Source organism: Culex quinquefasciatus, chromosome 1 (genome assembly GCF_015732765.1).
Source record: "Culex quinquefasciatus strain JHB chromosome 1, VPISU_Cqui_1.0_pri_paternal, whole genome shotgun sequence".
Taxonomy (NCBI): Eukaryota; Metazoa; Arthropoda; class Insecta; order Diptera; family Culicidae; genus Culex; species Culex quinquefasciatus.
The window spans coordinates 98,420,760-98,492,848 of NC_051861.1; the positions used below are offsets into that span (position 1 = coordinate 98,420,760).

The 72,089-nt window shown below is 35.4% G+C and overlaps 5 protein-coding genes and 1 long non-coding RNA gene across 6 annotated transcripts; 3 read left to right on the forward strand and 3 right to left on the reverse strand.

Annotated features, from left to right (window-relative positions):
* Positions 1-618: 618 nt before the first annotated feature.
* Positions 619-1,199, reverse strand: LOC6044959. Its single transcript, XM_001862350.2, has 2 exons — positions 1,108-1,199; positions 619-1,048 (listed from the first exon to the last, which is right to left on the reverse strand). Exons 1-2 carry the CDS (start codon positions 1,159-1,161, stop codon positions 665-667), a joined length of 438 nt encoding a protein of 145 aa, XP_001862385.2. The 5' UTR covers positions 1,162-1,199; the 3' UTR covers positions 619-664.
* Positions 1,200-11,278: 10,079 nt separating this feature from the next.
* LOC6044957 lies at positions 11,279-11,952 on the reverse strand. The gene is made up of 2 exons (XM_038266653.1): positions 11,717-11,952; positions 11,279-11,650 (listed from the first exon to the last, which is right to left on the reverse strand). Exons 1-2 carry the CDS (start codon positions 11,768-11,770, stop codon positions 11,354-11,356), a joined length of 351 nt encoding a protein of 116 aa, XP_038122581.1. The 5' UTR covers positions 11,771-11,952; the 3' UTR covers positions 11,279-11,353.
* A 42-nt stretch (positions 11,953-11,994) lies between these two features.
* Positions 11,995-12,815, reverse strand: LOC119771167. Its single transcript, XM_038266654.1, has 2 exons — positions 12,683-12,815; positions 11,995-12,612 (listed from the first exon to the last, which is right to left on the reverse strand). Exons 1-2 carry the CDS (start codon positions 12,734-12,736, stop codon positions 12,358-12,360), a joined length of 309 nt encoding a protein of 102 aa, XP_038122582.1. The 5' UTR covers positions 12,737-12,815; the 3' UTR covers positions 11,995-12,357.
* Positions 12,816-18,191: 5,376 nt separating this feature from the next.
* LOC119771165 (phosphoinositide 3-kinase regulatory subunit 4) lies at positions 18,192-37,737 on the forward strand. Its single transcript, XM_038266647.1, is given in 7 exon segments — positions 18,192-18,450; positions 18,520-18,700; positions 18,761-19,676; positions 31,911-32,688; positions 32,690-33,026; positions 35,819-37,344; positions 37,397-37,737. Coding segments are annotated over 7 exon segments (4,062 nt in total). The 5' UTR covers positions 18,192-18,352; the 3' UTR covers positions 37,623-37,737.
* A 21,833-nt stretch (positions 37,738-59,570) lies between these two features.
* LOC119765582 lies at positions 59,571-60,062 on the forward strand. Its single transcript, XR_005276831.1, has 3 exons — positions 59,571-59,699; positions 59,760-59,828; positions 59,886-60,062. It is a non-coding gene; the product is annotated as an uncharacterized LOC119765582 (long non-coding RNA).
* A 2,755-nt stretch (positions 60,063-62,817) lies between these two features.
* LOC119770756 (uncharacterized protein K02A2.6-like) lies at positions 62,818-63,397 on the forward strand. The gene is made up of 2 exons (XM_038266204.1): positions 62,818-62,954; positions 63,004-63,397. The coding sequence occupies exons 1-2, from the start codon at positions 62,818-62,820 to the stop codon at positions 63,395-63,397; spliced, it is 531 nt and encodes a 176-aa protein (XP_038122132.1).
* The last annotated feature ends 8,692 nt before the right edge of the window (positions 63,398-72,089 follow it).

Genomic DNA, 72,089 nt, shown 5'->3' on the forward strand with positions numbered 1-72,089 from the left:
GCCTTAAGGGCCAGTCATAGAACTATTTTGAAAAGCCGTCGCGGGCCGGAAAAATGGCTTCAAGGGCCGGACGTTGGGCAGGCCTGCTGTAGACTGTAGATCATTTTTGCCCGCGTGTAAACATTTCAGCGATCTCACCAACACATATAATGCTGGCCCGTCCCCGAGCAACACTCCAAAGAGATGAATATGTTGGTGCTCTTTCACTCACTTTTCATCAAGCGTCCATGGCGCTGTGGTAGCGTGCTGGATCTAAAACCAAGAAGTTGGTGGTTCAATCCTCGTTCTGTTTTTTTTTGTGAAATACATCCAAAAAGCGGGCAAAAATGTCATACCCCTATATCACAAAAAAATGCATGAGGACAGTTTGCATGCAGATTCTGATATACTTTCATGCCGCCATGCATCTCAATCGTGCGACCGCCGTTTGGGTGTACCAAACTTCATTTGTGGGTGTTGGTGAAAAAAATCTCCCTAGTGCTTGCCAGATAGTGCCTCCTAGACGAGGCCAGATAGTGCCCAACAACCACCAAGATCTCTAAAATTGTGAAATGTCATTGGAAGCAATTGATGAATTGAACTCTCCTGGCGAGTGTTTTAAAAAATAATAAAGACATGTTTAAAATTGCAATAAATATCTTTATTTTAAAAAAAATAAAAATCCTCAAAATCCTTCCGCCGTCACCACCCTAATGTCCGCCTTCAGCACCTGAATCTGCCGCCACGCGACACGTTGCGTGTAATGGGCACACTTGCGGAACTCCACCAGCAGGTGCGTATCGCGCAGAAACTGAGCACAGTTGTCCAGCTCGTTCAGGCTGTCCACGTACAGTCGCAGGATCACCTTGTGAAACTCGACCGGTGTGTCCACCTTGAAACCCCTTCCGAACAGCCGCTCCAGATCGCGGTACTGGAACTCAATGTTCCGGTCCTCCTTGGCTTGCATCGTAATCGGTGGCGGTGGGGTCGGTTTGGGGTGGGTCGAACCTCCCACGGCGTACGGAGGTCGCGGTCGCCGCAGGTCATCCTCCGTGCCGAAAGCGTTGACCTGAAAGGAGACCACTGATTAGAGGTGAGAAGTTTCAGAGGGGGCGTCGCAATACAAACCACCGTCAAAGCCAACAGTCCACAGATAAGGTTGGCTCCCAGAGTGCTCTTCATCGTGACTCGTTCCGTCGGATTGTGGCCATCGGTTGGCCACTATCGGGACTTTATAAATTTTCCACTTGTTTTTCACCGACGAAATCATCGCGTCATGGATTGTTATCTGGGAGACACAGCTTTCCCCCCGGGCTTGGACAGAGACGAGTTGAGAGTTGTTTATATTTGTCGAGAGCTTTTCTCTTAAGGGTGATTAAGCTGCCGAGCAAACTTTATCTCAGGATGGCAACAAGTTTTCAAGGTGGAAAAATCCATCGAGATGAGGGTGCCACTCGTCATCGTTTTCGTTGAGCAGCGGTTGGTTGGACAAAGATTGGCCTCTTGAGGTTGAAAGAAGGAAGGATTCGTCATTCTTCATTTTGTTGAGCAAAACGCTTCGATCCCAATCAGCCAAACGATATCTGGTTTAAAATGGGGGAAAAATGTTGATGAGTTTGACTTTTTGAAGAAATTTGATTGATGGAAGATTAATGGCGTGGAGCTAATTTGGTGGCGTGCTGTTTTGGGCTGTTGCTGCAGGAACCTGACTCTAGAGCGACGTGGTTTTAGTAATGGAAAACAGCCCAAAGAGTTGAGCTGTTCGAAGCGGTTATTTTATTGACAGCTTAACCGACAAACTGGTGGTGGATACTTCGCCATGATACTTTTCAAAAGCAATCAACAGCCGGAGATTGATTATGTCGTTAGGACATTGAAAATTTTAAATTGTTTGTAATTTATAGATAAATCAAGTTCAAGAATAATTCATCCATCCTGGATATTTCTGTAACATTTTTTTTTGGGAAATAGCCCAACAAATTCTCAAAACTCTAGATATTTATAGTAAAAAATATATCCACAAGAGGTGGGCAAAAAAAAGAGCAATTCGCCGAAAGCGCCGGTTTTAAATATTATTCATTGAATGTCCAACAAATTGTAGTATTCAATTTGTGTTTGAGAGTTAAGAATGCAATTTCAAATATGTCAATGCTTATTAACTAATGCCAAATTTATGAAAATTGTCCCGCGATGTACTTTTCCAAGTACTGTAAAATAATTTCCATTTCCAAACACTTTGAGAATTGAACAGACATATATCGTTGGAATTCTATTGCAACTTACTCACCAATATCCATATAAATAAAAAAACTTTAAAGTTTTCAAACTCATGTTCCTAGTTTTTTTTTAAATTACTCCACAAGTAAAGCAAAAAAAAAATACTAAGACAAGTGAAACTTTTGATTGCACAACTGACCGTAAAGGAGATAGTAGACTATGGCATACAAACTCTCATTTTTGTTTATTTTTGACAGTTTGCCAAACTGGCAAACATACAAACAAAGCCAACAGAAGCTGAAAAAAAAACAAAGCAAGGAACTGTCGAATGGTTTGTTTGTTGGCAAGATTGTCGGTTTGTTTTTCATAGTCTAATACCTGCCTGAAGGTACATTAAAGTATTACCCGAATACAAATTCGAGCACTTCAAATTGCTTAGCTTAAAAAAAAATCACCAGAATACTATTAAATAGGCCATGAGATTTTGGAAAAAAAAAACCGATTTAATCCCACCTGGGGTGAGACAGAACCTTTCTTACAAAAGGAAGATAACGGAAGTTATTTTTTTTTTTTTTTCAAAGAAAAAGCAAAATAAAGAATGGTCCACTCATGAATCAATTTTCAAAAATAAACCTAACTTTTTCATATAACTGGAAAGCGCTGTTTTTGCCCCATTCGCCAAGGCCGGGTGTAAGCTATACTCTCACACAAGTATTTTCAATTTTCAAAATCAGAACAAATTATTTTTGAGTCACAGAATTAGCTCGCAATAAATGGTTCGTATTTTCTGAGTGTTTTTTTTTTTCACTTTTCAAAATATCGAATTAACGAGAAAACAAAATAATTCCGTCTTGCTTTAGAGCGTTAAAGCGGTTACAAAATGACTGGCAGAAAATGTTTCCACACCCGAGATTTTGCCGTGTTGTAAAGGGTCCATCCACAAACCACGTGGACACATTTTTGGAAATCTCAAAAACACCCCTCCCCCCTCTATCGTGGAGAATTTCCATACAAATAAAAACTGTTGGAGCGTGGACAATTGCAACGGTAAATCCGAATGAGGTTAAATTTGTTTCAGAACCTCTATTATGATCTAGATTATGATATGGAAAAAAAATAGATTGGAATTTGGTGAAAAGATGGCTTTCACCTTTTTGGGTTTTTTTCCCTCACAGTAAATTAGACCAACAGTTGTAAATCAAAAACTACATTACCGACATGGATGAAAATTTGGGAGGATGTAGGGCTCAAAAAATGCAATTTTTCGGATAAATAAACGATTTCAATCATACAATTTTCGACCAAATTTTTATTTGAAAACCTCCTGATCAGGTGAAAACATACTCCGAGTCTCCTAAAAAATGGATAAATTCAAATTTGGTATGGAACTGGTTCAGGTTCAGCACATCCTCTTTCAAATGCGCCCAAGAGAGCTTAAATCCATAATGGGGGCTCTGAGAAACCCCCTACCACAAAATTGAGCACTTTTTAACCACACACGGACGTCACGCGTGCTGTACGGTAAATTGATCCCCAAAATTCTGTCATTATCAATCGATCGGGCGTTGAAAATCGATCGTCCATGAATTTTTGCAGATTTTTAGAATTAATATTTCTCGAGAAATTATTTGATAACGAAGCTTGATTTTGAGTCGGAGCCAAAAGCAAACCCTATACCTTTCTTTAGTAAGAAAGGCAAAAATGGAAATTTTCTAAAATTTGAAAGGTAAATCCGAATGAGGTCAAATTTGTTTCAGAACCTCGATTATGGTCTAGATTATGATATGGAGAAAAAAAATAGATAAAATGCCAAAGGAACATTTTTGGAATGGGGTTTACCTTTTTTAGGGATTTTTTCCCTCACAGTAAATTAGTCCAACAGTTGTAAATCAAGAACCACATTACTGACATGGATGAAAATTTGGGAGGATGTAGGGATCAAAAAATGCATTTTTGCCTTCCTCACCTCACTGAGGCCAGGCTATAAAATCACTCGAAAAATGAACTTCTTAAATACACCTCTCAGATATTCCTTCACGTATAACTATCGACTCAGAATCAAATTCTCTTTCTCTTTCGGTAATCACCATTCTATTAGTTAGGATGTGTGTAGACATGATTTTTTTCCACACGATTATATCAGAACTGGCTGAACCGATTTATGCCGGATCCGCCTTATTCTGTTCCTTTTAGGGTCCCCTAAGACCCTATTAAATATTATGCTGTTCAGTGAAATACTTTTAAAGTTATGCCATGAAAAAGTTTTTTTGAAGCTACTAAAAAGGGTGATTTTTGCCTAACCTCAAAGGCCGGGTCTTTTTGCTTACGCGTGAGAGTCGCGAAGCATGCTATCGCCCGGTTGCCACATTGTTTAAGCAGTGTCTGCGTCTCTTCTGGAAAAAGTCTGTATTAATTATGAACTTTTTACTGAAATATACTGCCCATGATCGCATAAATGTCCCATATGCATTTTCATCGTTTTAGAGTTAATGATGCAGTTTGGTTCAAAATCGTGTGCTCTTTCAGAAAAGCCTATACCATCCAGTACTTTGTTCTAGAAATCAGGAAGAAATCCAGTTTTTTCGCGAAAACTTAACACGTAGCCTTATGTATGGGACAAACTTTAAATGCGTTTTTCTCAGCATGCTGTTTTTTTTCATATGGGACATTTATGCGAACATGGTCAGTATACAACTCATAAGACATTGTTCACTAAGACTAGGGAGACAGCATGCAATTCCATCGTGCACCTAATGTTGGCATATCAGCACTTTTCAATTCAATTACAGCTCCCCCCCCCCCCTTCTTTCTCATCTATTTAAGAGATTTGGTTAAAAAAAGAATTGAAAGAATTGAATTCTGGTAAAAACAAGCATTATGAAAAAAATGAATGAAAAAAAAAATTAATAGAAAAATAAAACAACCTCTCAATTTATTTGAAAATACAACCTAAAATACAACATGAATGTGAGGAAAGCACCAACCACCTTAAGGTGAATTGAGTAACGTTTTTAACCATACAAAGACTTCAGGAAAATTCAAATATCCACAGGCAAGGACACTTGGTATCAAAATGCCCAGTTTGCTCATTTGAAAATTGACAACCTCAAGTTGATGCCCATTTCATCTCGTTGCACAAAAAAGTACACATCGTCGCATCGCGCGAAACTCAACAACAGCTGAGGCAGCGACCAACCGTCGGTGAAACTGTTTTCTCAAATAGTGCAAACCCGAGGTGGTCGCTTAGCTTAACTTCCACGGGGGTAAATATTTGCCAGACTGCAGCAGATAGTCAGAATTGCTCACCCCCACCGCGATTTTGGTCAAACTCGAATGAGCTGGAAGGTAGGGTGGGTTAGTTGAGAGTTAAAAATGTTATTTCAAGCGATTAAAAAAGAATCAAATTGACCAAACAAAATTGCGTCGTAATTTAAGCGTGACCATTTTGGCAAGTCTCCCCTACAAATCTGTTAGATAAGGAAAAGCCCGACTTTTGTGAACTCTTTCTCCAGCTGGCCAGATTGCGGTTGACAACGTTGCGGCTGCAGACAAGATAGTGCTGGTCGAACTAGATGTGTTTGTGAGTTTCTGTTTGTGGAATTTCACTTCCAGAAACGTCCTCCTCCTGAATCTTCTTGTTTTTCCTGCTTTTTTGCCTGTGGTTACGGCATTTGGGAAAAGTTTTCACCGTAAAAGTACAAAAAAATGCTCACCATATGGGAAACGCAAGCGATGTGTAGTTAGTTCTTGTACATGTATTCATGGTACTGTTTTCACATGGAATTGTGCTGGTCGACAAGGGAGTTCTAACACCAGAGGACAGCTGATGCCTGAATCTACAAACTGTACTTTGAAGGTGGTCAATAAACATGTACAACTGCAAAACTTTATCCATAACTGTGGGGTAATAGTAATTGGAATGAATTCAGCTGTAGTAATTATAATGGGACATTTTTCATTGAAAAATATAGCGATTTGGTTCCAAATGTATGCAATATTTGCTAGTTTTGAAACACACACTAAAAATAAATACTTTTCTGAGCACAATGACGCTTTGCAATATTTATTTAGAAGAATTTTGTGAGATGTTCCATAGCAACTATTTTGCTAGGTTATCCATTTGGAATAAATTGGGTTAAAGCAGTTTTCGTTTTTTTGAATTCATTTTCATTTTTTTTTTTTCACTCGAGAATCAAATTCTGAACAAATGTCTGTGCGCGTGTCTGGATGTGAGTTCGTGCACCGAAAAATGTGCACACGATTATCTCCGGACTGGCTGAAACGATTTGGACCGTTTTGGTCTCATTCGATCCGTCTTGGGGTCCCACAAGACCCTAGTTAATATTATAAAGTTTAAAAAAGTACTTCAAAAGTTATGCTAAAAAAACGATTTTAGCTAAACTTCCGAAGATTGTAAAAAGGGTGGTTTTAGTAAGAAAACCCGCCATGCTATACAGTTTTAGAAAGGCCTTCAAAAGATCTTTCCAACGCGTTCAAAAGATTAAGATCTCACAACCCCATCAAGAGTTATGAGCACTTAAGTGTTATTTATACTAGGGTGGGTACGTTTTTCAAAAAGTTCTCGGATCAAGTTTTAGTATGGTTCCCCATGTAGGGCATGCCCATAGGGACTTTTATGCCAAATATCAGCTCATTTGGTTGTAAACTGGCTGCGCGCATCAGGGTTAAAGTTTACATGGGAATTACTATGGGAACTTTTTGTTCAAACGCTCCTACGGGTCTGGGAAAATCACGCGCCAACTTCTGGTATGGTCAGGCCTATGGGGTCGTGCATAAACCACGTGGCCTCCTTAGGGGGTTGAAAATCTGACCGAAAAAAACCACGAAAAGCCATGGGGGGAGGGAGGGGTCGGCGGCTGACCACGTGGCCTATCAAAAAAATATTTTCTATAAAAAAACATCAAAAACTGTGCTAATTAAATTTTATGACATGCATACACTTCAATCTCAAGATACCTTGAATTGTCTTGTGGATAAAAAAAATCAATTTCAGGATTATCGCTCAACATTTCGGTTTCACTACTACATTTGCAGGTGAATTGGGTCCTAAAATGAAGCTTAGATTGCTGATATTATTGTTTACAGCGATAAAGCTTATTATTCTGAGTGCAATGACCCTTTGTACGACCACAAAGAGTTTAAAATGGATTTTTAAATCAATTTTGAAAAATTAACCTCGCGGTCCTTCTTGACAGAAAAGTTCCTACTTGACAGCTCGTTCCAAATGGACCATAGTTGATCCATCGAAAAAATGTTGTCTTGTCAAAAAAAAAATTTGCATTAAAATGAAAAAAAGTTATCAGAAATTGTTTTTAATCGTGTTTTTTATCGTTGTACATAAAAATTGACATAGGGCTTTAGTACCCAATTGCCTAACATTAGAAAATAACCCGTCACGATTTTTCTTTTCAAACGATACTTATCTACTTTGAAATTCACCGAAAAATTGTTTTCTGATTGATATCCATTCGTATGAGCGAAAGCCATTTTCTTTTCCCCGAGAAAAGGATTAAAGTGAATATGAGCTTGGCATTTTGATTTAAGAGATAGTCCATAATTTGGGGTGTTATAACAATTCATTCGAACGAATTTTAGAACAGCTTTTAAATTTAGAAAATTTTAATATTTTCCTGAAACTGTATGTTTTTTTTTACAAGCAGTCAAGGCACTCATCGATCCTCACACATATTCTAACCAATTAAGTTGCTATTCTGTAATATAAATCAGAACCAGAATCGGATAAATGTTTGATAAATTTCAAATTTCTCAAGAATTTCCGGTATTTCCCGGGAAATTTGTTGCAAATTTCCCGTTTCCTGGGCAATTTGAATCCCCGTGAAATTGAACGCTCTAAAAAGCCTACAACATCCAGTACTTTGTTTTAGAAATCAAGAGGAAATCCATTTTTTTCGCGAAAATTTAACACGTAGCCTTTTGTGTGGGACAAACTTCAAAAGCGTTTTTCTCAGCATGCTGTTTTTTGTATATGGGACATTTTTGCGAACATGGGCAGTATTCGTGAATAAAATTTTAATGTAAATAAGAAATATTTATTAATATTAAAAAAACTCATCTTTCATTTTTTTTTTCAACATAAATATCTCAGCAACCAAAAGTATGATCAAAATTGTAAAATTATAAAGAATTTCCTGATCTTTCAGCTAGTTTTGTTTTCAATAAAAAAAAGGATAAATCATTTGCCAAATTTAACTTTTTGAAAAATTCATATTTAATAATAAATTAATGCGATCGATTATTTTTATACAGACGGGTATATTTTTGAAGTCAGATTTTTCTAAGGATCTAATGTGACCATGAAAGATAGATTAAGAAAGGATAAAAAACTTGTAACAATATTAAAGAAACAAAACTTTCTCATTTTTCTTAAATGTTTATATTTGAAAGATTGGATGAGTCACTAAAATATTCCAACCATTTTTTTTATAAATAAATCAAAAACTAACAAAATATTTTAAACGTAGTGTTTTTAAAAAGAACTGCTCATATTAGAAAGAATGGCAAAATTGACAAAAACATTACAACAATCAAGAATAGGTATTAAAAATAAAATAAAAAATATTTTAGAAGTCAAACTTTTTTCTGGAAGAACTGCTCATATTTGAAGGAATGGAAAAACTCACAAAAATATTACGACAATCAAGAACAGGTTTTTTTTAATAAAATAAAAACTTAATGATATTTTCAGAAGTCGAACCTTAAAGAATGGAAAAATCACAAAAACATTACGACAGTCAAGAATAAGCTGTTTAATAAATGTATAAAACTATTTTAGAAGTCAACCTTTTTTGTAAGAACTGCTCATGTTTGAAAGAATGGAAAACATATCATGACAATCAAGAAAAGGTTGTTGTTAGAAATAAAAATGAATTTCCATCATATTTCAGAAGCGAACTTTTTTTTTCAAGGAATCGCTCATGTTTGAAAGAATAGAAAAATTCACAAAAATATTATGACAATCAAGAATAGGTTGTTTTTAGAATATAAAAAACATTGAGAAGTCGCCTTTATTTCAAAGAACTGCACATGTTTGAAAGAATTATCCCATTTTCATACTCACAATATCTCACTCAAAGAAAAAATCGGATTTGTTAGTAAGAAAATATTTTTTTCAAGAATATTTAAGAAGTTTTTATAATTATTATTATTTTTTTCATTTTTTCATATTCGACCTTTTATCCTTACGAACTTTTGTCCATTTTCGACCTTTTGTCCATTCGACCTTATGTCTTTCGACCTTATGTCTTTCGACCTTTTGGCATTCGACCTTTGGTCCATTTGAGCTTTTGTCGCACATCCGAGAAATAATGGTACAAAATTACTTTTTTGGACACATGGAATCATTGCTCACTTGTTTATGTAATATTTTTTATCCGTTTATTTGGTTTGATTTTTTGAGCACAATTCATACTTTAAAAGCATTTATAGGGGAAATTCTCGTATCTTTGGCAGGTTAAACACTCGCTCCTAACTCCATCCAATTTGCTGATTTTCACTATTTAAACAACTAATTTTGCAAAACTTTTGATAGAAACTTGCTTGCTCACTTCTTATTGAGCTATTTATCACTCGATTTCTGTTGAAATCGCTTTTAATGAGCTTTAATTGAATGTCAAAGTTCTGACCTGCCAACATTAGAGGCACGCTGGAATTAGATGCTGTTCCCCTATTTTAGATGCATTCCATTGCTTGCTACTAAATAATTTTGGTTTCCAGTTTGTAATCGACAAACTTTTTCTCAAATTTCTTGTTTGATAGGGTTAACAGAAGAAAAAAAACTTAGTTTGATAATCTTTTTTTTCTGTAACATTACAATTAAATTGTATACTGTAAAATAAATGTATTTAGTGAAAAAAGGAGGTCAGATTGATGCAGACGAATGCATTGTAAACATTGTAAATTTATTTTTTGAATTCAACAGGTTTTTTTTATTTTTCAGAGAAATAAGCCACGTGGCCATAAGGGGGGGGGGGGGGTTGGCGAGAAACCACGAAAAACCATGGGGGGGTAGGTGGGGGGTCGAAAATTCCCAAAAAAAGGCCACGTGGTTTATGCACGACCCCTATGGGGAATGGTCTGAAGAACACTTTTCCCGAAGAGAGCATATGGATTCGTTGTCCCTAGACCTGGCGCATCGGCAAACAATCCGATGTCTCCGGAATCAACGGTTTTCCCTCAAAAAGCATCAAATTTTCCTTAGCATGCTATGAAAGCTTGCTGAACACCGCGACGCCATATGTCAGACAGCAATGCAAGAAACACTGTAACTTGTGAAAAGCGCACACACACTTTCACAATTTGTAGAAGTGTCAAATGGACTGAATATAGAGCCATTCTCTCCGAAATTGACGAAGTTATCAATCAATTATTTAATTGATTTGGTGGCAGTTTGGTGATTGTATTTTCAACGGGATTGTGCAACCCACAAAAAAACATATTGCCGGTGGTTGGAGATTCGGGGGAAGGCTCTCATTCGTGTGCTGAGCGATGAAAGCCGGGCTCTGAGTGTCAACAAGCGGTACACCCTTACTAAAAATCATGACTTTTTGAGTTCCAAATCCCACTTTTCATACGATTTTTTGAGTTCAGGTACTACAACCATAAAAATGGTTACATGGGTTGAACTGAAAAATTCGTATGAAAAGTGGGATTTGGAACTCAAAAAATCATGATTTTTGGTAAGGGTGTAAGCAAAAGTGGAGTGCTATTTTTATTGGTTTATTTCTAATTTAGAAGGAAAAAGTAAATTATTCTTGCCCACCAAAATGAAGATAATGACTGCACGTATTATTCCTGCCAGATTTGGTGAAATGCTCAATTTCGTTGAATTAATTTTAGTAGACCCAAAATAGGTACTAGGCCCAAAATAGGGACAAATACCCTACTTAAATTTCCATAGAAATTTCGAAGTTTTTAGAAAAAATATGTTTTTCCCCCCCGATTTTTCGGGCCAATTTCAAATGAAATTTGTACCAGCCTTAAATGTGATTTTCTTTTTTTGGTTTCTTTGCATTTAATAAAAAAAATGTCGCACTGTTTTTTAAAATAAATTTTGTATTATTCCTATTAATTGAATCACTTTGTACTATTTCTTGTTCTAAAAGACCTCCCAAAAAATTTACACCCCACTGGCACCGGCCCCGGAGGAAGCCGCCGCACTCAGCGCATCGCTGGCCTGCTTGATGACCCGTCCCGTACAGGCGTAGTAGGTTCCAAGGTTGCGGTTCGCTTCGGCTGCCGCCACACAGGCCGCCACCTGTTCGGACGCCGCCGCCTGGACCGCTGCGCTCTGCTCCGGAGGCGCGACGGATTTCTCCACCAGCAGCTGGACCACGTGCTGCACCTTGGCGGCCTGTTGAGCCACCAGATCTTCAAAGGTTGGCGGCGCTGCGGCAGGATCGACGGCGGATTGAGCCTGCGGATTGACAGTTGGTGAAACTTTTTTTTTTTGACAGCACGCACACCTTCCAAACAAACTCACCTTGGCGAATGCCAGTGCTGCCAGCACGACGAGAGCAAACAATTTCAGCGACATCGCGACCTCAAACGCACAGCAAGCGAAAACTTTTTATTGAAATTCTTACAACTGCTGCACTGTGTTCAGGCGTAGGCCACGTGTTCAGAGGGAGTGCAAACTGTGAGGTTAAGCGCGTTGACACACGTGTCTTCTTCAACTTCTTCGCGGGTTTGTTCTCGACGGTCCAACGGCGGAAAACTTAATTAAATTCTATCGCCATGACTTTATCGCTTTTATATGAAACTGGAGAACCGCCGCAATCGTACTCTCACACACAATCATACACGTCGGGCAAGTCGGGGGATGGAATGCCTGTTGACAGACTAGTGTAGACACCGCCAGGACAAAGCTCTCGCAGGCTTAGCGAGCTTGTCGTCAAAAGCTTTGGTACGGGACTCCGAGGTTGGCAGGGAGGAAAACACGACGATGATAGCAAAAATTAGTTTGCCGTCTTATCTGCTCGTATTAATCATCGTAATAACTTAAACTTTCCACCCCGGGTTGTCGTTGGGGAAAAAGGAACAAGACATCATTCAGCGATTGAGATGTCATGTGATGTGATGTTGATTTAGTTCGTCGTATATTTTCAAACCTTAAAAAAACAATCAATAGCTCCAAAGAGCAACGTTAGCCTCTTCGATGACACGGGTTGTACAACGGACAAAGCCCATAATGTCCGTCCCCTGGGCAGCTGTCTGACAATCCGTCAGTTGGCCGGAATACTTCAGCCGAATCGCTTCCTTAACCTGTGCGGGGGCGGACGACAAGTTCACTATGTCATTCAGCTGTTGCTGAAGCCTTTGGGCGTACTGAACGATCAGATTATTTATGGGGGGCGGTGTAGGTGGACCTGAGTTAGCCTAATTTAAATTAAAAAAAAAACAAATTGAAAAACTGCATTTTTAATCTGCAAAATAACCAAATACTTACATTGACGAGTGCCAGTGCTGCCAGAGAAATAAAAACGATCAATTTTTGCTTCATTTTCGATAGATTTCAATCAGAATTTGGATTATCATTAGGTTTGTGGTTGTCTTCCATCAAAGTTAGATCTAATTGACTGTAATTCATTATAAGTTGTCGCTTTTATATGCCATTGGCTGTTCTTAGAAGTGCTCAAGCTGAAAAAACATCCGGAGCCAGACTAAAAGCAAATAATATTTTTCATAAATTTGAATATCCAATCGATATCTGTTACTGATAATTAGGTGTCGTCAATATATTACGTTGTAGTTTAACACATACAGCCATAAGGCAGTAAAAAATCATACAAAACGCTCCGCTTAGAATGCAAAAAGTGACACAACTAAAAAGTTTTAAAAGCTTTATAGAAAGTTGCGTCTAATGTTTATACCTTGAAAACTCACAAATAAATCTTAGTATTAGTAACTATTTTTATTTGTTTTTTTCTTCCAAGGAAAGCAAATCTCAACGAAATCGGTTTTTTTAATTATAATTTTTATATTTTTTTAATCCGTCTGAATTTTTTTGGTGCCTTCAGTGTGCCCTAAAAGCCATCTTGCATCATTAGTTTGTCCATATAATTTTCTTTACAAATGTTTCTTTGGCAAAATTGTAGGTGTGGATAAAGACTACACTGAAAAAATGATACATGGTAAAAAAATTGGGTGATTTTAAATTGAACTTTTTGTCACTATAACTTGATTTGCAAAAAAAAACTATTATTTTAAAAAAAAGTTCTGTAAGTTTTTTTTTATAGTTTTTTCTTACTCTTGCTAGTGCCTTAGTCAAAGAAATAATTGTTCCTAAATGGATTATGATGCAACACACAGCTGTAAGCAACTCCAAAACTCTGTTATGCACTTCAAAATAACTCATTGTATCTTGATTATTCACCAATAAAACCGAATTGAATTGAATTCTCTTTTTAAAAAAATGTTTTTTTTTTTTGGGGACATCATATGTCAACTTTTCAGAAAATTCAAATTTTTGTACAAAAAATCTTTGACCGAGTTATAAATTTGGTCGCAAAAATTTTTCAACTTTATTTTTGATGTAAAATTAAATTTGAAATCAAAAGTGCTTAAGTGATATTTTGATAAAGTGCACCGTTTTCAAGTTAAAGACATTTTTAGGTGGACATGTTTGCCCACTTTTGAAAAAAAAAATTTTTTTGAATAGCTGAGCAAATTCTTTTTATTTTGCCTTTATGAACTTTGTTGATACGACCCTTAGTTGCTGAGATATTACCATGAACAGGTTTTAAAACATGAAAATTGATGTTTTCTAAGTCTCACCCAAACTGTACCGTCATCTGGGGTTAATCGGGACTACAGTCCGAATAGGGACAGCAGTTTTTAGAGCACTTAAAAGCTTGATTCAATTCAATTCAATTAGTGTTTATTAGTAAATAATCAATTTACAATTTCGTGTTTCTTATAGCCTAATAGAGTTTTGGAGTTCCTTTCAACTATGGTTTACATTATAATTCATTTAGATGTAATTGGATATTCTAACAATGGATTTGGCAAGAGAAGGAAAAATAAAAAAAAACCTTCGAGATTTGCTAAGTAAAAGGATAGAAATAGAAAAAGCTTAAAACTAAATCACAGTTTGTTTTGTCTGTTGACGTCGAAAAACTTCGCTGCACAAGGCAGCTGATCCGTTGTAGATGTACTTCATCATCAGCTCAGTAAGAGCTTGGAATTGATCTGCCTTGTTTCGGCAGGCACGAAAACGCGTGAGCATCTCTCCAGCAAGGGCGAAAAACTCGGGAAGCGTGAAGAGATCATCACCGGTAACATCAGCTTGTCCCGGGGAAGTGCCGGCCCCAGAAGCGGCTAGTTTAGCGTACGAACCTCCCCAACCGGGAGGGAACGCTGGTTTGGTCGATGGAACCGCTCCGCCGCCAGCTGCTGCACCGTTCGAGCTCGAAGTCTGCGGAGGTTGGCGGGACGCTGGCGCTTTCTTCTTCTTGTCCTGCTCCTCGAGGTACTTTTTTCGCGCGGCACAGCCACGGAAATTCGCCGTGTGGTTTCCACCACAGTTCGCGCACTTGACGCTGATCTTTCCGCGGAAGACTGCACCTTTCGGTAAAGTGGGTCTCACCGCACTTTACGTACCGGGCGGAAGATTGCATTTTCATGAACCGTGTCCGAACTTTTGACAGCGGTGGCATTGGGCTGCGTCGGCGGGATTCTTCATGTAGAATCGCCACGTCACAAAGAAGCCGTCCAGTGCTTTGATCCGCCGAAGGTCCTGAATTTTGACGGACCCACGATTGAAGTACAGGAGGTACAATGTGTACGTACCTGTCACCGTTGTCGTTTTTGAGAGTACCTTAACCTCTCGAGGCTTAACTTTGACGCCCGCCAGGTTTTCTTCCAGGTCAGAGATCGGGCGGTCCGGATATCCCTGAAGGACGATCTTCACTGGGACCTTCTCTACAGGGTCAAATGTAAAGAACTTGAAGTTTCGCAACTTCAACTTCTTCACCACCATGTCGAAATTCAGTTTGTTATGTGTGATAACTTGCACTGACGTTTTACATATTTTTAGACAATATTGGAGCCCCTCAAGCAACTCGTCAACATCGTCTGCCAGCGTATCCAAAATAAAAATTGGAGGTGGACGTCGTTCCTTCGGAGAATTACATTTTTGCCTTCCTCACCTCACTGAGGCAAGGCTATAAAATCACTCAAAAATTGAACTTTTTAAATAAGCCTCCCAGATATACCTTTACGTATACATATCGACTCAGAATCAAATTCTGAGCAAATGTCTGTGCGTGTGGATGGACGTAGATTTTTTTTTTCTCACTCACTTTTCTCGGAACTGGCTCGACCGATTTTGTCCGGATCTATGTTTTTGGATTTGCCTTCAGGTTCTTTAAGTCTTTTTTAAATTTCATCCGGCTTGGTGCAGTACTTTAAAAGATATGTTCGAAAAACTGTTTTGGTTGATACTAAAAGGGTCATTATTTACATAATTTGAAAGCTCCGGCGGATAGCTGTCGGAACTTTACGCTCAGTGCACGCACACAAACACTGCAGTGCTTTCAAATGGTTCATTAAATTTATCATACCTAGATGGCAGCACTCAGATGTATAGTGTCTTTACTAAGCAAGCGTTAGCCAAAGCTTTCGTAGTGTGTGGTTGCAAGGCTTTTAGGAGGAAGGCAGCAACCACCTTCCGGTGGATTAAGTAACGTTTTTCTTCTTTTCTTGCTTGCGCGCAAGTTCATCATCGTCATCGTCGTCGCCAGTACTGCTGCTGTCACTGTCGGTGTTGTTTTCTTCTCCACTCAGAATCTCGAATTCGTTTCTGGTGGGAACGTTGGAAGTGGTTGTCGTCGTGGTGCTTTTGGACTGCTTCTGCTGCTGCTGCTGGCTGGAAGTGCTTCCGGATGCCCGGGTCGATTGTCTCGTCCGTACACGGTACTCACGTGGACGGTATGACACGTGTAATAGCGATTCATCGATGACGTCACTGGGCACGCTCCCGTGCGCGATGGCGGTCGATGTGGCGTTGGTTAGAGATCCTAAATAGGGAGACTGGACAAAGTGAATTTGACGTACCCAAATAGACGCGAGTTTGACGAATCCAAACGAGCATTTGCCTTTACGCCCAGCAAAACTTATCAGTGTTGCCAAGCTCAAAACATACGTTGCCAGATCGATTTAGCAAGCTTAGACCAGTCTCCCTATTTAGGGTCTCTAGCGTTGGTGTGTTTACCTTTCTGCACTCTGCCGGTAGATGAGCTTCGCGGGTTTTTTGAGGCCGCACTCGAACTGCCACGGCCACGGCCGGCCCTTGGCATGCTGGAGCAGCAAACTCGCGGGTAATCACTGTTAAATACGGCGAAAAAATCGAAAAGTTTGAAGAGCTCCGAACACTTGACTGTTGCTGGCTGGTGTTGCCAGTCCCGATGATAAAAGCTTGAAATTTGAAAAAGATGCACTATTTTAGTCATTCTGAGTCTAAACTCTGAAACTAATAAAAAATAACCAAATATTGTACAGTAACAAGGCTAAAACAGCTGTCCCAATTCACCCCACGTGTCGCGTTACACCCCAGATGACGGCACTTCAAAAGTTATGCTAAAGAAATATTTTGAGGATAGTTCGGAAGATTGTAAAAAGGGTGGTTTTAGGGTAAGAAATCCCGACTTGTGATATATTTTTAGAAAACATTTGAAAGACCTATCCAATGAGCAGGATTTGAAAAAGAATTCAAGCCCTATAATCCTATCAAAAGTTGTTGGCTAAGTGCTTATTTATACACTTTTTTGAAGACGTATCTCAGATATTTTAGCAAAAATGTCCAAATCAATCACGCAACCCATCCTTGGATGCGTAATCAAAAGGCCTATCCAACAAGTCCAACAGATTTGACAACCCTACCAAAATTTATGATCCCTTAGTTTTTTGAAAACATTACGCCATTATTGAATGTCTCCATGTTGTTTGTTTGTCACTTTGGCGTCGTCGTCGTGCTATCTAGTCGCACCCGCCATTTTGACGTTCCGAGAAAAACGCGTTTTAATGTTTGACATTGAATGAACAAAACAGAAAGCACGCGATGTAAACAATAACAAACACGTTTTGTTTGGCTGACCATTCTGTGCATTGTCCCGAAGTTTGGTTGAAGTTAGTTGCTGGAGTCCCGAGTAATAATTACAAATGTTTACGGTAGTGCACGTGCATCAAACGCGTTCTGACCTGAAATCCCTTTGACCAGTTGTCGCACTTATATTAATTTTCAGTGAGTGACAAGATAGCACGACAAGATTGAAACTTCTTTCATATGTAAAGTGACAAAAATGCACGGATTTTTTCGGATTTCGTTGAACATCTCAAGATTGAAATCGAATTTTGGGGATCTGTGAAGGTCAAAAGGTGAGGCATTGTGAGCTGCACAAAATGGCGTTCTTAACTCAGTTTGGCCCAAAATGCACGTACGACAAGTTAGTATGACGGCGGTGTTGATTAATGCATTGCATATTACAATCTAACATAAAATGCCATGCTTCTCCATAAAAAAAATAGTCCTCAGTACATTTTGCTGGAGACGCAGATTCGACTCCAGTAAAATTTCCATGATATTCGGCTGCCGGAAGGTTCGAAAATCAGAGAGAGTCAAAAGAATGCAATGTTGCGTGCAAGTCACGACACTCACTCTCTCAAATGTGATTACATTGCAACTGAGTGAGAGAGAACGCGCCTTTAGCGCGCAAATAACACGGGGTCGATTTTTGAATTTCACATTATTTTTCTCAAATGTTGCTTTGTAGTATAGACTTCAAGAACTCTACAATAGGTAAGTGTGAAATAAACAAATCTTCAATAAAAAAAATGTTTTTCAAGCTAATTTTTTTTTCGCACTTTTTTTTTGCCGATCAGTGCTCGCATCAGCTGACTGAGATCGCTGAGCGCCCCCTCTCACCGTTCACGAGTGCCTCTTTGTTTTGACAGCGCGAGCAACGCAAATGCTGTCACTGTCAGCTGAAAACTTTTTGCAAAACAATAACAAACAGGACAGTGATTTTCACGAAATTTTCAAGTCCTAAACATATTTGCGTTTATTTGTGGTGAAAAGTTTTCGATTGCGGTTTAGAGTTGCGCGCCCCCTTCGACCACAATGGGCAACCAGCTGGTGGGAGTAGCTCCGTCCCAGATTTTCCCCGTCGAGCACTACCTCACGGGATCTTTCGAGTCGGACTTGCAGTACGAGTCGAGGTGGGTGGAAAAGTGCAGCGCAAGCTGTTAGGGTGGGTGGACCTGTTGTTGACTATTTTATGCTTACAGTATGGGCAGTACGCGGTTTTTGAAGGTGGCCCGGGCCAAATCCGACGAGGGTCTGGTGGTGGTCAAGGTGTTTGTAAAGCACGATCCGTCACTTCCGCTGGAGCAGCACCTGGACAAGATCGAATATATTAAGAAGAATCTGGCGAACGCGGTTAATTGTTTGCCGTTTCAGCGAGTGCTGGTAAGGATCAGAATTTAGAGATGGATCTAGTTAAGATTAATTTGGTTGACACTGTTTCAGACGACGGAGCGCGCCTGCCTCATCATCCGCGAGTACGTCAAGCACAGCCTGTACGACCGCGTCTCGACCCGGCCCTTTCTGACCGTCATCGAGAAGAAGTGGATCACGTTTCAGATTCTGTGCGCGATGCATCAGTGCCACAAGCAGAAGATCTGCCACGGCGACATCAAGCTGGAGAACATCATGATCACGGCGTGGAACTGGATTCTCCTGTCGGACTTTGCCTCGTTCAAGCCGACCTACCTGCCGGAGGACAATCCGGCCGATTACAGCTTCTTCTTCGACACCAGCCGGCGCCGAACGTGCTACATCGCGCCGGAACGGTTCGTCAAGTCGGCGAGCGGGGAATCGAAGCCGGACGGTCCGCTGGTCGGGGACGGGCCCTGCTACACCGGCAATCTGCAGCCGGAAATGGACATCTTCTCCGCGGGTTGCGCCCTGCTCGAGCTCTGGACCGAGGGAACGGCCCCGTTCGAGTTCTCCCAGCTGCTGGCGTACCGACGGGGCGAGGTCGAGCTCGTGAACAAACACCTCGAGTGCATCGAGGACGATCGGTTGCGCAGTCTGCTCGCTTCAATGCTGAGTCCGAACCCGCGCCAGCGCAAGTCTGCGGAGATCTATCTGGACCAGGAGCGGGGCAAGCTGTTTCCGGAGTACTTTTACTCGTTTCTGCAGTCGTACCTGCAGATGTTTTCCACCATTCCGATCGTGTTTGCCGACGAGAAGATCCAGCGGCTGTACTCGGACATTGATCAGATCGTGAAGATTGTGACCGGGAAGGACGGTGGTGACGAGGAGCGGCAGCAGCAGCGGCAGCCGGAGGAGATGGGACCGATCAATTTGGAGAAGGCGAAGCAGTTGTTCGATAACGATGGGTTGATACTGATTACGGCGGTGGTGACGTCGTGCATTCGAGGTGAGTTCGATTTGGCAATAGTTTCACACAATTCACATTTGACGGCTTGATTAGCTCTATTACGGACGTAAGGCTTACACTCTCCCGGGCAGTCCATCGACATTGTCATTGACATCGGATAGAACTTTGAATCCGCAATCTTATGAAGAATGGTGCGATGAAAAATACTTGTTACAAGCTGATTTGACTCGAAACTTAACTTAGAAAGATTGCACGGTTCTTTTGATGGTTGTCGATGTTTGCCGTTCATCAGGTTGAACCCGTTGTTAACTCTGCGCGGAATTAAGAAATGGTTTCAATAAAACTTATCTCAACTTATCACAAAGCTTCTGTACTTCTTGTTCGCAATCACAACGTTTATCTGCCTTGCTTGATGAAACTAGAACCTTTAAAGATTGATCACTCGTGGATGACTGCTTACTGCGTCACACAGCTATTCGCAATCCGCTGAGGGTTTCATGCTGTTTGCTGACTCGAACTTCGTTCTCGGAAATTAAATTCTCTGTGCTAGAAGCGTTGACAAATCCTTCAGCAAATGCCACTACAGACTTCACTGCAGCCTCCCACAGTCCACCAAAATGCGGTGCGCTGGGTGGGATGAACTTCCACTTGATTACGTTGTTTAGCATTTCGCAAATACATACCTGGTTCTGGTCATTTTTGTTCAGTGCGTGAGCATTCGGTAGACACGGGGCATTACCATTGGCGGAGTGAAAACCTAGGATCTTTGGACGATTTTCGATCACCGTTATTTTTATGTTTACGGGTTTTGATTGATATTTTTCCTAGGATCTTTCCTGCAGTGGTTGTCAGAGCTCGATAAAAACTCACTTTAGCTTCATGGTCAGTTACTGACACTGAACAGCATCTTCTTACGGGCATTAGTCAAATAATACTCTGACGCTGTTGTTTCAGTGGATGCAACAGTGACTTCGTCTCTTTTGTATATCGCGTATTTCGCGTAACAAAGGCTGTAGAACACATTTATTGACATAAGAAATAAAAACGTTAAATACTCCAAAATACGGTACATTGAACAAAGCGTATCGAAGTCTAATGACAGCGACTAGGGGAAATGTACCTATTTTCTGTCTATTAAGCCGCGACTCTTGATTTCATTAAGAATTTTTCAGTTCCCGGACCGCCTCCCGGCGGATTGTTCTCGAGGAACGTCGCGTTCCCCTCCAAAGCGCCGCTGTCGTCATGTGATCTGGCAGTTACTGGTTGTTTTTTGTTATTTCCAAATTCAGAGGGGTTTCTTTGGGTTCTGAAACAAAAGATTTATAAAATTTTAATATTTGCTTCAAAATTACCATTTTTTTAACTCACAAAAAAAAATTCGCCGCGACGATTTTCACAATGTTGACACTGCTGAACTGTCAACCAATTTTACAAAGGGTCTAATCAGTTTTCAGATTCGTGGCAAACTTGGGTTGCATGGAAGGAAAAGATTTAGGAGTCTTAGAAAAACAAGAAAAATCATGTGTTATCGTTTGACAACACTGCTTATGTGTTAGTGTTTGTGCCAGCTTGAAAGAGTGTCGAAGTTTGATGAAAATACAATTGCAGCTGGTCTTTTGTATATTTTTCAAAGTGAATTTTCTTACTAAAAACTAGCATTTTCATGAAAAAAGGTATTTAAGTGTCAATGTGGAAATGATTTTTTAAATGTAAGCGTCGAAAAAAGTTGTGAAGTGTGTTAAAGTAAGCGAGAAATAATGAAACCAAAATTTTGTGTTCTAAAAGACTGTGCTTAAGCGATCAGAAGTTATTTTCAAACCTGACTAAGCGATGCTTTCCAGACAGAGGAAAAATCGATCAAAATCATGTTTTTCGCTAATTTTAGTTAAAATAGCTTACTTTTGGCCCTAAAACATTTACCAGACTGCGTGCTTACTCGTCTTTAATCGTTTGGTTGTATATTACAGCGAAAATCCAATTTTTGAAGCTTTAATCGAGCAACAAACTCTCCATATGGCGAAGATAGGTGTTTGATTAGAATACATATATTTCCCCTATTGCCATCAGGAGCAAAACCCATGGCCGCTTCTCACGTTTGAATTCATCAGCAGTTACCACATCGCGAGTCGCTCCAAAAAATTGCACGTTGTCAAAAGTTTAGATCAAACTTATGGGAAATTCGACGAGCTTTCCGATTAAAACATTTACGTGATTCAAATATCAAGTTAAATTGCAAAAAAAAAAAACAATTATTATAAAATACTGGTCGTTGTTTATAAGTGGGCGCTCGATAACTGGGTCGTGGCCCAGTTAAAAAGTGGACAAACGTCAAAAAACCAAAATAAACTGAAATGACCGAGGGGTTAATGGATGCAAAAATCATGTTCAATAAATAAACAAAACTTTTTTCAAAATTTTATTTAATTTCAAGTCACAATTAAAGAAATGTGAAAAATAAGCATTGTAAATAAATTTGAGTAACTTTTATTTTTATATTACATTTGGAAAATATTATGCATCGGTGTTCCCCTCGTTATTTCTTGTTCAGCCCAGTTGACGAGCAGCATTCGGCGACTGGGCTATGTTCTCAGCCCAGTTACCGAACAAGTACTGTAGTTAGTTATAGTTATAGTCAATCCTCGGTCCTAACCTGGTCATAGCACCTAAAAGGACATGATAAAAATAAGTTTAAGAATAATAAGGCCGTTGCTAATATTTTCAAAAAGTTTATGTCCCCTTCTTCAAAATTGGTTTAAAAAATCAAGGTGCTAGATAATATTTTTCCTAAAAACTTTAAAATTTACATGAAAATAGAAGTCGAATGAACTGAGAACAATCTTTTCTTACCTCCACGTTGGCTTGGTTTTCATGATGACCTAGCTGGTGGCCTCTGGAAACGGCTCGTAAACCTTTGACCACCGCGGGTCAGAGTCGGGACGGCTAGAAGAAAGGGGCGCGTCAATGTGGGAAAGGGAAGTAATTTGTGATTGCAGACGGTATTGTTTTGATTCGCAGCATGCTGAGTCAACTGCTGATTTTCTAACACGGCTTCTGTTTACTATCGTCCTTTTGATTTCGATTATACTTATTTGATTCTCTTATCTGTTAACGCTTTTCCGCTCTATTTTACCAATTGATTCTGCTGTAACAAACTGTCTGCTTTCTCTTAATTTGGTAGCGATGTCAATTTTGTTTGTCAGCTTCCATCTGCTATCTTTCTTTTATTATTGATTATTTAATTGGTATATTTCCTGCACTGGCCATTGTTTTCAATCCTCACCTATTTCTTCAAAAAAGTGAGGTTCGAGCCCTTATTCAATTTATGGAATGATCAAAAAAATAAAAAAAAATATTACTATTGTACTTTTGCTATTTTTTAAATAAAATGCTTAGGACCAAAAAAATTGTAACAACACCAGGGTTGTTACGGAAAAGTCGAAAAAAAAATCCGCGCCAGATCCGCGCCGACCCCAAAACCCAATCCGCGCGAAATCCGCGCCATATAAAAAAAATTCTCGACAAACATAGAAGAGGGTAACATAATGAATGAAATTTCAAACGAAAAAGAATAATACAGAAAGCATTTGGATCAGCACCGTTGATCAGATGTGGATTCATATCCTACCTGCACCAAGTGAAATCTTTTTTGCCATTTCTGAAACAATATTAGCATTTTTTGTAGCACTTTAAATATCGTTGCTTTGAAAACAACTCAGGAAAAAAAACTTAAATTCAAAAATTCAAAACCATAAAATAAATCACTAAATTATAAAATCTAGCGATTTTGTACATGATAACTCTCGCCAAAATTTTACTCTTGAAAATCGAAACACGAAATTTCTATTATTTTCTTCTCTAAATTTCTCTAAACTAAAATATGACTCCGAAAAAAATCCGAACTACAAAAATGGCAAAAAATAAAATTTAATCATTTAAAATTTAATAATTTAATAATTTAACTAATTAATAAATTAATAATTTAATAATTTAATAATTTAATAATTTAATAATTTAATAATTTAATAATTTAATAATTTAATAATTTAATAATTTAATAACTTAATAATTTAATAATTTAATAATTTAATAATTTAATAATTTAATAATTTAATAATTTAATAATTTAATAATTTAATAATTTAATAATTTAATAATTTAATAATTTAATAATTTAATAATTTAATAATTTAATAATTTAATAATTTAATAATTTAATAATTTAATAATTTAATAATTTAATAATTTAATAATTTAATAATTTAATAATTTAATAATTTAATAATTTAATAATTTAATAATTTAATAATTTAATAATTTAATAATTTAATAATTTAATAATTTAATAATTTAATAATTTAATAATTTAATAATTTAATAATTTAATAATTTAATAATTTAATCATTTAATAATTTAATAATTTAATAATTTAATAATTTAATAATTTAATAATTTAATAATTTAATAATTTAATAATTTAATAATTTAATAATTTAATAATTTAATAATTTAATAATTTAATAATTTAATAATTTAATAATTTAATAATTTAATAATTTAATAATTTAATAATTTAATAATTTAATAATTTAATAATTTAATAATTTAATAATTTAATAATTTAATAATTTAATAATTTAATAATTTAATAATTTAATAATTTAATAATTTAATAATTTAATAATTTAATAATTTAATAATTTAATAATTTAATAATTTAATAATTTAATAATTTAATAATTTAATAATTTAATAATTTAATAATTTAATAATTTAATAATTTAATAATTTAATAATTTAATAATTTAATAATTTAATAATTTAATAATTTAATAATTTAATAATTTAATTATTTAATAATTTAATAATTTAATTATTTAATAATTTAATAATTTAATAATTTAATAATTTAATAATTTAATAATTTAATAATTTAATAATTTAATAATTTAATAATTTAATAATTTAATAATTTAATAATTTAATAATTTAATAATTTAATAATTTAATAATTTAATAATTTATTAATTTAATAATTTAATAATTTAATAATTTAATAATTTAATAATTTAATAATTTAATAATTTAATAATTTAATAATTTAATAATTTAATAATTTAATAATTTAATAATTTAATAATTTAATAATTTAATAATTTAATAATTTAATAATTTAATAATTTAATAATTTAATAATTTAATAATTTAATAATTTAATAATTTAATAATTTAATAATTTAATAATTTAATAATTTAATAATTTAATAATTTAATAATTTAATAATTTAATAATTTAATAATTTAATAATTTAATAATTTAATAATTTAATAATTTAATAATTTGATAATTTAATAATTTAATAATTTAATAATTTAATAATTTAATAATTTAATAATTTATTAATTTAATAATTTTATTATTTAATAATTTAATAATTTAATAATTTAATAATTAAATAATTAAATAATTGAATAATTTATTGATTTAATAGTTTAATAATTTAATAATTTAATAATTTAATAATTTAATAATTTAATAATTTAATAATTTAATAATTTAATAATTTAATAATTTAATAATTTAATAATTTAATAATTTAATAATTTAATAATTTAATAATTTAATAATTTAATAATTTAATAATTTAATAATTTAATAATTTAATAATTTAATAATTTAATAATTTAATAATTTAATAATTTAATAATTTAATAATTTAATAATTTAATAATTTAATAATTTAATAATTTAATAATTTAATAATTTAATAATTTAATAATTTAATAATTTAATAATTTAATAATTTAATAATTTAATAATTTAATAATTTAATAATTTAATAATTTAATAATTTAATAATTTAATAATTTAATAATTTAATAATTTAATAATTTAATAATTTAATAATTTAATAATTTAATAATTTAATTATTTAATAATTTAATAATTTAATAATTTAATAATTTAATAATTTAATAATTTAATAATTTAATAATTTAATAATTTAATAATTTAATAATTTAATAATTTAATAATTTAATAATTTAATAATTTAATAATTTAATAATTTAATAATTTAATAATTTAATAATTTAATAATTTAATAATTTAATAATTTAATAATTTAATAATTTAATAATTTAATAATTTAATAATTTAATAATTTAATAATTTAATAATTTAATAATTTAATAATTTAATAATTTAATAATTTAATAATTTAATAATTTAATAATTTAATAATTTAATAATTTAATAATTTAATAATTTAATAATTTAATAATTAATAATTTAATAATTTAATAATTTAATAATTTAATAATTTAATAATTTAATAATTTAATAATTTAATAATTTAATAATTTAATAATTTAATAATTTAATAATTTAATAATTTAATAATTTAATAATTTAATAATTTAATAATTTAATAATTTAATAATTTAATAATTTAATAATTTAATAATTTAATAATTTAATAATTTAATCATTTAATAATTTAATAATTTAATAATTTAATAATTTAATAATTTAATAATTTAATAATTTAATAATTTAATAATTTAATAAATTAATAATTTAATAATTTAATAATTTAATAATTTAATAATTTAATAATTTAATAATTTAATAATTTAATAATTTAATAATTTAATAATTTAATAATTTAATAATTTAATAATTTAATAATTTAATAATTTAATAATTTAATAATTTAATAATTTAATAATTTAATAATTTAATAATTTATTAATTTAATAATTTAATAATTTAATAATTTAATAATTTAATAATTTAATAATTTAATAATTTAATAATTTAATAATTTAATAATTTAATAATTTAATAATTTAATAATTTAATAATTTAATAATTTAATAATTTAATAATTTAATAATTTAATAATTTAATAATTTAATAATTTAATCATTTAATAATTTAATAATTTAATAATTTAATAATTTAATAATTTAATAATTTAATAATTTAATAATTTAATAATTTAATAATTTAATAATTTAATAATTTAATAATTTAATAATTTAATAATTTAATAATTTAATAATTTAATAATTTAATAATTTAATAATTTAATAATTTAATAATTTAATAATTTAATAATTTAATAATTTAATAATTTAATAATTTAATAATTTAATAATTTAATAATTTAATAATTTAATAATTTAATAATTTAATAATTTAATAATTTAATAATTTAATAATTTAATAATTTATTAATTTAATAATTTAATAATTTAATAATTTAATAATTTAATAATTTAATAATTTAATAATTTAATAATTTAATAATTTAATAATTTAATAATTTAATAATTTAATAATTTAATAATTTAATAATTTAATAATTTAATAATTTAATAATTTATTAATTTAATAATTTAATAATTTAATAATTTAATAATTTAATAATTTAATAATTTAATAATTTAATAATTTAATAATTTAATAATTTAATAATTTAATAATTTAATAATTTAATAATTTAATAATTTAATAATTTAATAATTTAATAATTTAATAATTTAATAATTTAATAATTTAATAATTTAATAATTTAATAATTTAATAATTTAATAATTTAATAATTTAATAATTTAATAATTTAATAATTTAATAATTTAATAATTTATTAATTTAATAATTTAATAATTTAATAATTTAATAATTTAATAATTTAATAATTTAATAATTTAATAATTTAATAATTTAATAATTTAATAATTTAATAATTTAATAATTTAATAATTTAATAATTTAATAATTTAATAATTTAATAATTTAATAATTTAATAATTTAATAATTTAATAATTTGATAATTTAATAATTTAATAATTTAATAATTTAATAATTTAATAATTTATTAATTTAATAATTTTATTATTTAATAATTTAATAATTTAATAATTTAATAATTAAATAATTTAATAATTTATTAATTTAATAATTTAATAATTTAATAATTTAATAATTTAATAATTTAATAATTTAATAATTTAATAATTTAATAATTTAATAATTTAATAATTTAATAATTTAATAATTTAATAATTTAATAATTTAATAATTTAATAATTTAATAATTTAATAATTTAATAATTTAATAATTTAATAATTTAATAATTTAATAATTTAATAATTTAATAATTTAATAATTTAATAATTTATTAATTTAATAATTTAATAATTTAATAATTTAATAATTTAATAATTTAATAATTTAATAATTTAATAATTTAATAATTTAATAATTTAATAATTTAATAATTTATTATTTTAATAATTTAATAATTTAATAATTTAATAATTTAATAATTTAATAATTTAATAATTTAATAATTTATTAATTTAATAATTTAATAATTTAATAATTTAATAATTTAATAATTTAATAATTTAATAATTTAATAATTTAATAATTTAATAATTTAATAATTTAATAATTTAATAATTTAATAATTTAATAATTTAATAATTTAATAATTTAATAATTTAATAATTTAATAATTTAATAATTTAATAATTTAATAATTTAATAATTTAATAATTTGATAATTTAATAATTTAATAATTTAATAATTTAATAATTTAATAATTTATTAATTTAATAATTTTATTATTTAATAATTTAATAATTTAATAATTTAATAATTTAATAATTTAATAATTTAATAATTTAATAATTTAATAATTTATTAATTTAATAATTTAATAATTTAATAATTTAATAATTTAATAATTTAATAATTTAATAATTTAATAATTTAATAATTTAATAATTTAATAATTTAATAATTTAATAATTTAATAATTTAATAATTTAATAATTTAATAATTTAATAATTTAATAATTTAATAATTTAATAATTTAATAATTTAATAATTTAATAATTTAATAATTTAATAATTTAATAATTTAATAATTTAATAATTTAATAATTTAATAATTTAATAATTTATTAATTTAATAATTTAATAATTTAATAATTTAATAATTTAATAATTTAATAATTTAATAATAATTTAATAATTTAATAATTTAATAATTTAATAATTTAATAATTTAATAATTTAATAATTTAATAATTTAATAATTTAATAATTTAATAATTTATTAATTTAATAATTTAATAATTTAATAATTTAATAATTTAATAATTTAATAATTTAATAATTTAATAATTTAATAATTTAATAATTTAATAATTTAATAATTTAATAATTTAATAATTTAATAATTTAATAATTTAATAATTTAATAATTTAATAATTTAATAATTTAATAATTTAATAATTTAATAATTTAATAATTTAATAATTTAATAATTTAATAATTTAATAATTTAATAATTTAATAATTTAATAATTTATTAATTTAATAATTTAATAATTTAATAATTTAATAATTTAATAATTTAATAATTTAATAATTTAATAATTTAATAATTTAATAATTTAATAATTTAATAATTTAATAATTTAATAATTTAATAATTTAATAATTTAATAATTTAATAATTTAATAATTTAATAATTTAATAATTTAATAATTTAATAATTTGATAATTTAATAATTTAATAATTTAATAATTTAATAATTTAATAATTTATTAATTTAATAATTTTATTATTTAATAATTTAATAATTTAATAATTTAATAATTAAATAATTAAATAATTGAATAATTTATTGATTTAATAGTTTAATAATTTAATAATTTAATAATTTAATAATTTAATAATTTAATAATTTAATAATTTAATAATTTAATAATTTAATAATTTAATAATTTAATAATTTAATAATTTAATAATTTAATAATTTAATAATTTAATAATTTAATAATTTAATAATTTAATAATTTAATAATTTAATAATTTAATAATTTAATAATTTAATAATTTAATAATTTAATAATTTAATAATTTAATAATTTAATAATTTAATAATTTAATAATTTAATAATTTAATAATTTAATAATTTAATAATTTAATAATTTAATAATTTAATAATTTAATAATTTAATAATTTAATAATTTAATAATTTAATAATTTAATAATTTAATAATTTAATAATTTAATAATTTAATAATTTAATAATTTAATTTAATATTTAATAATTTAATAATTTAATAATTTAATAATTTAATAATTTAATAATTTAATAATTTAATAATTTAATAATTTAATAATTTAATAATTTAATAATTTAATAATTTAATAATTTAATAATTTAATAATTTAATAATTTAATAATTTAATAATTTAATAATTTAATAATTTAATAATTTAATAATTTAATAATTTAATAATTTAATAATTTAATAATTTAATAATTTAATAATTTAATAATTTAATAATTTAATAATTTAATAATTTAATAATTTAATAATTTAATAATTTAATAATTTAATAATTTAATAATTTAATAATTTAATAATTTAATAATTTAATAATTTAATAATTTAATAATTTAATAATTTAATAATTTAATAATTTAATAATGTAATAATTTAATAATTTAATAATTTAATAATTTAATAATTTAATAATTTAATAATTTAATAATTTAATAATTTAATAATTTAATAATTTAATAATTTAATAATTTAATAATTTAATAATTTAATAATTTAATAATTTAATAATTTAATAATTTAATAATTTAATAATTTAATAATTTAATAATTTAATAATTTAATATTTTAATAATTTAATAATTTAATAATTTAATAATTTAATAATTTAATAATTTAATAATTTAATAATTTAATAATTTAATAATTTAATAATTTAATAATTTAATAATTTAATAATTTAATAATTTAATAATTTAATAATTTAATAATTTAATAATTTAATAATTTAAAAATTTAATAATTTAATAATTTAATAACCTAGGAACTTTCTTAAAAAATAAAAAATAAAAAAAAATCAATTGTGAAATTGTTGCAATATTTCAATTTAATAATTCGTACTTTTGATGTTTTTTTTTTTTTTCAAATTATGAATTCTATTTTATTTATTATTTGAATATGTAAATTCTGAAATTTCAAATAGTTGAATTCCAGATTTCTTTTTTCAATGTTTACATTACATTTCGCTTTTAAAACGAGATTTTATCAGATGTTGTGATAATAAACGAGAAAATTGTGTTGTCAGAAATGAACTCAAATCACTCAAAGTTCATTTTGTGAGTGACTTTAACATTTTGGCCTAGTTTGACAGCTACCTCGTTCCCAGGTTTTCTGTGGGAGAGAAAAGGAGGCGAATACTTTATGAAAATCATACCTGTCAAAATTCCTAGCCTCAAAATTTTGTCGCGAGTTGCTTTTCTCCTCTATTGGGAGAAGAATAAATTCTACCTGAATCAGAGTGGCAACAGAATTTTTCATTTTTTCAATAAATCAAAAATTTAAAAATTTCAATTTTTATATTGAAAAAAACTGAGAAAACCTAAAAAGATTCATAGCTTCAAATTTTTGAAATTGTGTAATTTTTCGAATTTTGTTATTTTGATTTTAATAAAATTGTTTGTTAAGCATTGTTAAGCAGATGTTTTAAAAATAATGAGTTGTATTGTTACGTTAAATTTATATAACAAATCTCGATACATTTAAAAAAAAATAGCTCCTTGATGATTATTTCGATGTTTCGTATTAAGAAAAAAACAATAATTTTTAAAAGAAAATTTTCTTCATTAACAACTATTTAGAAATTGATGTTTTTGCGCTCAACGAAAAAGATTGAATTTATTTAACTCCTCATAATATTTTCCTTTGTAAATTGAAAGAAATTCTATCGTTTGCAATTATTTTGTTTATCGAAATTGCTATCCGCGCCTGAGCAAAATTAGCCAGCAAATCCGCGCCAGATCCGCGCGATCCGCGCCGTCCGTAACAACCCTGCAACACACCGCGGCAGCAGAAAATGCAACTGATAGGTAAACATGATCCAACACTAGGAAAGATAGATTTTTAATTCAAGCTACAAATAATTCACTTTTCATAAACTAGATAAAAGAGAAAATCGCACTAGATCGTATTTTGGATGACAACTATCAATTTCTGAGTCAAGGTCAGACAAGTTATGACATTTTAGACTTTATGAAGAACACGACAAAGGTCGTTCTACTCAAATCACTAGAAAAATAAACATACTTTAGTCTGTTAGTCCCATACCTTTCGGTCAAGCTGAACGACTGCACAAATGTCTGTATCGCTTAACCACTTTTCCGCTTTCTTTCCAGGCCTCAAATTCTGCACCTCCAAGCTGGCCACGCTGGAGATCCTGCAGGCGCTCGCGGAAAATACCGCCTCCGAAGCCATCCTGGACCGCATCCTGCCGTACATCCTGAGCCTGGCCCAGGACGCCAGCCCGCGGGTTCGCGTGTGCGCCCTGGACACCCTGACGCACTGTTTGGGGTTGGTGCGGAACCTTCCACGGAGCGACGCCAACATCTTCCCGGACTACATCCTGCCGGCGATCGCACCGCTCGCGACCGATTCCTCGATCATGGTGCGGGTTGCGTACGCGAAGAACATCGCCACGCTGGCGGAAACGGCGGTCGGGTTTTTGGAGCAGTCGCAGTTCAGCTGCAGCTCGGAGAACCATCCGCCGCCGCACTACGAGAGTGAGCTTGGGGCGCTGCACGAGACGTTGCACCAGTCGGTGTTGTCGCTGCTTACGGACGGGCAGCCGATCGTGAAGCAGATGCTGATGGAGTCCGGGATAACGAAGTTGTGCGTGTTCTTTGGGCGGCAGAAGGCGAACGACGTGATTTTGTCGCACATGATCACGTTTCTGAACGACAAGGAGGACAAGAGTCTGCGCGGGTCGTTCTTCGACTGTATTGTTGGGGTGGCGGCCTTTGTCGGGTGGCACTGCTCGCCCATGTTGATCCCGTTGCTCCAGCAGGGCCTAACCGATCCGGAAGAGTTTGTGATCGCCAAGGCGATCCGCGCCACCACGCTGCTCATCGAACTGGGGCTCATCCAGAAGCCTGGGATCATCGAGTTTATCGCCGAGTGCGTGCTACCTGAACCATCCGAATCTCTGGATTCGGCACGAAATCTGCGGGTTGATATCGACATCGGCCAGGATCCTGAGCGCGCTGGACGTTCAGTGTAAGATCATGCCGTCGATCGTGAACCACCTGCGCAGTCCGCTGATACAGGTCGAGAAGCCGGAGCTGCTGATGGATAGCTTGTTGGCACCGATTCCGAGGAATATCTACGATGCGGTGGTCAAGTGTCACGACATCAACCAGCTGATTGAGGTGATTCGGGAGCGGAAGGTGGCGCGGAGCAAGTGCAGCGAGGGGTTCATTCCGCAGTACGGCGAGATGACGACGCAGATGAAGAATGTGAGTAGAGTGAAGCACGTTATGAAATGTTTAGTCATTACTTGAAATGGATTGCTTCTCAATTAAGGACGTGAAGCTGAGAAAGCTTCAATCTCCGGAGTCAAGCGCACCGTCAACCCACCTCAATTCAAAGCGAGTTAGTTTCTTGAGGTTTGATCGCTGATTTTAGATCTCCTGATTTCAAGAGAATAAAATTCTTGATTATTTTCATCCGTAGGGTTGATCCCGTTGTCTCTCATTGATTTCTGAATGCTGCATGGGAGTACATCTCTGTTGTTTGCAACATTCATTTGGCAAATTCTTTCCGAAACATTGACGGAAAACTCAGTCTAGCCGGATCCTTGGGAACACACACACGAACACTTTTAAAAGGCTGGCCAGTTCTCGCGGGAACTTCGACGCACTCTTTTAGCCGGCCCGGTTTCTGTGGGAACCAAGCCTGCTAAATTCTAAAGAAAAGCAGTTTTTTTTCTACCTAGAATTGCTGTGTAATATATTCACAACTTTATGCCTTTTTATGAAAAACAACAAAAAATCAACTTAAAAACCTTCATTTTCAGAAAAATACGTTTAAAAAACGAACTAGACTCACGCGGCGCAAAAAACAAAATCACAATGACTGACGCGTCGGTCTGTTTACACTAACAATCCGACAGGAAAACTGCCTTAACAAACTTTTTAAAACATTCAAAATTTGATCAAAAGTTCTTCTTGAGGTACTTTGAACACTTTTCTACCAGGGTCAGTATGATTCTAAACCTGTCGAATCAGAATTGTGTTGTTGTTCGAACACTCAGTGCTCAAACTCAACCCAATAGGGACGTGGCGTTACATCGTGCTGCCATCTGGTTTTTTTCAAGTGCAAGAGTGGAAAAATGCTGAGTCATCGTCTAAAAATAAACGGCGTCCCATCTCGCCCAGCAGAAAAAAGTCGATAAAGTAGTCGGTTTCGATGGAGAAAAAGTGGAAAACGTGGTCTAAAAATAGCGACGCCATTCCCCTATTACGAGCCATCTCTGCGATACGGCTTTACGCAGTAGGCCTGGCCGCTTTAACGCTTGTGATGTTAATAAATGACAAGAAGAGTGCTAGGCGTAATCTAACCTAAGGCACTCTCCAGGATCCCTTCGAATGATTGGCTGCGCTAGGGTCTGATTAGATTAGATTAGAAACATTCAAAGTATCCTAACTTGTGATCATTTCAATTTGCAAATTTTCAGGCTAAATTTTGTAAGAAAAACATTGACAATCAAAGTCACCCCAGTTCTTGAAATAATCTTTTTAAAAAACGAACTTGGACATTAGCCTACCCCAGCAAATGCTTTTAAAATATAAATGTTGAGAAAAGTCTTACCAGTTCAATTATATTTGAAAAATACATTTAAATCCTATCAATGTCACCCCGGTTTACGGTAGACAAAACTGGGTGTTGCTAAAAACGGGATGACACTGTAGTGGTGAAATAGTTTTACAGTTGAAACACTTTAATGTGTTTAAAAGTTTTTCAACATTCAGCAAATTTGCAAGCAAAATGAGCGCTTCCCTAACACGAACGGAAAGGCCAAGTACCTCTAGCTTATAGAAGCCTGAAGATTACAGCGAGGGATCTGGGTTGACCAGAAAAGGCGATGAATGCAGTCTCAGAGTTCGAGTGCTTGAAGTTAGCGATCAAAATTGAGCAAAATGACCAATCTTTAGTGAAAGCGATAGCTAGCAGAATGTTGAATCTTTGAATGGCAAAAATAGAATTCTAGGTGGAATAAAAATGCGGTGGTTCGGATGGGTTCTAGCTTGTCGCTAGTTTTTATACACAGATCGTTCCGTATGAGCACGTTATCAGCAAGAAAACAGACAGAATCTTCCTTGAGTCAGGATTTGCCAAGTGGAGATGGATAGAAATCAATTCTCTGGTTTTTCTTCGAAGTCTTCATTAAGCTCACGTGATTTTGGTTATTTGGTTATCCACTTGTTGCAACCGTCAATTTCGTCACGTATGTTCGATGACATGAAAGCATGAAATGGATGCTTGTCTGTCTTCTTCTTTCTGCAATTTTGAGTAGGGCCAACAGATCGTAATTTTGTTGTTGTATTTTGCGGTTACTGGTATGGACTACGGGCGATATTTATTGCTTAGCAGGATCTTAGCAGGTTGCAGACTGGATTTCGTCATGTATATGTGATAATAGGCAAGAAAACCGTGACGTAGCAAATGAACTCAAAGAACTCAGTATTCATTTTGTGAGTGTCATTTGAGTGGTTTGACAGGTGTCAAATCGGGACTTAGCATTTTTTTGAATTTGAATTTGCTTCCGATTGCGCGAAACGTCATAACCCGAGTTTTTTTTTTCGTATTAGTGCCCGTGTGCTTGTCCGTGCTTCTGGCCGTGTTCGTGTACGTGCACCTGACCACGTAGTTGCCTGTTCCTGGTCGTTCCCGTGGCCGTGCTCTAGGCCGTGTTCTTGTCCGGACTCCTGCCCGTGTTCGTGCCTGTTCTTCTGGCCGTTTTCGTGTCCCTGGCCGTGCAGGTGCCTGTTCCTGGCCATTCCCGTGGCCGTGTCCTTGCCGTGTTCCTAGTCGTGTTTGTGTCCATGCGAAACGGAACAACCGGAACAAAATTATAATTTTAAATGCTAAGTCCCGGAACTGACACCTGTCAAAAAGTTCATTCGGTTGTTTACCTTTGAGGTTAAGTTTCAAGCTTTTCTCCTTTATTGTCCAGCCCAGGTTGCTTAGATATTTATTGCTCGCGTGTCGCCGAACAAAACTCATGATACAAATCCTCTCCCCGCAGCTCTTCCGCCGCCTCACCACCGAGGGCCTCACCGACCAGATCGAGGCCCAGCTGCTCTCGATGAGCGCCCACCTGATCAAGCTGCACCGCTACAAACTCGCCGAGACGACCCGCGTGGGGCCGCACAGCAACGGGCGCATCACGCTGGACGCCCGGGCCGACCCCATCCGGGAGGTTCTGCTCTGCGACCGGATCGGCAAGCTGGAGGTCAAGAGTGCCGCCGTCAAGCAGCGCAAGTCCGAGTCGGACGCCGCACAGGCCCAGGAGTGGCAGCACATGTTTGCGGATTCGCACTCGCCGTCGCCGACCTCGCCGGTCGTGACGGACTCGGTGGGGTCGGTGCTGACGGTGACGGCGTTGGCTCCGCCAACGCAACCGACGCCTACTTCGAGCTTGGTTGAGTACAGCATGCCGGAGCGGACGGCACTGCTGGAGAAGAGGGCGGATTGTCGGGTTGAGTTTGAGGGTTTGGTGGGGAAGTTGAAGACGCGGTACGCTTCGTACGCGTTGAACCGGGAGTTGCGGGATCCGACCATGACCAGTTCGCCGCTGCCGGTGGGGTGGAAGATGAGCGGGACGCTGGCGGCACATTTGCATGAACACAAGGCGGCGGTAAGTAGGATGACGACGTTGAAGCCATACGGGTCGTTGTTTGCCAGTGCTTCGATTGACGGGACGGTGAGGTTGTGGGACTGTAACAAGCTGGACGGGCAGCAGTCGATCAACCGCTCGAGGCAGTCGTACCACGCGAATAGTCCGCTGCACGCGATCGCGGCCTGCGACGCCGGACAGTCGTTGGCGATCGCGGGGAAAGATGGCGCCCTGTTGCTGCTCAAGATCGACACCAACTCGAGCAAGATGGCGCTGCAGCAGGCTCGTCATCTGGACTCCAGTACGCGGGTTGAACGCGGCGAACCCCAGGACGATGGTCCGGTCGTGGAGATGCAACCGCTGGACCAGGGCGCGCAAAGTGTGATCGTGTACGCCACGCTGTACGGAGCCCTGGTCGGGTGGGACATCCGCGCCCCAGGCTACGCCTGGCGCCTCGAAAGTGACCTCCGCAAGGGCGTCATCACGACGTTCTGCGTGGATCCAACCAGCTCCTGGCTCACCGTAGGAACCAGCAGCGGACGGCACATCTGCTGGGATCTCCGCTTCCGACTCCCAATCGCAGAAATCAAACATCCGTACGACTCGCGAATCCGTCGCGTCTCACACCACCCCGTTGAACCGTCCTGGCTGGTGTCCGCCTCCCAAGGCAACAACGAGGTGTACGTGTGGAACATCGAGACCGGTCACCGCCAGCAAGCTTACTGGGCCAGCTCCAGTCCGCCCCTCTCCAATGCGAACGTTTCTTCCCACTCGGTTTGCGCCCTCCTTCCCGGAGTCGTCGACGGAAGCGGCTTCCTCCTAACCGGTGGAACCGATCAACGCATCCGCTACTGGGACCCGGTCAACGTAGAAAACTGTTCACTGGTCGTCCCATCACCCAGAGATTACCTCGCGACGTCCAACATCAGCTACGAGTAAGTTTCTTAAAACCTCTTACAAACCCCCTTGTCAAATCAAATCTTCCAGATCTCGCCTGATCGACGGGACGCGGGTCATTTCGGAAATAACCGGCTCCTCGGCCACCACCGAGCGGAACGCACGCGCCGGGTCGGAGGATGTGCCCCGGTCGGGGCCGGATATGCCGGCGCCGGGCCACCACGACGTGATTAGCGACCTGCTGATGTGTCGAACGTCGAAGCAGACGTTCGTGGTGTCGAGCAGTCGCGACGGGGTGATTAAGCTGTGGAAGTAGGGATCCGTCTGCGGATTATTTTGTAGGCTGTAGAGTGTGTTATGCGACCGACCGACGTCTGTGACAATTTATTCCATTTAGATATTTATTGGCAATTATAAGCTTTTTCGCATTAGTTGATGATGTTTATCTTCGAAATCCGGAATTATTTATAGATGAAATAAATGTATTTAAGTTCCCAATCATTAAAAAAGCAGAAATTCTTCCAGGAAAATTCATTATTCGGAACACTACCCTACAAGTGATGTTGCATGCAAGCAGCCTTTGTTAAATGTTGTGTAGAAGATTGCATGCAAGATTGTTTCCAACATAAAATGCCGGTGAGTTACCGTTAGTGAGTGAGTGCAGCTTTCAAGTTTACTCATTCTGAGTGCATTTTAAAATTCACTCACGAGTTCACCCTTACCAAAAATCATGATTTTTTGAGTTCCAAATCCCACTTTTCATACGATTTTTTGAGTTCAGGTACTACAACCATAAAAATGGTTATATGGGTTGAACTGAAAAAATCGTATGAAAAGTGGGATTTGGAACTCAAAAAATCATGATTTTTGGTAAGGGTGTTTATCACACGCGTGGTCTCCATCAATCTACTCCAACTTGGACTTACTCAAATAAGAAATTCGACTTGGGTAAATCGGGACTGTAGTTTGAATTGTTTTTTTGTAAGCAGAGTTGCACTTCGATGACACTTCAAATTACGATTAATTTTTTATTTGGATCAATCTTTGTGTGAACCTTTTCTATGCCAAAAAAATACATTTTTTACCAAGCCACGTAGCCTAGTGGTAACGCTTACCGGTTCGAACCAACACAACTGGTGATCTTTTCCCTTCTGGAATCGTTTGCTTAGTAAAGGGAAGGTAGTGCATCGTCATCAGCTGGACCTTAACAAACTTTGAAAAATATTTGCAATAGCGTTAATATTCAATCATCTCGCAACAATCCATTCCAGTCAAGGCTCGATTATCAAAAGCTTAAATCACGTGGATATCTCAACTCTCCCCCCCCCGTGTCCATACAAAAAAATGTTAGACGTATTAAATAGTTTTTGTTTTTGTTTTTGTTTTTGTTTTTGTTTTTGTTTTTGTTTTTGTTTTTGTTTTTGTTTTTGTTTTTGTTTTTGTTTTTGTTTTTGTTTTTGTTTTTGTTTTTGTTTTTGTTTTTGTTTTTGTTTTTGTTTTTGTTTTTGTTTTTGTTTTGTTTTGTTTTTGTTTTTGTTTTTGTTTTTGTTTTTGTTTTTGTTTTTGTTTTTGTTTTTGTTTTGTTTTTGTTTTGTTTTTGTTTGTTTTTTGTTTTTGTTTTTGTTTTTGTTTTTGTTTTTGTTTTTGTTTTTGTTTTTGTTTTGTTTTTGTTTTTGTTTTGTTTTTGTTTTTGTTTTTGTTTTTGTTTTTGTTTTTGTTTTTTGTTTTTGTTTTTGTTTTTGTTTTTGTTTTTGTTTTTGTTTTTGTTTTTGTTTTTGTTTTTGTTTTTGTTTTTGTTTTTGTTTTTGTTTTTGTTTTTGTTTTTTTTTTTTTTTTTTGTTTTTGTTTTTGTTTTTGTTTTTTGTTTTTGTTTTTGTTTTTGTTTTTGTTTTTGTTTTTGTTTTTGTTTTTGTTTTTGTTTTGTTTTGTTTTTGTTTTTGTTTTTGTTTTTGTTTTTGTTTTTGTTTTTGTTTTTGTTTTTGTTTTGTTTTTGTTTTTGTTTTTTTTGTTTTTGTTTTTGTTTTTGTTTTTGTTTTTGTTTTTGTTTTTGTTTTTGTTTTTGTTTTTGTTTTTGTTTTTGTTTTTGTTTTTGTTTTTGTTTTTGTTTTTGTTTTTGTTTTTGTTTTTGTTTTTGTTTTTGTTTTTGTTTTTGTTTTTGTTTTTGTTTTTGTTTTTGTTTTTTTTTTTTTTTTTTTTTTTTTTTTTTTTTTTTTTTTTTTTTTTTTTTTTTTTTTTTTTTTTTTTTTTTTTTTTTTGTTTTTGTTTTTGTTTTTGTTTTTGTTTTTGTTTTTGTTTTTGTTTTTGTTTTTGTTTTTTTTTTTGTTTTGTTTTTGTTTTTGTTTTTGTTTTTGTTTTTGTTTTTGTTTTTGTTTTTGTTTTTGTTTTTGTTTTTGTTTTTGTTTTTGTTTTTGTTTTTGTTTTTGTTTTTGTTTTTGTTTTTGTTTTTGTTTTTGTTTTTGTTTTTGTTTTTGTTTTTGTTTTTGTTTTTGTTTTTGTTTGTTTTTTGTTTTTGTTTTTGTTTTTGTTTTTGTTTTTGTTTTTGTTTTTGTTTTTGTTTTTGTTTTTGTTTTTGTTTTTTGTTTTGTTTTTGTTTTTGTTTTTGTTTTTGTTTTTGTTTTTGTTTTTTTTGTTTTTGTTTTTGTTTTTGTTTTTGTTTTTGTTTTTGTTTTTGTTTTTTTTTGTTTTGTTTTTGTTTTTGTTTTGAAAAAGGGTGGTTGTTACGGGTATTTAAGAATTTAAGATTTAAAGTTTTGCAAGACCTATGAAATTTATAGAAATTCATTCTTTTTTGTTCCGCCCTTCGTCACGAGATATATCGAAAAATAGAGCTCGGATTCGTGATCAAGGAGCAAAATTACCCCTTAAAGCCAGGTTTCACGGAAATCAAAGAGGGGTCGGGGCAACTGCTAGATGAGTTGTCGGAGAATGACCTGGGTTAAACAAAATTTTGTTCAAATAATATTCATGCTCAGTGATTATTTAATCAAAAGCTTTCCTAAACCTTTCTGATTTATTATTAAATACAATTCTGTTTCGAAAGATGATGAAAAACATGGATGAAGAATAAAAAAATTAACAAATTTTCAATTGAATTAAAATAAAAACTAAATTTAGAACCAATTAAACAAAAAAATATTAACAAAAAAGAAAATATTTTCCATTGTGGGCGACAAACAATCTTCAAAGAACGTTAGGAAAAAAAAGTAATGGGAAAAGTTTAAGTGTCTAGTGCGGTACACAAACAAACACACAGACATACAGAGAGACGCCCATTCAAACAATGTGAATGTGGTGCATTTTATACACATGCCATTATAAATCATAACGCAAAAACCCAAATGACACTTATGAGATTCAACATCGGGCCAAGAAAATGGCACAAGTTTTACGCAAAACCAGGGTGAAAGAGGCGAGCGAGGGGGGGAACTTTTGAGTGCAACTTTTGGAAGGAAAAGTGGAAAACGCGCTCAGCAAAAGCACTATTTCTTTGCATATATTCGCTTTAGTACCGGCAGCACTGCGGGTCGTTTCAGACTGTACGAGTAGCAGGAGGTACCTGTGGACCATAAAGTCCCCTCGTTCGATGTAATATATTACAAGCAACTGCTGCCATGGGTTCTACCTACGAAGCTTGTTTTTGCAGTAGTTGTGACAATCGAACGACGACGACGACGACGACAATAATATAAGCTTTTGTTCTACGGGGCCAAAGTACCGCACTTTGACAGTCGAATGATTAATTTAGTTTTTCATCCTTTGAAGGTTATAAATTATGAACCCCCAGGAAGGAAAGGGCGTTTACTGTTGCAGCTGGTGCTGCTGCAATTTCAATTTAACAAATTGTTGCAAAAACACTTCGAAAAAGACTAAGCTATTATTTCATTTCAACAAATTGAATTCAATCCAATGTTGCCAGTCTAACTTGAATTCAAAAATAATTCCGTTTCCACCAACCGATTAATATTAATTGTTAGAAAAGACATATCTTGCATGCATTTTCTTGAAACTGACTGTTTATACTACATCCTTATGATATTTCTACATTTCCAACTTATTACATGATTTTTTGCCAGCTATAACAAAAATGATATGCTACTAAGTGTCCGGATTTCGAATCATGACGTTACATTCAGGAAATTTAGAAAACTACATTTCAGCTCTCTGCAAATGGATTCCCGCGAAGTGTTTGTTAATTTAGTGCTCTTTTCAGAACTGTGATAGAAGCAGCACTTTTCGGACAAAGGCTTCTTTCCGCATCATTTCCAGTAATTACTTTCACTGTGCTGAATTTTTGGGAACTCTGAGAAATATTTAATCGCTGAAATTTCGGTTTGAAACCCAGCTCAATTTCAACAATTTCAATTTTCAATCCTAACAAAAAAGCAATTTAAACGCTGACAATTTTGTAACAATCTGTGTCGTTCAGTTTCCCGTTCAAAAGCGTGTTTTTTTTTTAAATCAAAAGCAAAAAAAAACTAACTGATTACCGGCAAAGTAGTTTTGCAATAAAAGCCATTTCCCACCCTCACTTCAAGCCCCCACCAACTTCAGCGTAGTGTGCACGCAGAAAACGTAACACTCATTTATTTGCACCGAGAGCTGTTCAAAAGCAATCCATGAAACGAGAGTAGGGTGTTATCTCGTTCTTAAAAATAATGTTGTGTGTTCAAAAGCTTATTTAAAATAAATTATGGTGATACCCACAATTTGCTAAACATCAATGAATTTATGAAAAAAAAAATATTCTTAAGTTTTATGTCATTTTTCGATATGTGTTACCAAAATTCAAATACAGTCAACTCTCTAGTTGTCAAAATCCAAGGGACCGTCGAGGAAGAGAATCGTCAGTTTACAGAACGATGCAAAATGAAGACTCGATTGAAAATATGTTTTTCTTGATACACAGCTATGGGAGAGAATCATGGCAACGTCCATCAAACAAAAACAAACTAATGTCAAACACCCTTCAAGGCTTCGTTTCTTAAAGAAAAATGTCTATGCAAGCCATGAGAAAGTAAAATTATTGACAACAGAAATAGATATTTAAAGCAAATAGAATCCAAGGAACCGTCGAGGAAGAGATGCTGCAAGCAAGAGAAAATATCGAGGAATAAAGCCAATCGAAGTATGCAGTTTGAAGGGACTGAAGAATTCATCGGTACATGGAGCATTATTGATATCGAGAAGATCGACAGCCAGAGAGTCGACTGTATATGTAAAAAGTTTTGAAGTGCCTTTTGAAACAATTAAAAAGTTATACTTTTAAGAAGATTTTTCAACGCAAGTATTAATTTTCAAAAATAGTTCTCTTTTGCCCCCTGATTTTTGGGAGATCTTATTAAGGTTGCTGCAAATATTTTCAAAAGTTTATGCCGCTCTCCCTTCAAAACTGACTCGGAAGATTAGGGGGCAAAAAACTTTTTTTTATTCGATGGGTGCAATTATCTACCAACACCGGAAATGGATTTTATTTGTATTTTTTTATTTGTCTCAAACTTGGTGGGGGCCTGCCCTATGACCAAATAAGCTATTTTGTGTGATTGGTTCATCCATACAAGTCTCCATACAATTTTGGCTGCTGTCCATACAAAAATGGTTCGTAAATATTCAAACAGCTGTAACTTTTGGGCGAATTTTCTGATCAATTTGGTGTCTTCGGCAAAGCTGTAGGTATTGTTGAGGACTGTTGAGAAAAAAATAGGTACACGAAAAAAAATTGCAGATTTTTTAATAAACTTTTTTTTCACAAAAACTCAATTTCCCAAAAAAACGTTTTTTTTTTATTTTTTGATATGTTTTAGGGGATAAAAACTCGCAACTTTTAATCCATAGAGAAAAATGGTTGAAAAATCTGCGCCGAGTTATAAATTTTTGAAAAATAGTGATTTTTGGAAAAAAAATAATTTTTATGCAAAAACAAACTTGACGTAATTTTTAAATGTAAAATTAAATTTCCAATCGAAAAGTACTAAACAGATTTTTTGATAAAGGGCTCTGTTTTCAAGATATAGCCACCAAAAATTTGATTATAGCGAAATATTTGCAGTTTTTTGATTTTTTTTAAAATATTGACCATAAGTGACTATTTCTAAAAATATTTTTTGATCAGAAAATTTACTCAAAACTTAAATAATTTAAAACAAAATATTTAGAAGGCTTTCTCTGTCAAATAAACTTGGCAGGCTTGCCAACGTCCGGCCTGCGACGGCTTTTAAAAAAAGTTCTATAACTGGCCCTTTAAGATGCGAGCAATAAATTGAGTGTCTAAATTTAAATAAAAAATAAACTTCAGGTTAAATTTTCACAAATTTTAACAAAACTTTTTTTTCGCAAAATCGCGATAACTCGTGATGTTTATAAGCAAACCCCTTAAGCTTACATATCATTTTTTTGTAATTGTCTGCTCTACAACATTGTACAACATTGTTACACTCTAAAAAATAACCCTGCAAAGTTAGATTTAAAATGAAAAATTTTGTTCTAGATGAAAAAATTACCCTTCTGGGTCAATGTAGGCAAAGTAAATTAAATTTCCCATAAAATGACATGTTCCAAATTTTTTTACAGTCGAGTAACGGAAAATGACAGATTTTTAAAATCTTTTTTAGTGTTTTTCTCAATGAAACATACGTTTTTTCGGAATTCTGAGTACGCCATCAAATCGGGCGTCTAATTTTACATAAAAGTTCCTTTGACACCAAATTTCTATCTCATCACCGTTTCAGGCTGCAAATTATTGAAAAACACCTCTTGCTTCGCATGTGAGCAGTTCTCTCAGATATCGGTCATTCGATTTTTTTTGTATTTTTTATTCCGACTGAAACTTTTTTGGTGCCTTCGGTATGCCCAAAGAAGCCATTTTGCATCATTAGTTTGTCTATATAATTTTCCATACAAATTTGGCAGCTGTTCATACAAAAATGATGTATGAAAATTCAAAAATCTGTACATTTTGAAGGAATTTATTGATCGATTTGGTGTCTTCAGCAATGTTGTATTTATGGATATGGACTACACTGAAAAAATGATACACGGTGAAATTTTTTTGGTGATTTTTTATTTAACTTTTGTCACTAAAACTTGATTTGCAAAAACACTATTTTTTTTTTTGGTATGTTTTATAAGACATCAAATGCCAACTTTTCAGAAATTTCCAGCTTGTAAAAAATCTTTGAGCGAGTTAAGAATTTTTAAATCAATACTGATTTTTCAAAAATCGAAAAATTGGTCGCAAAATTTTTTTCAATTTCATTTTTTGATGTAAAATCAAATTTTCAATCAAAAAGTACTGTAGTGAAATTTTGATAAAGTGCACCGTTTTCAAATTAAATGCATTTTTAGGTGATTTTTTTTGAAAATGGTCGCAGTTTTTCATTTTTTTAAATTAGTGCACTTGTTTGCCCACTTTTGAAAAAATATTTTTGAAAGGCTGAGAAAATTCTCTATTTTTTGCACTTTTGAACTTTGTTGATACGACCCTTTGTTGCTGAGATATTGCCATGAAAAGGTTCGTGAAATTTTTCGATCTCCTCGAAAAAAATATTTTCAAAATTTTTAAACCAAGACTAACATTTTAAATGGGCGTAATATTGAATGTTTGGCCCTTTTGAAATGTTAGTCTTGGTTTTAAAACTTTGAAAATATTTTTTTTCGAAAATATCGGAAAAATTCACGAATATTTCATATTTTAACATTGAAAATCGGACCATTTGTTGCTGAGATATCGACATTAGAAAATGGTGGGTTGTTTGAGTGAGACTTAGAAAACATCAATTTTCCTGTTTTTAAACCTTTGCATGGCAATATCTCAGCAACTAAGGGTCGTATCAACAAAGTTCAAAAATGCAAAATATAGAGAATTTTCTCATTTTTTCAATTTTTTTTTTAAAGATGGGCTAACATGTGCACCAATTTAAAAAAATGAAAAACTTCGACTATTTTCAAAAAAGTCACCTAAAAATAGATTTAACTTGAAAACGGTGAGCTTAATCAAAGTTTCACTAAAGTACTTTTTGATTGCAAATTTGATTTACATCGAAAAATGAAGTTGAAAAATTTTTGCGACCAATTTTTCGATTTTTTGAAAAAATAGTATTGATTCAAAAATTCATAACTCGCTCAAAGATTTTTGGCACAACCTGGAAATTTCTGAATAGTTGGCATTTGATGTCCTATAAAACATATCAAAAAATAAAAAAAATTAAAAATAGTGTTTTTTTGCAAAATCAAGTTTTAGTGACAAAAAGTTAAATAAAAAATCACCAAAAAAACTTACCGTGTATAATTTTTTCAGTGTAGTCCATATCCATACCTACAACTTTGCCGAAGACACCAAATCGATCAAAACATTCCTTCAAAAGATACAGATTTTTGAATTTTCATACATCATTTTTGTATGAACAGCTGCCAAATTTGTATGGAAAATTATATGGACAAACTAATGATGCAAAATGGCTTCTTTGGGCATACCGAAGGCACCAAAAAAGTTTCAGTCGGATTGAAAAATACAAAAATTAAAATTTAAGAAAAAATACCGATTTCGTAGAGAATTGCTCATGTTCAAAAATGGAAGGGATCATACCGCCCCTCCGTCACGGGATATCAAAAAGCGGACCTCGGATTCGTGATCAGGGACAAAAGTCACCCCTTAGGACAAAGTTTCACGCAAACTGAAGAGGGGTCGGGGCAACTGCTATTGTTGAGGTATCTGAAAATTTTGTTTGAATGGCGGAAAACTGCAATAGTAATGAGAATAGGTCGAGAGGCTTAGTTTGACGAAAATGAGTTTATTTCCTCTTTATTATTTGCACTTGGACTAGAACACCATTAAAAAATCTAAATTTATTCATGGATCAGAAACCGGATGAAACATATTTTCAAAAACACAAAGAAATTCTGAAATTTGAAATGCTGGAATCTTTTACCAATTATCTCTTTTGCTACAAAAAACAGTACTTAAGCATCAGTTTCAAAATCCTTTTTAAAAATTATAGTCTAAACACCACCCTGTTGGAGCCTGATTGAGAAATAGTGGTGCGCTTCCACGTGCACAACAGGAGAAAAAAAGATACAGCAATTTTCTCTCGTCGAGCTGAAATGAACAAGATTGATGCTTCGTTTTTTGTGTCCAACAAATTTTCGCCACCACACACATACTCACACTCACACGACTCCTTGTGTATATTTATTTTGCTGGCAGGTTTTTTGCGTGTTTCATTTTATTTCTAAAAGGGTAGAGGATTGTAATTTCTGAACTTGAATGTTTTTAATGTTCTTCATTTAAATTTCGCTAATTTTAGGATTTTTTTCCTGTATTTTCCAGAAATAAATTCGATTTATGTATTTAATCCTTTTTTTGTACAAATAACATTATCAAAAGGGGTAAGTTTAAGTGGGGTGTGAAGCGGGCAGCCATCAGCCTTAGTTTGCGAGTGATGAAAAACAGACACGCAGCAGCAGCAGCAGCACATGTGGCTCATAAATATTGGCACTATCTCGTTTGTTGTTGTGCTGCCCGGGGCGGGTTCGCGCGCGCTCTCATTTATTCATAGAAAATGTCATAAAACTATTTCCCCGGGATTGATTGCGATCGGGATGGGGGGAAAAAAGGTTCGTTTGGGAGAGTTTTTTTTGCTTTTGATTGTAGATGTGACATAATAAAGAGCTAAATTGATGGGATTTCGTCTATTTATTATTATAAAAATAAATTGTTAAAAATCATTTGCTGGAAAACTAGCTTAAATGAAGATTCTTCACCTTTTTCAGTCATCAAAAAAATAGATTTTTCAATTTTATTGTTAGTTATTTGATTATTTTAAACAAATATACTTAAAGTTCTTATTGAAGTTGGCGAAGTTTAACAGTTTGGTAATCAGATTATCAAACCAAGAAAAAACCACAACAATATCACATTCAAACTCTTTCAGAAGAAGACACTGCAATAATGGCCCAACACATCACGGTCTGTGTACACTTTTTTTACTGTCGAAAGCATCTTTCTCCCTCAGGCCAGCATGACCTTTGTCAAAATTATTTCTAAGAAATGAAATGAAATGAAATTTTCAACACCCCATTCACTCTGCTCGTCGACGACTTCTCTTCAAAAACCAGCCGCCGGCCAAATTTCATACATCCTGTGTGTTTGTGTGTACGGTGTGTTTGTTCTGCTACGGTACACGTGCGAATCTTCAGAATTCTCCCGTCTCCCAACTCAACTCGACTTCTTGTTGTGTGTGTGTTTCACGGATGTTGCCGCTTCTGCTGCTGCTGCTGTTGACGCCCCGTTTTGTTGGCACACAAGCCAAAGGATATCCTGTGCACCGAGGACCTGCCACCTTTCTCTTCCCGCTTCCATCGACCTATGGCAAGTTGCAACTCGGCGGATGTTGTTTTCCAATTTCCAGCCTCGGATGAACCAACATCCGTTGTTGCTGCTTTCTGGATGTGTGAAAATGACACGTGTATCGTGGGGTTTTGTTCCAGCTCAGTTGCATAAAATTGGCGTAACATTTTTTTCTGGCGAATAAGGCTGGTACAAATTTCAATGTTTTTTCAAAAAAAAAAAAAAAAAAAAAAAACAATGTAAATTTAAGTGCAATCAGCTGAAATCAATTTTAAGTACATTCCCCTGCGATTAGAATCATTTTTAGCATGTTTGGGTTGATTCAAAAATCATTGTAATTTTTGAAAATTTCTGATATTAATCATCGCAAAAAAAAAATAACACAAAACACATTTCGTCCACAAAGCCTATTTTGTATGTTTAATTAGTTTTCATTTAAATAGCTTGATACAAATACATTAGATACCGACGTCGCCGTGCTATCATGTCGTACGTCGCTTTTTGACGTTCCGTGAAAAACGCGTTTAAATGTTTGACCTTGAAAAAACACAAACAGGAGCACGCAATGTAAACAATAACAAACACGTTTCGTTTGGTTGACCATTCTGTGCCTTGCCCCGAAGTTTGGTTGTCGGAGTCCCGAGTTATAATTGAAAATGTTCACGGTAGTCGAGCTCGTAAATGTGTCAAACGCGTTCTGACCTGAAATCCCTTTGGCCAATTGTCGCACTTACATCAATTTTCAGGGAGTGACAAGATAGCACGACAAGATTGAAACTTCTTTGACAAAAAAAGCTTATACTTTTTTCGGGTTTTATGGAATATCTCAGGATTAAAATCGAATTTTGGGGATCTGCACAAAATGGCTTTATTAACTCAATTTGACCCACAATGCACATACGACAAGTTAGCACGACGGCGACGATACATTAATTATAAGAATAAGGTCGAATTACAAAGGAAATCAAAAGAGTTAATTTATTTTAGATTAAATTAGTTTAGCTTCATAAACCGATGTGGAAGAAGAAATTTCTTATTCTTCCCTCTCTTCCATATGTCTTCCAAACAAAAACTAAACTAAACAAATGATGCATAAAAAGATCTTTCTGAAAGTATTTTTTTCTTAAGGGTGCACAGCAACCAAAGAAGTTGTTCTTTTATTCCAAAATTGTCAAACTTACGGACTTATTCCTGCAATAATTAGATTGTAAAAATACTCATACTTTGTTGTATTTTTTGGTCATGATCAGTGTTGCAAATGAGTGATAGAAGAATCTATCATCTGATTATCTCTGCTCCAAAAACATCAGAGAGTGTAGCGACCGTCACTATAGCTTGTGAGATCTCTTCCTGTGTCCTGTGATTCCCAGCGGTGGCATTCTCTCTCTATCACCTTCCCCTCGACTGTGCGCTCTCACCGCTGAGACTCTCAATCTCTCCGAAAACTGAAAAGAAAGAACGCGAGACGGCGATATAAAATATAAGAAAAATCCCGGGAATTATGTCCCGGGAATTCCCGGCATTAACGCATTACTTCGGACACCAATTTGAATTTGATTTGTTGTTGCTATTGTACACCCAAAGGAAAAATATATTTCAAAATCTGCAACAAAATCCATTGCATTTCCTAACAGTTTATGCAGCAAGCTCATAGCTCATTTTTGCCCGCGTGTAAACATGTCAGCGATATGCAGTTCTCACCAACACATATAATGCTGGCGCGTCCCCGAGCAACACAGAGAAGATTATGTTGGTGCTCTGTCCCTCTCAATTCATCAAGCGTCCATGGCGCGGTGGTAGCGTGTCGGACCAATAACCAAGAATTTGATGGTTCAACCCTCTTTTAGATTTTTTTTTCTCAAATGCAATCAATCAGCCTTCGGTAGTGCCGATAATTCATGAGGACAGATTTCAAATAATCGACACCCTCAGTTCGATTCCTTAGGCAAAAATTAGTATCTGCCCATGTAGCAATTTACGTTTTAACACACTTTGGAAGTATATTTCAAGAGTATCTAAGAAAAATCGATCAAAATGCCATTTTATCCGGAATACAGCATTAAAGGCGAGTTAAAGCAGCCTTTAGTGTAAAATGGACCAATTTAGGAGGTTATCAAGAGCTGTTACCAGGAGTTGTTTGAAACTAGGCAGCTTTGTCGTTAATCTTTATGAAATTCTTCAAATGCTTTTTACTTCCACTTTAAAACTTATCCTCAAAATTATTCTATTTATTACTAAATAGAAGAACTCTTTAAGGCTAAAATAAATAACGTTAATCCTGCTTGCTCTCATTAAATGTCAATTATGCTTTTGGAAGAATAATCAGTTCTACATTTTATTTCGTAAAACCTTTTTATTCTTTATAAATATTCAATCACAAATGCTGAATAAAAACGAACGTAAGTCAAAATTGGTATTTATTTTATAACAATATAACTAGTATGACTTTTCACAGCTTTTCTAATCGTAAAGTTTGTGCCACACAAATTTCACTGGTCAATTTTCTGAGATACCTCGAAAAAATATGTATCGGAGGTTGAATGATTCAAAATAACATTGATTTTTTTTATTTTTATCCCAGGAATATTTCTTGATAAGCAGCAATAATCAGCATGGCTCCCATTTTTGCCTGATTTTTTTTTTTCATTTTAATATGGCTGATCTTATAAAATCTATTCTGTCTTACCCAAGGCAGTTATAAAAGCATTTTTCTAGAAAAGCTCCTGTTCAATGTTCATGCTTTTATAAGAGCATTGTTTCTTGAGCAGCTCTTGTTTAAGATTAAGCAAGAAGTTTTATTCTGCAGTAAGCTTTAAAGTGGTTTTATTCCAGATAAATGGCGTAGTATTACGACCGCAGGGCATGCACGTTTTTTTCGCAGAATGTAGTGCTGAAAATGTTATTTCGTCATTTAATAAAAACAAAGATTCCTTTTTATTTCAATTCCATTTTATTCATCAATAATCAACTTTTGTTCCTCACATGAGGGTATGACACGCCGCATCCGACTGGTTCTCGACAGCCCTTTTGCTGCTTCCATCGAGACGTCTAACAGGGAATGTTGAACACTCATTTCGACCCTGCGTGCCGGAAATTCTTGCGCTTGTGAAGGTTTTTACGGATCGACCGATTGGACGCCATACTGGCGCCCGTAAAACATGGTCAACGTGCTGCTTGATCTTGCCGTGTCTAAAGTATGTTTTTTTGGCAACGCATCACGCACTTTCACTCGCTCACGCACAATTTTTTCACAGTGTATATTGTTACGTTCGCGTAAAATCCGTTTTTTACGAAAAAAAAAATCATGATTCTTGGGATGACTCCCGAGATGCATTGTTACTGAATTGACCGATTGCGACTTGATTTGACAGATCAAGTTCAAACAATCTGGAATTATGCTTTCATAAATCGAAGTGGTTTGATTGGAGTTTCTTTGCAGTTAATATGGTCTTCAAAATGACCTCTTTAGGATAACTCTAAGGGAACAATATTCCATATTGTTGAAGCACTCTTAAATATTGATTAAAGATAGAGTTAAAATTTTCCAGCGTAATCAGAATGTTTTATCAAATGATCAAATGAAAACCAAGAAGTAATTTTTGAAACTTTTATAAAAACTGAAGCAGAAGCATTTTGCTTGTTACTTGGGTGTGCCAATTTTGAGGCATATCGGTTAAGGTTTAAGGATCGTTTTAAATCATTGAAGTTTACGTGGGAAACTCGCCAAAATGTTTGCAGAAAAACATCGTTTCTGTATTTTTCTGCCATGTGGGTTCCGCCCAAATTGTTCAAGTCTGGAGTTTTTTTTGAAAAGGTCCAATAAACCAAGTTTCCAGTTTTTGCTTTTTGGGTGTTTTTAGAACCGCCTTGAGTCAGGGTTATTGAAAAACACCCAAAAAGCAAAAACTGAAAATTTGATTTATTGGTCCTTTAAAAAAAAACTCCAGAAGTGTAAGATTCTGTCGCGACCACAAATCGAAAGTGACAAAAACTGATCTGACATATCCTACCTTTTGTTTACTTCCACACCAATCGCTACAGAATACTCTCTCTTTGCTCTCCCTCTCACTCCAATCGGGTAGTACAGCGAATGGTTCAGAGAGACCGATTGCGCTATGTCGGTCAGTCGCTGAGTCGAAATAGTTTGCGATCGGCTTTGCTTGGCTCAGTAAATAAACTGCATAAAATCTATGTTATCAAAAATGTTTTGCAATTTTGTTGATATCACGACATCAAAGACACATTTAAAGCAATTTCCATCATGCCCAATACACATTTACGGCAAACTGTGGTAGTGCAGGCCAAAAGAGCGCCGAGCTGGTGTGTTGATAGATTCTCTCCTCTCTGAACGTATTCGTCTGTGACTCGGGTCGACGACCGGTCTAAGCAAAGAGATTCACGAAGTATTTGTGTCGCTGGGAGAAGCGATTGAGCGAGTCACTGGCAGCCTGAGTGTCGTGTTCGCTCGCGAATGGTTGCGAGCTCCAGTCGGCAAAGATTTTCTCGACGATGAGTGAACGATTTCTGATCTTCGAACTGAAAATCAGGACCCTTGCATTCTAATGTTTACAAATTCGTCACCGTAGAGTTACCGGATTTGCTTACAGGATTTCTATCCGTGTTGTTCTTATTCAAACCGTAATCCTGATTCGTAACAGGTGGTGACAAAAATCGTGTTTTTTCCTTTATTGTTTGTTTAACTGTAATAAAAATATATATTTTTGCGATTCAAGCTGGATTCTTCCCCACTTGTCTTCCAGGCCCAGTTTTGAACAAATGAATTTTAACGTCCATCACATGCGAGAAGCTGGCAACACTTTGCACGGTTCGTGACGTGACTCGGGAATGGTTTGCCGTCACGACAGCTTCTGACTCGAACTTGGGTGTTCCTGAGCCCAGCCGTGTGGGAATTTAAAGGCCGGTCCAAAACAGGACCCTTCACCCTGTTAAAATTGTACGGAATGCCTGCCAGCATCGCCAGCTCGTTACTATGATAAGTGGATTAGCGCGGCTTCATTCGAATTCCGAAAGGGGGACAACACATTGAACCAGCAGAATTTGATGGACGAACCTACCAATGGATGGGCTGGACCCGTATTTGCTCAAGGGCTTCACGCCAGAGAGTCAAGTGTAATGTTGCGCGGATGATTGGCGGAAAACTTTTCACGATCGGAAATCCAATTGTCTAGGGATTAAGGCCCTTTTGTTAAAATTTGTAAAAAAGGGCTCTTGATTGCTGTAAGCGCTTTGCAATTCAACTCTGCTTCTGACGGGTTTCCAAGTTTTTTTTTACAAATATTTTCAGAAAAGTGGATGTTGGAGCTTTTATGCTCAAAATTTATTTATTTTTCTCTAAAACAAAAAAAAATACTAACCTGTCAAAACCTGTTGAAGCTCTCAACCTTCAATTTCGACTCAACATAGGGTAATCCAAATACCAGCTAGCTAGCAGTACTAAAGTGCCCTTACTTATGTCTTGATCCGCTTTTGAACCAACTTGAAGCACCTCGTGGCAGACGTGGTAGAAAAATTGAAAATTTGTTTCAGTCACGTATTAGCAATTGAAACCGTAACGAAGCCAGGCCAGCATACATAATCTACACTGCTGAGCGCCGGGCTGCCAAAGCTGCCCGTGGCCACTTGTGCATGCAAAGTAAATTTTTGTTTTGTGAATTGTCTCCCAAGCTTGCGTGTGTTTGTGTTTCCCCCCCTCCAGAAAGGATCTAGAAATGATTCAGAAATGCATGCAAAATTCTCACATGCTCCGATCCGAAGTCAGTTTCGGTTGAAAATTTACTGTTTGTTGTGTGGGATCTGTTGTGTTCTAGCTGTTTGAAATGCAAAACGAAAATTGTTACACCTGGGTACTGTCCTAGCATCTCTCCCCCTCACCAGAACAGCAAAAAGGTATATAATTTCCAAACAATATTGGGAGTAAAAAGTGATGTGACCATTTGTTTGAACGACCGTTCGATTCTAGCTGCATATTTGATAATCCACCTCTCCATTAATGTTCGTAGAATTTTGAAACTTTCCCACAACCGGTCTCTAGAGAATAGAGAGAACCCCCTTAAAATTCATTGTTCTGACAGGCCCCAAAATTGAGTGCCACATTCATAATTTAGGGGAACCCAGCTATAGGGTCCGTGTTGAACCACCCACCCGCCCCTTCCGATGCAAACTTCTAGCACTTCTGGTGGTGCTGCTGATGGGGAACATAACATTGACCTACACTAACCCCCGTCCAAGTTCATGTGAGGGGAGATAAACATGGGCTCGAGCTTGACCTGGGACGTTTAACCAACTTTGAGGTTTTCTCTGGGAGTATCGTGATGAGTTTGCTGCAACATTTGAACTTTAAAGTAATGCTACTTAATTCAACATTTTGAAAATATAATTTAAGACAATCAATCATTGGAATTCAATTTTCAGTAACAAACTATGTGAAAGTCAATTAAGTTTTTTTTAAACTAATTTGAGCAACATTGCTTGACAGACAACTTTTCGATATTTGTATCATTCTCTGAGCCGACTTATGGAATTTATGTTAGAAACATTTATTTTTTTTATTTTGATATTTGTCATTTTTATGTTGAACTAAATGTTCAGTGTAAAAATTTTGTAGGTGTGGATACGGACTACACTGAAAAAAATGATAGGGGCAGGGGAGGCAGAATGGCCCATGGAGGCAGAAAGAGCCACCCATGGTTTTGGGCTTTAGAATGGATATAGACCAACTTTCAGGCAAGGGTCTTATAAAGACTAATTGTATTTTTCGAATTATGAGCAAAAATGTAAATTTATTGACAAAACCACGCGAATGTTGTTTATTTCGAAGTTCTTAAATAAGCTTTCTCGAAAGTTAGATTGTTTGAAAAAGTTTGTTCAATGTTTATAATGTTACCAGGAGCTATTACGAAGGTAATCAAACAACAACGGAACCTTCAACTCATTTAGAGGCTTGGTGGTGGAAGTGTTAACTTAAAATCCACTTGGGGCTGCCTTGTGTAACAGGTCGTATCGAGGTGCTCCGATTTGGATGAAACTTTCAGCGTTTGTTTATCTATACATGAGATGAACTATGAGGCCTCTACGACAAAGGGAAGTGGGGTAAACCGGGCTTTGAAGTTTGAGGTCCAATAATGTTAAAAAATCTTAAAATTGCTCGCATTTCCGTAAAACTTCATCAGTTCCAACTCTCTTAGATGCATTTGAAAGGTCTTTTGAAGCACTTCAAAATGTGCCATAGACATCCAGGATTGGTTTGACTTTCTCTCATAGCTTTTGCAAATTACTGTTAAAAATTGATTTTTTTAAAACCTTAATATCTTTTTGCAACAGCCTCCAACACCAATACTCTTACAACTCCAAAACTTCTAACTAACGTGAAATTTTTCGAGGATTCCGAATGTGACAAAATTGAGATCAAAAAGTACCGTCTTTCTGGCCTACAGGGCAGAAAATAACGTTGTAGAATGTTTGCTATAGAGAAATCCAAAAACAATGAGAAAAAATTTATCTTTATTCGACCTCAAACTTCAAAGCCCGTGTTACCCCACTTTCCTTTGTCGTAGAGGGCTCATATTTGGCATGAGTTCATCTCATGTATAGACAAACAAACGCTGAAAGTTTCATCCAAATCGGAGCACCTCGATATGACCTATAGAACAAAGCGAGCAATATTTACAAATACTGCCTCTTAAATTGATTATGTCGCTCCCGGTAGGTTTACAAATCACGTTTAATGCAACATTAGTTTTTTTTTGTTGTTTTGATGCTTATTTGTAAAAATAGTGTCTTATTTCAACATATTTTAACTATTTCCAAAAATGCTTGTTTTGATATGTGACTATTTTCATAAAAGTGGTCTAACTCTATGGAAACTATGTTAGAAAGGCCCCTTACTTCATTTATTATCTCCCTTCAACGTTTTATTAGACAAAATGGCTTGTTGTCTAAGGTGGTCTATTCTGCCCCGCACCTTGAAAAAAAAGCCGAAAAACTTTTTTTTTAAATTGCATAAAAAATAGTTTTAAGCTAAAAAATTTCATCAAACAAGTATGTAACATTGAAGGGAACATCCCAAGGCATAAGCCTACTACACTGAATTCATAAATTTGTATGTCATTCTACGGTTTTTGGCGCATTTTACTTAGGCGGGCCATTCTGCCCCCTATGCCCCTACACGGTAAAAAAAAAATGTTGGTGATTTTTTATTTTACTTTTTGTCACTAAAACTTGATTTGCAAAAATACACTTTTTTACTTTTTTTTTTATTTTTATATATGTTTGCCAATTTTTCCAGGATGTGCGAAAAATCTTTGACCGAGTTATGAATTTTTGAATCAATACTGATTGCTTCAAAACATCGAAATACTGGTCGCAAAAAAATTTCAACTTAATTTTTCGATGTAAAATCAAACTTGCAACCAAAAAGACCTTTTGTGAAATTTTTATAAGGTGCATCGTTTTCAAGTTAAATCTATTTTTAGGTGACTGTTTTAAAAAAAAAGTAGCAGTTTTTCTTTTTATTAATTAGTGCACATTGCCCAAATCAAACCATCCACATTAACGACCCTCGGGTCTTTTGTGGTCTCTATTGCAAGTTTCTGCTCGAACCTAGGAGTCCGAAGGCTTGAATGGGGAGAACACCCAAACCTCTTTTTACTCCAAGGAACCTTCCACCCCAGTGTTTGAACTGACGACCTTTGGATTGCGAGTCCAACCGCCGCCAGCGATTCCACCGGAGTAGGTTTGGTTTGGTGTGTTTTTTGTACTTATGGCATTGAGACTTCTCCTACACCTGGAATGACTTAACGGCCTAGCAACAACCAAGGCCGGGACCGACATTTTACTTCCTCATCCGATGGAAGGTTGCAGCAGATGGGAATCGAACCCAGAATCATCCGCTTACAAAGCGGACAGCGTAACCATTCGGCCACGCACTGCGCACATTGCCCACTTTTGAAAAAAAAAAGTTTTGAAATTGCGTTTTTGAACTTTGTTGGTACAACCCTTAGGTGCTGAGATATGGCCATGCAAAGGTTTAAACACAGGAAAATTGATGTTTTCTTAGTCTCGCCCAAACAACTTACCATTTTCTAATGTCGATATCTCAGCAACTAATGGTCCGATTATTAATGTTAAAATATAAAACATTCGTGAAATTTCGAAAAAAATATTTTCAAAATTTTTAAACCAAGACTAACATTTTAAAAGGGCGTAATATTGAATGTTTTTTACTAGTATTGTAATTACTTATATATACACTTCAATCTAAACAAGGACAGCTTAAAATTGATAGTTTTGTTCATTGTGGTTCTTTGGGTTTCAAATTAACCATAATTTTTAATCCAGTGTGATTTAATCTAATCTAATCTAATCTAATCGAACACAAGCGCAGCCAGTCCGAAGAAAGCATCCTGGAAGAACTTGGGGTTATTTTTAATCCAGTGTGATTTAAATTAAATAAGTTTCTTATCAATGTACTCCTATTCCTTTACAATTTTAGAAGTTTTTTTCTTGCTTTTGTGCCTTAGTTATAAAAATAATTGTTCCAAAATGGATTATGATGCAACAATCAGCTGAAAGGAACTCCAAAACTCTGTTGTGAACGGCATAAGAACTGATTTTATCTTGATTATTCAATAATAAAACCGAATTGAAATCGAAATATATTACTTTCATTATTTTTTAAAAAATATTGAAACTGTCTATAAATTACCAGAAACGAAACCAAAATGATAACAACCAATGCAAATTTTTGATAAGTTTAGAATTTCATGTTTTATATAAAACATGTATTACAAATTATCCATAAGCCACAACCGCCAACTGGGGAAATCGGGACTTCAATCTGAATAGGTCTAAATTTAATAGCAATAAATTTTGAAATCAGTTTACAGTGTTTGCTCCTGTTTTAACCAAAATCAATAAAAAAATAAAAAATAGCTTTAAAAGCTGTCTTAATTCGTTAATTCTGTCCTGGAATGCTCCAGATGCCGGTGTTTGATGAAAAATAATGAAATATGGTATTGTTTTTAGTTTAAAAGCATAAATAATCGAAAGTTGTTTTAAAAATAAACAAAATAAGATAGAAAATATCTTAAGTGCTAGGCATTTTGCGGATCTGTAAACAAAATTTTTAACAATTTTCCCTAATGAGTCTGATAGGTATATGCCGAATACAAATTTAAATACTTTAAAATTCTTAACAATCCCTAAGTATTCAACTGTTCAATCTATTTCCTCAATCAAATCTGCATTTCCATACCATAATTGGTGCGTCCATACCCGTGATGGACGCACTTATTACATCATACTCGGATGCTAATTATTTTATAACACAAGAAAAACTAAAAACAAACTGGGATGACTACAAATTTAAAAGTTTAAAATTTACAAAATTCATTAGAAAATAAATCCAAAAAGTTTGAAAAGTCGTTTTCTGAGTACCATAAACCGGGGTGACATTGATAGAAATATTTTTCAAATATTATTAAACTGGTATTTTTAAAACATGTACGTGTACAGCAGAGCTTAAAGATTTTTCTAAAAATGTATGTTCAAAAACTGGGAGCACTTTGATAGTAATTAAATTTCAGCCTAAAAATGAAAAAAAAAATGAATTTATAACGTCATATAATATTGATGACCAGTGACGTTTTTCAATGTTTAATTTGAAAAACTTTCAATTAATCGTCTACTGCTCAATTTTTTTTTCGATTTTCCCGTGTTCAGGAGGTCATTTTGAGCATTTTTTTTCCTACGAAAAACTTTACTTCTCTTGTTTTATATTTTTCTTGTTTCGTTTTCAGGATTTAAATTAGCATTTATCTTGTTTGTTTTATGTTTGTTTTGGGTAGTATTTGACCTATTCTACCACCTCCTATCATTACATTTTGGCTTTCTAATTTTTAATTTTTTACATACAATTTTAATTTTTGAAAATAGTTTGGAGTTTCAAAAACCTAGCTTAATATTTGAAAAAGATCGAATGAAAACTTTAAATGTGGTTTTGGAGGTCTTGGGACCAAGCAATACCAATATTGATATAGGACAATTTTACAAAACAAATGCTAAAATTTTAAAGTTTCATTAACACGATTCCGCTAAAACGGGGGAATGATGATAACGGGGGAAAAATCAACTTGTACAACTTGGTTTATCAACTCTTAGTAACATTTTTATATATGTGGTGCATTGGCACCAAGATCAACAAACACACCGATACGATATAATCTTGGTAAGCCAACGTAGCGGGGGGAGATAAACCATTGTAGCGGTGGATAGGGAGACGTGTACGGAAAGCGAGAGAAGGCAGACGCGCGGCGGAGAACCGTCGTGGATTAAAGTTTGAATAAAGAGTTTAGCTATCACAAATTGGCGACGAGGATGGGATTGCGGAATACATCACGCGATTGGTAAGATTTTGTTCTTCATCGTTGAATGTTTTTTCTTCCAGCGTCAAATTCTGCGGGGCGGAGCCCCTCCGTATGCTTTGACCTGTTACACACACACACACACACACACAGTGATGCCAAACGGGTCCGGCACCGGAAGGAGTGGTCGAAGAGAGTGAAAACTCACACGCCGTGGCTTCGAGCCGGGAAAATTGGTCAAAGGCCTTGGGCCGGCGACGAGACTTCGAGTCAGAAACGAAAAGACTGGACTCGGAATCGAGTAGAGGCTTCGAGCCAGGTTACAACAAAGGCCCTGAGCCAGATGTTGGAAAGGCCTAGAGCCAGGGAAAGTTGGTTAAATCCACAAAAAAAAGAAGAAGAAAGAAATTGAGCTGAGTTGTCAAAACAACAGGCCACCCAGGCTGACAGACATTTCTCTGTGACAGCATTCGGAAAAGTCTGCGATTAAAAGTTCTATCGACAACTTGGCAACCCAGCCAACTGTCAAGCTGAAAACAGACAACGAAACGAGAACCAGATGTAAACATTGTGTAATCGAAACAATTTTGTGTTGTTACAGATAATACATGATTTCGAGTTACCAGAAGGCTTACTGAAACAAGGGTTTCGGGTAAAATCAGACTGACCGGTAAGAAAAACAACATTTGAGTTGTGTAAACTGTAAATACATGAGTAAATGACATTGTAGGACGAAAGCAGAAAAAGCGAAGTCAACTGAGTGCGCTGTCAACTAGTGGAGCGATATCGATTAGCCCAGGTAATTTTTACAGTCTGACGAATGCATGAGAAAAAGCTGAGAAAGTTGTGATTTCAGCAAGCACCATGGACAAGTTTGACATCCCGCCGTTTAAGTTCAAACAAATGCCGCCAAATGAAGTGCGCGAGGAGTGGACTCGCTACAAACGAAACTTCGAGTACATGGCTCTGGCGAACGCAGTGACGAATAAGACCAGGCTGAAGCATATCTTCCTCGCCCGAGCTGGAGTCGACGTCCAAGACGTGTTCAGCAGCATTCAGACGCTGACGTCGAAGAGCGCCTGGGCGTCGACCCGTTCAGAATCGCTATCAACAAGCTGGACGAGTACTTCGCACCTAAGCAACACGAAGCCTACCAGAGATTCTTGTTCTGGTCACAGAAAATGAAGGACGGAGAATCACTGGACAAGTTTATGCTGCGCGCTATGGACTTGGCTTCGAAGTGTAACTTCGGGAATACCCAACAGGAAGCACGAGACATAAGCGTAATCGACAAAGTTATCCAAATGGCCCCTGACGACCTGCGCGAAAAGCTTCTGCAGAAAGAGCACCTGAGCGTTGATTCGGTGACCAAGACCGTTAACGCTTATCAGTCCGTCAAATTCCAAGCGGGACAGATGGCAGGTCACTCGAACCAGCCCAAACCATTTCAAGAGGTGAACGTGGTGAACAATGACGCGACCGGCGCGGTCGGCGAATGCTCGCGGTGCGGCTATCCAGGTCATTTCCACTACGATGAAAGATGTCCGGCGCGGGACCGGACCTGCAAGGTCTGCGGAAATGTTGGCCATTTCGGAATCAAATGCCGTTCGAGAAAAGCTCGAAAGCGCAAGTTCAATGGACCAACTGGACAACGGAAGCGAGTAAAATTCGAGCGGGTGCGAGCGGTGGACACCGAGGAAGAAGGTAAAAGCACTGATTTTATTTTCACGATCGGTGATGGTGATGAGCTCATCTGGGTGACACTTGGAGGCATCGTTGTACAAATGCTGATCGACTCGGGCTGCGAGAAAAACATTGTTGACAGCGGAACGTGGGACAAGTTGAAAAACCAAGGAGTTTCAGTATCGGACATGCGCACGGACTCCCGAGTAAACTTCCGGGCATACGGACACACGGATCCCTAAAGGTCAGCCGGGTATTCGAGGCATCCATCGCGGTGGGGGACAACGGTGAACGTGCCAAGACGATGGCAACTTTCTACGTGGTGGAGGGCGGTCAACAACCTTTATTGGGCCGCGCCACAGCGAAAGTGTTGGGTGTGCTGGTGTTGGGATTACCTAGCACTCGTCCCCGGAGCTGTACCAGATGAGCTGCGAGCAAAAGCGGCCGTTTCAAAAATAAAAGGCGTCAAGGTAGTCATACCAATTGACCCGACGGTATCACCCGTCGCGCAACATGTCCGACGCCCACCCCTGGCGTTGCTTGATAAAATTGAATGTAAGATTGATTCTTTGCTGGCCTCGGACATTATTGAACCTGTTGAAGAGTACAGTCCGTGGGTGTCGCCGCTGGTTGCCGTGCTGAAGGACAACGGAGAGATTCGACTCTGCGTAGACATGCGAAGAGCTAATCTCGCAATCAAGCGCGAGTCGCATCTGATGCCCACATTCGAAGATTTTCTTCCTGAAGGAAGCACGCGTGTTCAGCCGTTTGGACATCAAAGATGCCTTCCATCAGCTGGAGCTGGACGAGTCATGCCGTCAAATTACGACGTTCATCTCTCACAAGGGGATGTTCCGATACAAACGGTTGATGTTCGGACTTTCGAATGCATCTGAGGTTTTCCAAAAGATCGTGGAACAGATGTTGGCAGGATGTCCGAATGCCTTGAACTACATTGACGACATTTTGGTCTACGGCAAGAATGAGGAGGAACACGACGCGGCGTTGGCAAAGGTGATGGACAAACTGAAGGCGAAAAATGTGCTGCTCAACCACAAGAAGTGCGTTTTCAGGGTATCCGAGGTTGTGTTCTTGGGTCACCATATTTCAGGAACGGGTATTCGGCCAGCAGAGGAGAAATTAAGCGCGTTGAAATCGTTTCGAGCCCCGCAGACCGTCGAAGAGCTCCTTTCTGGGCCTCGTTACGTACGTTGGCCGTTTCCTTCCGGATCTGGCCACAGCTACGGTTGCTTTAAGAAAGCTCACGCACGCCGGGGAGAAGTTCCGCTGGGAGCAGGAACACGAAAATGCCTTCCAGAAGGTGAAGCGGTTGATTTGTGATCTGAAGACGTTGCGATACTTTGACCACAAGCTACGAACCCGTGTGATCGCTGACGCATCTCCCGTGGGACTGGGAGCAGTACTTGTTCAATTCACGGACTACAGAAATGACTCGGAGGTGCGGGTGATCGGTTACGCTAGTAAAAGCCTCAGTCCAACCGAAAAGAGGTACTGCCAAACGGAGAAAGAAGCCCTCGCATTAGTGTGGGCAGTTGAGCGTTTTTCGGTGTACTTGCTTGGACGTCATTTCGAACTAGAAACGGATCACAAGCCGCTGGAGATTATTTTCTCTCCCAGTTCGAGTCCGTGCCCTAGAATCGAGCGTTGGGTCCTGAGGCTGCAAGCATACCGGTTTGCAGTTAAGTATCGGAAGGGCAGCAGTAACATCGCAGATCCGTTCTCGAGGCTGTGCACGCTGGATGAAGGCGTGGACTTCGACAGCGACAGTAAGTTTCTGGTGTTGGCAATCGCTGAGTCAGCAGCTATCGATACGAACGAACTGGAGAAAGCCTCACAGGGAGATGGAGAGCTGGCAGCAGTCCGCGAGTGCGTCCGTAGCGGCGTATGGAACCAACCTGATGCTAAGCCGTACGAGAGATTCCAGGGGGGAGCTCGGCGTGCTGGGAGAATCACTGCTGGTTCGAGGGTCAAAGCTAGTTGTTCCGCGGGCGTTGCGACCGAGGATGCTCGATCTCGGACATGAAGGTCATCCGGGAGAGACAGTCATGAAGCGTCGGCTAAGAGATAGGGTGTGGTGGCCTAACATGGACGGTGACATCGTTAAACACGTAACAGGTTGCGAGGGATGCAGACTGATCGGCCTGCCGAGTAAGCCCGAACCGATGTGCCGCAGGGGAGCTTCCGACGAAACCATGGGTGGACGTCGCAATCGACTTCCTGGGTCCGTTGCCGTCTGGAGAATACCTGCTAGTGATCGTGGATTATTACAGCCGGTATAAGGAGATCGAGGTAATGAAGCACATAACCGCTGAGGAAACTACGAAACGGCTGCACAGGATATTCACTCGTCTGGGTTTTCCGGTCACTATCACTCTGGACAATGGCAGACAATTTGTGAGCACACATTTCGATCATTACTGCAAGCAACATGGAATATCACTGAACTACTCAACTCCTTACTGGCCACAAGAGAACGGCCTCGTCGAGCGCCAGAATCGATCCCTGATCAAGCGACTGCAGATCAGCCACGCTTTGGGACGCGACTGGAAAGAGGATTTGGCGGGCTATTTGTTGATGTACTACACGACTCCACACTCAACAACGGGAAGACGCCGACTGAGCTGTGCTACGGCAGAACCATCAGATCGAAAATTCCCAGCTTGATCGACGTGGAGTCGACTCCTAATGACGAGGACTTCCGGGAAAGGGACCGTTTGCTGAAACAAAAAGGGAAAGAATTGGAGGACAAGAAACGCCACGCCAGACCATCTGATCTACAACCGGGAGACACAGTCCTAATGAAAAATGTACTTCCGGGCAACAAGCTGACAACGGCCTACAGTCCAAAGGAACATGTCGTTTTGAGCAAGGAGGGCAGTCGCGTCACCGTGCAAGACAAGGAGTCACGGAAGGTATACAAACGGAACGTCACACATTTGAAGCGAGTGCCAGTCGAGGCACCGAGCGAATCTTCGGTGGCGGGAAGTGTGGAAGCGCCCCAGGAAGATCCAGTGCCCCCAGTCGAACTCAGACCATCACCGGTAGCGGAGGAAGCTCAAGCAGATAATCATTTCAGGAACCGACGCGAAGTGAAACGACCAACTAGATTCAGGGACTACATTGTTTCTCACCTAGTTGACGATTAGAGTCTAGAAAGAAAAGGAGATGTGGTGCATTGGCACCAAGATCAACAAACACACCGATACGATATAATCTTGGTAAGCCAACGTAGCGGGGGGAGATAAACCATTGTAGCGGTGGATAGGGAGACGTGTACGGAAAGCGAGAGAAGGCAGACGCGCGGCGGAGAACCGTCGTGGATTAAAGTTGGAATAAAGAGTTTAGCTATCACAATATATATTTTTTAATAAAACTTTAAATGTTTTCCTGCCATCAAAACCGATTTTGTTGCAAAAAATTGAAGACCAATTTACTTGGAGAGTATGCAAATAATCCTATCTATCAATTATTGTAGTTGAATAACTACCACAACTTTTTAAATATTTCAAAAATAACTTCTTAAGGTTCATTGAACACTTTTCTACCAAGCTCAATAGAATTCCGTGCCATTATGTTTGAATCTTATATGCTTTTTTGCAAAAAAAAACTTCAGCTTCTCAATATTACCCCGGTTTACGGAGCAATAACTAAAAACTACTGAAAAAAATAGATTTGTTCCCCACAACACGGTTTGTAAAAACAACATGAGTCAAACAACATTGTCTTTTTTTATTATTTTTATGAAACTTTGTCTATCGAATCCATGTGTCCAAATAAGCTCAAATAATATTCGCAAACCTTTATCTCGAAATTCATGACTGACCCACGTAGCCTAGTGGTAAAGATTCCGCCTCGTAAGCGGTGGATCGGGGTTCAAATTTCTGTTCGGACCAACACAACTAATGATCTTTTCCCTTCTGGATTCGATTCCTTAGTATAGGGAAGACACCTTACCCGTGAAATGTTAATGTTTAATTTAACATGTTAACATAAGGTTGATTAATAAACTGTCACTGAATCCGCTTTGTAAATGCCGGCCCCGATACTCTTCACGGGTGTTCCCAACTGGAACAGGAAAAGATTTACTTACTTACTTTATCTCGAAAAGGGATTTTCTGATTGAATTGGTGTCTTCGGGAAAGTTGTAGGGCACGTCCCGAGTAAGGAATACTCGGAAAATAGTCACACACATTTACAAAAACTCGAATTGAAATTACCAAAACCGAGCTGTCCTTGCGAATAAAGAATATTTCCAAAATTTAGTTATTGATTAACAATTGTAGCACCAACGGGGTCAAAACTTACGCGAAGCCTCAAGGGGGTCAAAAAAAAAAGATGAAAATGCAACTTCAACCGGCTGTATCTTGGCGAAAACTCAACCGATTTGGATGATTCTTGTTGCATTCGATCCGGAAGAATGTCAAGAATTATCTCTTACAGGGTAGATCTAAAACAGATGCGTCTACCTTAAGTTATAATAAAAAAGGCATTCCCAACTTTTTTTTTCCAAGGGCTATATTATCCAGTTTTGAATCTTTGATTTTTTACCGATTTTTTTAAACGACTTACATTTTATTTGAGCCAAATAAAATGATTTAAGCACTTTTTGGTAATTTTCATTCTTTGCAAGGCCATATCTCAGAAACCAAAGGTCGATAGCAAATTGTAGGGAATTTTGTAATTGTTCTCAGGGATGGAAAGGGGGGGGGGGGGGGTTACGTTTTTGGCAAAAAAATACCTCTAAAAAAATCAACTTTTTTATATTTTTGTTGGAATTGCTCGAAAAGAACCAATATGTTTGAAAATCTCTGCTAAGAACATTGTACGATTCCGTCGAACAAGAAACACTGTCGGATGATTTGTTTTTACCATAGATTTGACCCAACAGGTGAGTGAGACATTTTTTCTGACGGTTAATGAAAATGTTTGATATAATTCTTTAACAAAACAGCTTCTTTAAGTTTTTGGCTTAAAAATACATTTTTTTCATAAAAATAATTTATTGCTGTTTGCTGTTTAATTTTACAAACTTTCAAATGGTCTGTTATAATTTACAAGCTTGTATAGCCACAAGAACAATATGCACAAAATTGTGAAGCATTTAATGTTAAAACACATTCTCAGAGAAATTTCGCTCCCGACAGGACTTAACATTTTCGTCCTAATGTTTGGAGCTGGCATTTGAATAAAATAGGGAAATTTCCTACTCGCAAACATTTGACGATGATGACGACGACGACGCAGAGAGCAGCTGTGTATTTTCGTGCCTCACACACACACATATGACGAGCCACTTCCTAGTGTCCGTCCGGGGTCCGAGGACGATGGTCAAACACACGGTCGGACACCGGACGGAACGGAACTTCCACGGAAAAGCAGGCCGGCTCTCGCACGGGAGTAAAATTTAAATTAGTTCCTAGTTTTCCTAATGCGATGAGCAGCACGTCATTATCCTTTCCAGGACGAGCTTTCTATTTTGGCGTACGTGTGCCCACGTGGGAGAGAGAGAGAGCGTGTATGTGTGCATGTTTGAGTTTGTATGTTTGTGGTTGTGTGAGTAAGGATGGTTCGCAAACAGCTGGTGAAACTATTGCAATGTATTCTCGGGGGGAGGCTCAACGTAGAATTTTGGAGCGATAATTGTTTTGACAGGCTCTTATGTGAGTTCATAGTTATACTTTATACTTTACTTAGAACTTGTACTTTAATCTGAATACTGTATATTAAATGCATACTAAATTTTCTCTCGAAACGGCAAATAACCCTTAAACTAGACAATTTTTTTGAGAGAATTTTCTCATGATACTCAATACTTAATACTAAATAAATAATATTTTACAATGAATACTGTACAAATTGTCATTTTCATGGATTAACCAAACCTACATGTCCTCAAAATCCTGTCTAAACTGCATGTTTCAAAACTAAAACCTCGCAGATTAGTCCGTACGGAATATTGTTTAATTGAAAAACACGCACGCACAGTCTGTCATAACATGAGAAAACCGAGTTGTGAGTTGTGCTGCGTCTGAGTGCACTTCGCGATTCAATAATTGAAAGCGGACCCCGTCATGCCAACAACACATTTGGTCAGTTGTCAACCTGACCGACGCAACGTCCAAGTTTGAAATGAGCTGGTCGAATTGGGCAGCAGTTCATCAATTTTTGGAACTCTTTTGTAGTAATTTCTTTTGGGGTGTTCAACAAATATTAGAATTTTTTTGAGTAAAAAAATAATTAAAATGAAAATTATTGTGAACAACAATTCAGCTTAGAAGACAATTTCAAGTTAAATTATTGCACAAAATCATTCAAAAATCAATCTACGTCAGGTACTCAGCAAAAAGATGTGAGGTCATGATGTCTATCCATGACCGGACTGAGGTAACCGGCACAGATATTTGCACTCACAGTCGTCTACTTCTGTTGGGCGATATCTGTGCAGACGGTGACATCGATGACGTGATGTGTGCTGTTTGCACGCAATAAATTGAGTCAGAGTTATAGGTTATGACGTTTTATGCTTTGGCATGGGATTTTTTCGCATGAGCATGAGCATGAGAGCATGAGAGATCACATATGGTTGCCCCTCCGTTGCTGAACAGAACCGTAATATCATTTCAGCACTACTGATCATAGACTTCGACTATCAAGTGGTATTTCCCTTATCAACAGCATGTATGAATGCGCTGAAAAGATAAAACACCATGATTGCTAAAGCTAGATCAGTTGCGAATAGGTAACAGTCATTGGCCACCAACGGCGCCCGCCATGTTTGTAGATCTCGATTTTAAGGGACGGGAATGTTAGTTAGCGCAGGTTGCTACTAGGGCAGCTGATTTACTACACCCCACGAGCGCCAGGAACCTGAAAACTTGTTAGTAGGATAGGGTGTTTGGTCAGGATTCATCATAGAAGATGATGATGCGACCCAAAATCATAGTGTTTGTTGAAAGGTATTATATTTTATTCTCAAGGCAAACAATCGGTTGCTGCGGATGAAACATTTTCCGTTTATCTGTTGTTAAATTATAAATGAAATGGTTTAGTCTTAGACAGCCGGCTGTGGAAAGATAGAACCAAAATCATTTGAAATTAATGAATGAAGGATTGAACAGTGCAATTTTTAACTTGAGATGATTTTACGTGTTTTAAATGATTGATGTTTAGTGAGGTACTGGTTAACGTTGCGAACGACGAGTTACAATGTTTATCGAGCTGAAATGGTATGATAGGGTTTTGTTGTTGTTGCACACCGACAACGGACGCAAAAAAATTGCGACCCAACGAAAAGGCATCGCAAATCGAACTGGCTAACTGTCATCGGGACCGCCAAAGCCAGCCGCACCTTCACACGCACGCGAAAGGATGAACGAAAAACACACTGCGAAAAATTTTGCGACCCGACGAAAAGGCATCGCAAATCGAACTCGCTTTGTCATGGGATTTTTTCGGTATATTTACTGTTTTAAAATGTCTATATCTAACTATTGCAGATATTTTTCATTTTGATGTATTGCTCAAATCCTTATAATGAAACTAGAAAATAAAAAAAAATTATAGCATCATTCCGCAAAAACCAAAACCAAAACCAAAACCAAAACCAAAACTAACTAAATCCACCTATGTGATAGATGCCTTCCTCACTTTTTACCAACAATGGGTAACATTGGACACATATTTCAGCCATTTTTTTCAGATCCAGAAAAATAAGTACACATATGGGTCATTCCATCTTAAGCGGAACAGCATTTGAAAATTACCCTCTCCGATTCTGCTCAAATTTGGCAGAGCTGTTGAGACTATCAAAACATGCAAAAATCCCAAATTTCATCCAAATCGGACCACCCCCTTCAGTTTTGTACCCTCTCAAAAAAACGACTTTTTGGCGATTTTTGAGCGAAACCCCTATCTTCAAACGACGATAACTCAGGAACCACAAATCTTAGAGGATCGGTCTTCGACTCAATTTTGAAGGAAATTGGACGTAGAATTCATTTCCGTGATCAAAATTTGGATTAACATATTTTTTCTACCTGTATTGCGCAATTGAAAACTTTAAATGGCCGTATCTCAAAACAGCCCTATTTATTTTTTGAATTTGACCTCACCATCGTATTCCCCGTCCAATTTTACATAAGAATCACTTATCGACAGAAAGGAATATGTTTCGTTCCAGAGATATCGAATTTTAAAGTTTTAAGTATTTGAGATTACCTAAATTAGCTACACTCGCCGCATATGCTAGAAGCACCTGGGCGCGCTGATCAATAACTGCTACCTGGTGTCCTGTAAGATGGATTATTTTTATAATTTTCTACGATTTTGAGATAATCAATACCTTGAACAATCTATTTTTTGTTTAAGGAATATTTATTGAGTAATTTTGAATGCACTGTTTTTCCTGATCTCAGTGACATTGAACCATATTAGGTAAAATTTGAACTTTTAATATTTCTCGCAAATGCTACAACGTTTTTACAACACAATTAAAAAAAATACATTTTTCTATTGTTTTCATATTTTTCCTAATTCCTCATTTCTTCCCACTTTATCAAATTATTTCTTTTATTTGACGCAAGAGCTTGGATGTAGTAGATAAAATAATTCTCATGGGTTCTAGAGCTTTTGGCATGAAAGGTTGAGCATGATGATATTAAACCGATTTTTATATTGTGAGCCAGTTTCATCTGAATAATTGATGTTTTTTTTTCAATTCTGGTACATTTAATTTCAAAAACAAACCGTATAATTCTGATACATGTGGACAGCAGCTGTATCGCCTTCCAAGATTTCAAAATGATTGACAAAAAAAGAAAGATAATTGTTCGGACGGTGTCGAAATCAACACCACTTAATTTGATCTTAATCAGATAATAAATCAGATTAATCTTTGTGATTTTCTTACATTTTTCAGTTTTATACTTTCCAGAAATCCTCTTGCTTAATCATGCTTCACGAGAGTTTTATTCATGTTAATTCATAATTTTTAACACGATAATGTATCGTACACTTTTTCTTAAGTGTTACTTAGAACATCAACTGCAATTTCCTGCTAGCTCTGCGGAAATTCCATTCTGCCCTGTATTGCGTGTTGTTCTTGCTCGGTCCTGTGGGCTATCACATAAATTCACCGTATACTATTTTTTTTTTAATTTAAGATTAATACAGCAGTTTCCTACAATGTTTGTGTGATTTGATAATGATTAATTGGGATGAAATCTTATTTCAATAAATAACCAGGTAGCAGTTATTGATCAGCGCGCCCAGGTGCTTCTAGCATATGCGGCGAGTGTAGCTAATTTAGGTAATCTCAAATACTTAAAACTTTAAAATTCGATATCTCTGGAACGAAACATATTACTTTCTGTCGATAAGTGATTCTTATGTAAAATTGGACGGGGAATACGATGGTGAGGTCAAATTCAAAAAATAAATAGGGCTGTTTTGAGATACGGCCATTTAAAGCTTTCAATTGCGCAATACAGGTAGAAAAAATATGTTAATCCAAATTTTGATCACGGAAATGGATTTTACGTCCAATTTTCTTCAAAATTGAGTCTACGACCGACCCTCTAAGATTTGTGGTTCCTGAGTTATCGTCGTTTGAAGATAGGGGTTTCGCTCAAAAATCGCCAAAAAGTCGATTTTTTGGGAGGGTACAAAACTGGAGGGGGTGGTTCGATTTGGATGAAATTCGGGATTTTTGCATGTTTTGATAGTCTCAACAGCTCTGCCAAATTTGAGCAGAATCGGAGATGGTAATTTTCAAATTTGCATTTTTTCTTGCACACTTCAGGTGGAATGACCCATATATAACTTAAGTGGTCTTAATTCGGGACAGGGTTGCCAGATCTTCAATGTTGTGGACTCGTTGGAAAGGTCTCTTGATTACCTAACCAACGAAGTGTCGGATGATGGATCCGGACATCATTTACATACATTTAAGTGAGACCCGGCTTCAAAAAAGCACATAAATATCACTTAAGTGATCATAACTCGAGACAGGGTTGCCAGATCTTCAAAGTTGTGGACTTGTTGGAAAGGTCTCTCAATTACCTACCAACGATGGGTCGGATGATGGATCCGGACATCGTTTACATGCATTTAAGTGAGATCCGGCTTCAAAAAAGCACATAAATATCACTTAAGTGGTCATAACTCGAGACAGGGTTGCCAGATCTTCAATATTGTGGACTCGTTGGAAAGGTCTCTTGATTACCTAACCAACGATGGGTCGGATGATGGTTCCAGACATCGTTTACATACATTTAAGAGAGATCCGGCTTCAAAAAAGTACATAAACATCACTTAAGTGGTCATAACTCGAGACAGGGTTGCCAGATCTTCAATGTTGTGGACTTGTTGGAAAGGTATCTTAATTACCTAACCAACGAAGTGTCGGATGATGGATCCGGACATCATTTACATGCATATAAATGAGATCCGGATGTATGTGAAAACACATTTTTATACATAACTTTTGAACTAGTTATCGAAACTTCAAACAATTCAATAGCGATGTATGGGACCCTAAACCAACTCGAATGCAACTGGTTTGGTCAAAATTGGTTCAGCCAGTGCTGAGAAAACTCAGTGAGAATTTCGGTCACATACATACATACACACACACATACACACACACAGACATTTGCTGAGTTTTCGATTCTGAGTCAATATGTATACATTAAGGTGGGTCTTTGAGCTTTTGATAAAAAGTTCATTTTTAGAGCAGGATTATATCCTTACCTCAGTGAGGAAGGCAAAACCAAAACCAAGAAATCTAATATTAAGTAATAGCTAAGTACACAAACTAAAACTTGTTCTTTATTCTAAGAATTTGAATAATCACAAAGAAAACTGTGCTCAACTATTTCATCCCTTTCCTATTCATTTCGGTTTCCACCGGAATAATCCCAGTAAACCTTTCATGGTTAATCAAAAATCCCTCAAAAAAGAGAAGCCCCCGTTTTTGCTCCGTCCATCCCCCGAAGGCTTAGTCCGAACCATGAACAGTTTCATTGTCGGTCATCAACCGGTAGAACAAAAAACAGAGTAATCCCCATGTTCCATCCAAAACTACCACCCCCGCCCTCCTCCTTCCCAGTTGGAGAGTATGTAAATGACCACCCCTCCGAAACCAACGGAACCAACGGAAGACCGTCCGAACATTCCGGGTTGTGTGAAGCCCCACCTCACGGGAAATTTGCGCCGCCACCGGCCACAGATTGTGAATAATGAATCAAACAAACACATGCAAATGAATTCATCAAAAACTAACAAAACACCTTGCTCCTCTCTTGTGCAGGTGAATTTACGTGGTTTTTTGGGTTTTTTTTTTGTGTGAGCGGTTTAT

Bases quoted from the DNA above. Each gene is read 5' to 3' on its own strand.
- LOC6044959 (XM_001862350.2), bottom strand. From the start codon at position 1,161: ATGAAGAGCACTCTGGGAGCCAACCTTATCTGTGGACTGTTGGCTTTG. The intron at 1,049-1,107 runs GTTTGTATTGCG...GTCTCCTTTCAG, and splicing joins GACTGTTGGCTTTGACGGTG to GTCAACGCTTTCGGCACGGA.
- LOC6044957 (XM_038266653.1), bottom strand. From the start codon at position 11,770: ATGTCGCTGAAATTGTTTGCTCTCGTCGTGCTGGCAGCACTGGCATTC. The intron at 11,651-11,716 runs GTGAGTTTGTTT...GTCAATCCGCAG, and splicing joins CAGCACTGGCATTCGCCAAG to GCTCAATCCGCCGTCGATCC.
- LOC119771167 (XM_038266654.1), bottom strand. From the start codon at position 12,736: ATGAAGCAAAAATTGATCGTTTTTATTTCTCTGGCAGCACTGGCACTC. The intron at 12,613-12,682 runs GTAAGTATTTGG...AATTTAAATTAG, and splicing joins CAGCACTGGCACTCGTCAAT to GCTAACTCAGGTCCACCTAC.
- LOC119770756 (XM_038266204.1), top strand. From the start codon at position 62,818: ATGGACGGTGACATCGTTAAACACGTAACAGGTTGCGAGGGATGCAGA. The intron at 62,955-63,003 runs GTCCGTTGCCGT...GGATTATTACAG, and splicing joins CGTCGCAATCGACTTCCTGG to CCGGTATAAGGAGATCGAGG.